Source organism: Anopheles coluzzii, chromosome X, assembly GCF_943734685.1.
Source record: "Anopheles coluzzii chromosome X, AcolN3, whole genome shotgun sequence".
Classification (NCBI taxonomy): Eukaryota; Metazoa; Arthropoda; class Insecta; order Diptera; family Culicidae; genus Anopheles; species Anopheles coluzzii.
This window is the reverse complement of record NC_064669.1, coordinates 15,385,436-15,446,383: the sequence shown is the minus strand read 5'-3', so window position 1 is coordinate 15,446,383 and position 60,948 is coordinate 15,385,436. Positions and strand designations below refer to the sequence as shown.

Sequence of the window (60,948 nt, the reverse complement as noted above, 5' to 3'; positions counted from 1 at the left end):
AGACAATGGAGGATAACGACTCAGGAGCCGGTACCTGTACGAGCTATACGGACGATAGCCCGGACGAGCTATACGAGATGTACAGCGACCTTACTGTCGTGCAATATATCAACCTCGGCAGGCTCCGGTGGGCTGGCCACGTTGTACGCATGGAAACGGACGACCTAGCTCGTAAAGTATTTTTAGGACGTCCTTAAAGACAGAGGAGGCGTGGTAGGGCCAAATTGAGGTGACAAGATGGCGTGGAGGTGTCGGCCATTAAGGCCGGCGCGAGACCGTGAAAAGTTTCGGACACTCCTGAGGCGGATAAGTAAGAAAGTAAGTATGTTTGGTTTGGGGAAATCAATAAAAAATATCATTGCTCTCTTTTCATAGAAAACACAAAACGAATGGCTGCATAAGGAACAAAGCACAAAGGAATTTTTCAATGCGCACTGCTCAAAGCAAACAAATAATTCGTTATTATAAGTTATTTGGTTTCAATTTGCGAAAGTATCGAATATCTATATAAGCTATAGAGCCAGTAGCTTGGGCAGAGACGTCGTTGGAATTGGAACTAAAATTGAGATTTTCACTAAACAAAAACAGCCGAGTACGTTGTGACAAATATTCAATAATTTTATTGAAGTTTCACTTGGTTTACACTAAGGTACAGGAAATATTAACACAAAAAAGAACATTAAATCTCTTCCCACATACGTTCAGGCTCATACGATTGCACTCATTACGCGGAAGCGGCTTCTTACCACCCCTTCACCCGACCGTATTAGTATTGCTGGGGTTCTCACACGTAAACATACAATTTGGATGAGTAGATGCGGCCACGGGATCCACGTCCCGTTTGGGCTGGTAAGCTAATCACGGATAGTATCCCTCAGTCTACCCTAAACTATGCAACAAAGCAAACCTTAAGCAAGCTGATACATTTTCAACCTGTTCCTTAATCTAAACGGGTATCTCCGTCGGGGTTCCAAATTCATGTTATCCCGGATCGCCCGAGTTTTAAAATTATTGCCCGTGTGTGTGTGAATGTGCTATCCAATCCTAAACTTACCGGCCGGGAGAGGTGGCCGTGGGTCGCTGACACTCCCGCACGTGCGCTACTTTACAAATTGAACGCCTTCACCTCCCGTTCGCTGTTTGCCGGCTCTCTAGTTAACGCCCGGCTCGTAGTTTTCCCGCACGTACTTCCGGAAGTCAACCCGGTACACGCTGTCCGCCGACCGGTCCGCACCGTACTCCGGATCGACCTGGTGCACCGTTTCCCACCGCCAGAGCAGCCGGGAGTGGTACGTCTCCTCGAACAGGGCCATCGTTTCCGGCTCGTGGTTGGCCTGCTCGAACTGCTCCGGATACCGGGAGCTCTTCGTCTTCACGTGGTAGTAGTAGAACATGCGGCGCGTCTTGGACAGTGACTTCATGTAGTCCGGCTTGGTTTCCTTCAGAAACAGCAGCCCGTACGGCACGTAGAACCGGTCCGGATCGATCAGGTTGCGGACGCGGTAGCCGAGCCGGGGCGGCCCCGTCTTCAGGCTGTACGTTTCGAGCGAGCCGAAAAAGTGCTCGATCTCGTGCAGCCCGTACAGCCGCTTCGCCCGTATCTGCACCGTGACGGCGGTCCCGTTCGTGCTGTCCGCCACCGTGCCCTTGAGCGGTTTGTTAAGCGCCTTGGCAAACTGCTGGCAGCGGGCGAGCCGCTGGCGCAGCGGCAGCCGCCGTATGTTTTCGCCCCCGAGCAGCAGCCCGTCGATGATGTGCAGCGTGTGGATGACGATTTGCGACTTGCCCTGGCCCTGCAGCTCGCGCACGATCTCTGCGTAGATGATTGTGCCGGGCGGCAGCTCGATCGACACCTCCGTCACCGGTATCCAGCTGCACTGCTTCGGCTCGAACCGGTACACCTCCTTGCCGCCCTTGCCGAGCAGGATGGTGCGCAGGTTCTTGCCCGCGTTCTCGACCGTCCCGATCGGCACGAAGCACCAGTCGTACACGGACGGGAAGGTTTGCCGCAGCTCCGGGTTCTGCACCCGCTTCTCGACCTGGCACACCTCCTTGGTCAGGCTGTTCCACTCCTTGTACAGCTTCGCGACGTACTGGTCCGGGTCGCCCTTGTTCGCGAACTTCCTGATGCCGTCCGGGAGCTTCCACAGCGCGAGACACTTCTGCTTCACCTCCATCTGGCGCGGCTCGGCCAGGTCGCGGTTCCGGCAGAACGCGGCTATCTTGAGCAGGGCGGCGATCTGGTTCCGCCCGATCGCATTGTTGCTGTCGCACACGTACCGGTGGAAGGTGGCGTCCGCCCGCAGCACCTCCTCCGACACGAGCTCGAGCGTGTCGATGTTGGCGTTCCGGTTGTCGTACATCTGCCGGTTCACGTCCTCCAGGTGCCGCTGGATCAGGTCGGTTTGGGGCAGCTTCCACTTGCACACCAGGTAGCGTTCCGAGTTGGCCGGCCGGCTACTGTTCGGCTTGCAGATGGAAATCTCCCGAAAGCACCGGTACGCCAGGTACACCAGCCCGACGCTGAACGGCGTGAACAGGTCGAACACCTTCATCACAAAGTGGCCGTCCGGGCGCACGATCGCGAGCGCCACGATCAGCTGGCACAGGTACAGCTGCTTCGACAGGATTTCCTGCTCGTTCTCCTGCCCCTCGACCGAGAACCCGCCGTCGGCCATCATCAGGTGGACGCCCGTCTCCGTCTGCGTCATCACGTACTCGGTGAAGCCGACGATGTTGGCCGGATCGAACACGTTGCCGTCCTCCTTCGGCCCGTAGTGCGGGTCGAACGTTTCCGGCGAGCCGGCGGAAAAATCGTCCAGCCGGAAGTCGTACGCCCCCTTCAGCGTGAAGCCGAACCCTTTGGCGTACCAGCGCTTGCGCCACAGTACGTACTCGGAGAAGCCGCCCGGCCCGGCACACACGTCCGCAAAATAGAAGAGATCGTGGTCGCGCACCAGCGGCTGCCCGTGCCGGTCGACCGGCGACGTAAGCATGAAGCCGAACATCGAATCCATGTTGGCCATCTTGACCGCCGCCCGGTTGATGAAGATGTTGCTCTTGATCAGCTCAAACGGGTTTGACTTCGAGCGGGCCTTGCGCATGTCGTCCGCGCCGAGATTGTTAAACACCGACTTGCTGGCGAGTATCTGGGCCAGCACGTCCGGCTCGCAGTACCGGTGCTCGTCGTCGATCAGCAGCTTGCGCGGCCCGACCCGGATCCACGCGTCCAGCTGCTCGCGCGTAATCCCCGGCGAGCCGGCCTCGGCGTGCACGTTCACCAGCCAGCTGCACACCTCCGGTATCTGGAGCCGCTCCTCTGCGCCGTCCCACTGTTCCGCAGCCGTGTTTAGCTCGTTGAGCTTCATGCCTTCATTCGAAATCGGGGGAAAGTTTGAAAGAGTGACAATTAATCAATTAATACAACCGGATGGGTGATCTACGTTAGACGGAAAGAAAAGTGTTGCAATAATGATCGATGGCTAGAAGCATGGTATGGGAAGTGCTGAATTCTTTCATTTTTCCAACGATCCGAGACACCGGGTCATATTCAAAAGTTTCCCAATTCCCATGATTTTTTGGTGCGTTCCCACGATTTTTTATCGTATCCCATACATTTTTAGTTCGTGCCAATAATTTATTGGTATTTTCTGATTGGATATCAATACAATTGGACCAAACAATTCGGGGAACCAACCAATAAATCGTGGGAAACCCTGTAAGGAAATCAAACAACAACGAACCTTTAAAAAATCATGAATCTCTAAAGATTCGCGAATCATTGAAGATTAATGAATCTCTACAGATACGCGAATCTTTGAAGATTCATGAATCTCTACATATCTTCAGATTTATGATATCATCACGAAATCACGAATCTTCAAAGATTCATTAATCTTCAAAGATTCACGAATCATCAGAGCCATGAATCTCTAAATTTTCTTGAATCTCAAAGGCTTCATGAATCTATAAGCTTCATAAGTCCATTAAAATCCATATATCTCCAGGGATTCATGAATCTTTGATGTATGATGTATGTATGATTTCTAAAATATAGAATTTGCCCAATCCCAACTTAAACCTGCCCGTTGTGGGTTCAAGTCTCGCATGGACCGTCTCCCCGTAGCAAAACAAACTTTCCGGCTGCGTAGTACTTGCCAAGAAGTCTAGATATCCTGTATAGGCTGGCATGACCACATAGGTTGTTACGCCAATAAGAAGAAGCTTTATGATTTTTTAGAGATTCATGAATCCCTACAGATTCGTTAATCTTTCGACATTCGAGATTCTTTCGAGATTCTTGAATCTTTGAAGATTCATCAATATTTGAGATTCATGACTCTTTCCATCCGAAATTCAGCTTCATTGAATCATTCCAAAGATTCATTCAGATTCATGAATCTGAATCAGATTTACCCAACACTAATTCCTAGCTGTTCTGACTAAAAAAAAAAGCACATCCCCACATCGTTTAGGTCCCGTTTTTCCTACTTAAGCCCGCGATAGAGCCCCAGGGAAATTGATCGTGAAATTTTGGGTTTTTCTGCTATATTTCAATAAAATTTTAGCAGAATTTACCTTATCGTAAAGGATATTAAATTACTCAATTATCTAAACTACAAAAAATATTGTATTAATAAATTAAATGCATTTCCTTGCGATTCTTCGCTTGGCGCACGGTGAAAAACAGTTGTCAGCGGGAAATCACAAGTAGATGTATTTAATTCAATAATTTCAACATGTTTACGACTTAAATCATTGGGGAATTGAATATCCTTTTTTTGGTGTACGATAAGCCATATTCTGATAAATATTTAATAAAATATTGTATAATAACCAAAATTTCAGGTTCAGTTTCACGCAAGGTCTAAGCGAATCTTTTACAAGTGGCATGCGTTTAACATATGCATATACATAACTTTTGCATGCACTGCAAAAGGTAACCTACCCAAACCGCTCCGGCCCTTCTGCGAGGACGTTTCGATCAGATCCACCCGGCCCTGGCCGGTCTTGCCCAGGCCGGTGCCTGCCTTGTACCCCATCTGCTTCATCATCCGGAAGGATTTCTCCGAAAACTGTGAAAACGGAGCGGCGCCGCCGCCGGCGGCGGTGGTGGCCGCGGCTCCCTGCGACCCGTCCATGGCGGCCGGTGCCATCGACATTCCCGACCGCTTTTGCGGCTGATCCGAGTCGGAATCGCTCGTGTGCTTGCGCTTGCCGTTCTTGTGCGAATCGTCGGACAGCGTCTCCTGCTCCTCGGCGGACGAATCGGCCGACAGGTTCGCCGAGCTGGCCATCGTCGCTCGTCGTGTCGCTTTCTGGCTGGGTGTGTGTTTGTGTGGTGCGGTCGTTGCTTGTCCGACCCAAGCTCCTACTGCTGCTGCTCCGGTTGCGATGTTTGATTGGTGAGAAATGCCTCCAAGCGTGTCTACTGCAGCACCAGTGTGGCTGCTGCCGGCATTCTTGTTTTGATAGAGGCTATTTTTACGGCTATTCCAACGGCTGGTGCCGATAAACACTCTGGTTTGCGCGTCCTCCTGCCCACCACCGGATGCCTGATAGTGCGGGCTGAAGGGCTAAAGTGCGGGCTGCGGTGTAGAGATCGCTTGGGTGATAATTTCGATGCCTGTTAGTGCACCACTGGTACCGCACGCGAAGCTACGGCAGGATCACATGCCCCTCCCCACACGTTGCTGTCCACACGAAACTGTTGCGGCTAGTGTGCAGAAGAACTTCCGGCGCGTCCGGCGGCCCGGTGGCGGCAGAAATAAAGCTGTAGCTTTGGGCGCAGAACCCCCACACAGCGTACGGCAGCGGCACAACACAACTGTGTAGCACAATGTGCAACGGTTGGTACTGTGAGTATGTGTGTGCGTGTAAAGGGATCGAAGCAAGCGGGACCAAGGTAAACACACGGTGTTTGTACGGTGCGCGAGCTACAGTGCAAGGTGGATTTAAAAATATCAGGTGGTGGACTCTAGTGCATTTTGACAATTCGTCGCTTGACGTAAGGTCCCCAGGATTCAAACTTTGTTTACATTTATTAAATTTGTTCATATAATTTATCACCCCAATTTTTTCGATTAAATATTCTTTAAAAATATATTTTGCGCTTTGCGAGTTCTTATTAAACATTAGAACATGGATTAAAGTGTGTTATTTTGTTTTATTCCGTGAATTTATTCCATAATTCATTGTGTTTTCGACATTTTTGGAGATAAAAATTAAGAAAACCATTATTTTTTTCAATTTTTACATTGATTCCTTATTATCGACGAGCCGCATGGACAATTTACGCGAGATTAGAACTCTTACTCACATGATTTTTAATTTCGTACATAAACAAACCATCAAATCTTTTGTTAATATATCTCATTTTTTCGATAAAATCAATAGAAACACAAAATTGCACGTAGTAACAAAGAAATCTGTTCTATTTGCTAAGCTTTGTGTGCGGAAACCAATGGTTAACGGTTTTAAAATGACGTAAAGTCCCTCAACTATGGCGACCCCCCAAAGGCCCTAATCCACCACCTGATATAATTAATCCACCTTGACGGTTAATCCTTTTCGGCACGGCCTACACCTCCTTGAGCAACCTTGGGCAAAGGCTTCCCGCCAGTGCTGAACTGTTCACCATAAACCCGTGCACAACTGTCATCCGCTCGCCAAGCAGAGTGGCCAGATTATTTTTGCGGTTTTCGGTAGGCGCATCAAAATTTTATCGGTAGTTTTCGGTAGGAGTTTAAGATTATTTCGGTAGTTTTCGGTAGGCTTTAAAGTGTTGAGCGGGGGGGGGGGGAGGGGGGGGGGTGTCAGAGATGCAAGCTAATCTGTCCCATGAAGAGCAGCACGAGAAAATAACATCTTTCATTTATTTAAAGGAGATAGTTTAGATTTGGTTCACAACGGTCACATGAGGCCTTTCTGAAGTGTCGATCGGAAAATTGTACTAGGGAATTTAACCCAACAAATGATTTTGACGCTCTAGCAGCAATCGAACGCGATAACGAACATGAAAAATATATGGGATTTTACATGTTCATGATGTGATAACCCACAAATCGAACATGTGAAGTCCTATACATTTTTCATGTTGGGCCGCCGTGTTCTATTGCTGCTAGAGCGCCGGGTTACATTCGGCCTCAGCACAATTTTTCGATCGAAAAAATTCGAAATCCGCAACTCATTGAGCTGCGGAAATTTTCGAATATCAGAAAAATGCCATAAATCAAGGTTAATGGTTTTGAAAAACGTTATGTAAAAGCAAGTTGGTAATTGTTCTGGTTCTTTTTCAATATTTTGGGTGATAAAAAATCATTTATTGAATGTTTAAAAAAATGGTTTGCCTACACTAAGTACTGAACTCGATGGGAATCGACTTCATGCAAGAGTATGAAAGAAATAGTTATACTGTCAGTTTTACGTGAGCGCCTATCGAATTTTTTCGATCGAAAAATGGTGCTGAGGCCAATTATCTGTTAAATTGCATATAAAATTTTATCAGCGCGTTCGACTTCATGAAGTGCAGACACGGGCCTTAGTTGTCTCTGTTGAAGTTCTGGTTCTGGTTGCTAGTGATTTCCATATAGAGTTTAATACATTAGGTGATTTGGGTAATGGTAATATGACTTTTTGGTCAGTATTACGAAAAAATCTGTGATTTTCGGTAGGATAAATGAAAATTCGGTAGTTTTAGGGGGCTCATCTGTGAATCGGTAGGCATATCAAAAATCGGTAGGAATACAGATAAATCGGTATTTCTGGTCACTCTGTCGCCAAGGCCTGTCAAAAGCGTGTGTGTGTGCGAAGAGTTGTGCTGTTGCGTCTGTTCTCGCATGTGTAGTTGTGTGGCTATGTGTGTTTGATGTAAAGGGTGTGTATGGGCGGGGGTGGTTGAGGGAGTTGGGCGCGCGCTCGCGCGCGTGTGTGTGTGAGAGAAAGAGAGAGAGAAAAACACATTAGAAATAGAAGAAGGATCTGAGAAAGTTTTGTCACTGGACGGGTGCGCTGGTTGGATGGAGGCCGCACAGCCAGCAGTGTAGCCAACGCGAAAACCCAAAGGGAAGCGAAAACGAGCGAGCGCACGCCCAAGGCAAGGCACGCAGAGGCTTGCAGAGGGGCAGACAATCGGTCCCAGTGCGCACACGGGTTAGCAGCGATCATTGTGTGGCCCACGGCGCCACGGGCACTGTCTTTGAGGGGCCATTAAGGGCCTAGTAGCCCTGCCTGTCACTCCGGACCCGAAACCCGTGTTGGATCTGTTTTTTGTTGGTGTTTTTTTTTCTTTCGCTTCAACCCTACCACCCCCGCATTCAGCCCTCCCTCCGCTGGCATCCCTTTTGTGAGTGTGGTAAAGTGCGCGCGGGGGGCGGGAGGGGCGGGTCCACATGGTTTCCCCCTGAGACGGGCGGGTGCGCAACAACAACAACAACAACGACGACGACGGTCACTCGGACGCGCGCGCACGATGGACGAGGAGGAAAGCCCGTTCCTGTCCGGATATCTTACCGTCAAGTCGCAGAGTGGCTTTTCATGGCGTGTCACCAAAAAGGTAAGAGAAATAGACAAAACACACACATACACACGCACCACAAACAGTGATGAGGAAAAGTCGAGGAAAAGTGAGGAAGAGTGTGATGTCGGATCGGCCCGCCGTCGCAGTTGTGGCCAACCCTCCCCCAATGCTAATGCTCGTCTATCCATTCTCTCTATTCCCCCGTCTCCTTCTCCCCCTGCTGCTCCCCTTCTGCTGCCGATCGACAAATCAGGTCAAATACTGTCAGCTGTTCAAGGCGAGCCGCCACGGGATCGAGCGGCTCGAGATTAGCGACGGCGAGCACGACAAAACCCGCCGGATCGTGACGCTCGAGAACTGCGTCAAGATAGTGCTGGACCAGCCGCCCCAGAACACAATCAACATCGTCTCGAAGACGGGCCAGATACAGCTGTACTCGCCGGACGAGGCGCTCGCCCGCCAGTGGACGAACGCGCTGCAGATCGTCGCGTTCCGGGACAAGTCCGGCCAGGGGGCGCCGCCGCCCCCGCCCCGCCCGAACACGATCGAGGAGGACAACGACCTCTACTGCTCGTCGTACAGCGAGGGCATCTACACGGTGACGCTCATCCCGACCGACGCCTCGATCAAGAACGGGCTCGAGCCGACGATGTACACGCTCGAGCTCGGGCAGACCGACATGCGGCTGAAGTGCTACGAGGACGAGAGCGTCACGGTGGCGGTGTGGCCGTACCGCTACATCCGCAAGTACGGCTACCGGGAGGGCAAGTTTACGTTCGAGGCGGGGCGGAAGTGCAACACCGGCGAGGGCACGTTCAAGCTGGACAACGCGAACCCGCAGGACATCTTCCGCTGCATGCTGACCAAGATGAAGTCGATGAAGCGGTTCATCTCGTCCTCGTCCGAGGCGGAGGCGCACGCGCTCAGCAGCCAGCTGTGCGCGGCGCTCGCAATGGAGCCGGGCTCGCGCAGCCCGCTGCCGGGCGTGCACTGCGACGAGAATATGGCCGCCCATCTGTCCTCGATCGAGCTGCTGCACGAGATGTCGGCACCGGGCGGCTGCTCCATCGGTGCGATCGCGCACCTCAAAAGCATCCCGATCAAGCCGCCGCGCAAGCAGCCGGGCGGTGTCGGCGCCCCCGTTGTCGAGCTGCCCGATCCAAAGCATGCGAACGTGTCGACGGTGTTTATCAAGAGCAATGGGCATACTAACAATAACAATAACAATAACTACAATCATATCAACAGTAACAGCGGCAACAATAGTGGCGGAACGACGCCGACCGGGCCGATCCGCACCGTGACGCTCGGCACCGCGCCCGATGGCGACGCGCGCGAACCGATGGTCGGAGCGGGCGTGGTGCTGGTGAGCGGAGCGAAAGCGAAGGGCGACCTGGACTACGAGTGCGTGAAGGACATTACCGACGCGTGGAAGCTGTACGGACTGAACGAGGTGAAGCACACGGAATCGATGGTGGACGGTGGTGGTGGGCCGGTGGCGGGCGCCGTCAATGCAGCGATCGTCACCACTGTCACCGCTTGCACCACCACCACCAACACCACCACCTCCTCCACCACGACCGCCACCACCACCATTGGCCAGCAGGGCGCCTCCGAGCACGTGCGGCTCGAGTACGATCGGCTGGACTTTTTCCGCACGACCACGCGGCACCCGTCGGCCGACTACAAAACGATCGTCCCGATCCGGCTGTCCGGCGACGGTACGGGCGTCCCGTGCCCCGCCCCCCAATCCTCGGACGACTACGAAATCATCGGCGAACCGTCCCCGCCGCCGCCGCCGCTCCCACCGCTGGTAGCGGCGTCCGGCTACAGCGTCACGCTGCGCAGCCGCAGCCAGGAGGACGGCGGTGGCGGCGGTGCGTTCGACTATTCAGTATTCAGCGGCGGCGAGCAGGACGAGCAGCATCCGCCCTCTCCCCAGCACCCACTGCCCCACCAGCACCATCTCCACCATCACCATCTGCCGCAGCAGCAGCAGCCGCCGCCGCCGCGCAACAACATAACAGCCACGATCAACTATGCGACGATCAGCAAACCGAAGCGGGTTTAACGGCGGGACCAACGTGGTGCGTGGTGTTTGTTTAGCCACGGTTTACGGTTCCATTCGGTTTCCTTGTGTTTGGCCGTTTAGTTCAAACGATAAGGAAACCAACGCCACCGGCTGAGAAAATTGTTTTTTCTTTTTCTTTTCTGCTCCTGGTTTCGTTTCGAGATGGGTTAAAATTGATACTGCTTACTATTTTTTCTTCTATCTAGTAAGCTGGTACACAAAATGTGATATGTTTGTTTTGTACTTTTTTTAAAATCTTTTTGGTATTGCCAACGGACCAAGAAAGGCGGAAAACTCGCGCACTGGAACACGCTCCCTCCGTAACCATTTTCTGGGGGAGTGGGATTTTTTTTTAAATTTTATCTCTCAACATTCCAATCTCAACAAAAAACACGCCATTCCCCGAAGCTAACGAAAAGGGCAGATGTTAGGGAAGTGAGCGCGAATCTGTTGCTGAACTGAACTGCTTGCGAATGCTCACACCGGTAGGAAGGAAGGAAGTACATCTGTCGCTGTGTACTGTGATTTGCAAAAGGTATTGTTTTATGTGGTTTTAGTTGTTTGTTGTTGTTGTTGTGTAGGCAAGCAAGAAAAACGGTGGCCCGCAGCATTTAGGGTGCAGTTTGTAGGCTCGCGCACAAACTCGATGCAGCATAGTGTGTAGAAATTGTTAGGGACAGCGTTAGAGCGTTAGACCGTAAGCAAGGCAACTGCCGCCAAGTGCCCATTTTTGGAAACATCCGCCCCCCAAGTGCCTATCGAGAAAGTAATCACTATAGAGTGTACGCGCCGTACACACAGACCCCGCATAGACCACGCACAGCAGAGAATTATTATAGTGTAAGAAACCAGCAGTACGGTATTCCGTAAACAAGCAGCGCGTAGCAGTTTACGGCAAGCAAGCAAAACGTTGTGCCATAGATGTTTTTGGCAGCCCATTTTTTTTAAAAACCTTTATTACCTATACACTTGATAATAAGCGCCATTACGCGGTACTGACAATGAAACTGAACACGAAATAAAAAGGAACGCGACAGCGACAAGGATTTCCATTTTAAAGTACGAAAGTGATAATGAATGTTCCTTTTTTTCGTTTTTATTCGGCTCACTATATGGCACAGAGAAAGAAAGCAACGGATGCACCGCTGAGGCGGATTGGAATGTGGAGGACGGTCTCGGAACATGTTTTCAGATGGCACGATCGAATGAGTTTGTAGGGAAAAGGTGCAAACAGCAATTGAGAGGAGGGGGCATAGCAAAACGATTTGTTCATGTGCTATGAATAAGATGGTTGTAACGAAATGATCCAATTAAGCAGAATTTTAGGCACTCTGTTTAATGGGAACGAAGAACCGAGAGAGACAGAGACAGAAAGACATAGAATCATAGAAAACCGTCGTTTTAGTATTAGGTAGATTAGTATTTGCCTTATTCGTTGGTGCTATATCTAAGGTAAAGAAAATAACCGCAAATAAACTAGAGCTAAGGTGTAAATAAAGATCAGGGGTCGTCAACCCACATTTAAAAAACAATGAATCGGATGGATTTTTAATTGTTTATTTATTTGTTTATTTGAAATGAAAATTTGGTCGCCAATCAATCAGACTAAACAAAAAGTCTTACAATTAATTAGCTCAATTAATTCTAGCGAGAGTAGTTGCGGCAGTGGAATTTATTGTGGATATAATAGACAGGCAGTCCCTGAAATACACGGGTTTTTTTCTTTTAAACGCGTTTTTTTTTAATTAAACAGTTCTTTGAGCAAATTGCATTGATTTGACACATCTATTGTAAAATGCCAAATAATTTCCCTATTGATCGAATGTTAAAAACTACAGGCGGTCCCCGAGATACACGGTTAATGGGGACCGAAAACAGCCGCAAAATACCGCGTATCTCGAATTTCCGCGTAAGTCGAATCTCGTGATTTTCAGCTAAAATATCACAAATTTTCGTGTAATTTTGCAAGTAGGGGGCGGTTTTAATCACTTTATGAATTATTTGATATGATTCTGACTGAATATAACTGTTTTAAACCTTTTGAAATAGTTTTGAACATTCGATCAAAACGGAAATTATTTGGCAATTTGCAATTGATGTGTCAAATCAGTACAATTTGCTCAAAGAATTGTCAAATTTAGAAAACCGCGTATCTCCGAATCCGCGTATAAGAGGTACCGTGTATCTCGGGGACCGCCTGTATTTAAAAATGTTTAAATCTATTATATTTATTCAGAATCATATCAAATAATTAAATAAGTGGCTAAAACTACTAACACCAATTATACGAAAATTAGTGACATTTTGACTAGAAATGACGAGTTTTCGCGTATAGCGGATTCCTATGGAAAAATAGTTTATACTACTGGTTCGAGGGTCGAAAAATATCGAAACAGAGTTTTGAATTAAATATTTTTACTGTAAAACAGGTATCTTTTGCACAAATTCGATGGAGCATGGTTTTTGAAGATTTTTGAAATTTAAAAAGAGCATAAAATATTTCAAAATATTAAAATTACAGTGGAGCGCTGTTTATCCGGCTTTCTTTTATCCGGCTGTTCGTTTATCCGTGCTGTTGAGAAATGACAGTTCAATACAAAGGTGACATTGCGTTTGAAGGAGGATATTTGAAATAACGGTTATCAGAGCATGTTAAACGGTTCAAATAAAAACACTATACTTTCCAATTTCAAATATCCTCTTTTAAAAACTGGAAAGTTAATAAAAACTGGTTAATTTTTATCAAAACATATGCTAAATTAAAAATAAATCCTTACCTTTTTTTTAGAAATTGCATTTAGAAACCCATTTTTTACTTAACGGTTTCATTTGGAATTTAATTTAACGAACAGCGCAAAAAAAGATGAGTTCGCTAGTCAAACTCTGACGACCCCTGGACTAGATTGTACCTCGATTTATAAAATATTTCGATTGAATTTGTGTTGCATCGCTGATCAAAGATGGCCCATCCTGTTCACAGTCGGAAGAAATGATCGTTTAAATCTTTTTTTTAGATTTTAATTTGTAGATATTATACCGTACAGGTTGAAAATATTTCTTATTGCTTTTTGCTTTTGTCTCCAGTATTTGAAGGTTTTAAAATTTTTTTAATTAATTTTACCACATTTAAACAATATCTATGACTGTGTTAAATGTGTTCAATTCATTCGCAATTTACTCTGAATATTGTAACCGCCGCAGGCATTCATATTATTCGTCCGAAGTGAGAGGAACTTATTTTAAACAAACATTTTATTTACATTTAATTGAAATGAATCATTTACCGACCCGATGCGAATTGTAATTTGCACAAATCGCACCAACACACGTAGTGCGGCGAATGCGAAGAAGCAACAAAAAAATCCAAACCTAAACACGATTCCAGAGAGAGCGCTTGCCCCCAGAACCAACAACCAATAATGCTGTCGATTTTATTTACATTGCAAGCGCGCACGCGCAACCGCACACGGCAGCCGTCGACCGTACTGGACCGTTTTGACAGGCCTGCCGCGTTGAAAGTGCGCAGTCGGCCCGCAGTTCCTGGAAACAGCCACCCCTAAAACGGCGGCGATGGCGGCAGGAGGGTGCGCGCGTTGCAGAGCGGCCCAAGATGCGAATGAAAGAATTTTATCTTTGCTCGCTGTCAAACTAGCTGGCTGCTGCAGTGGGAAAACAGAGACAGCGCGTGCATGCGCGAGCGAGTAGAAACGAGACACAGCGTGCTACAAGGGGCCTTAGCAGGGGGCAGCAAGAAGCAAGCAGTAAGGGCGCAGACGGAAAAGCAAGGGCAACAAAACGTCAAGAAACAGAGAGCACAAAGTTTGGAAGCGTGAGGATCGCGTCGCGTTGTGTGTGCGTGCTTCTTTTTGTGTGTTTGTGTGTGTTGTCTGCTGTTTCAATAGTTTTCGGACGCGACCAAGGGGGCGACAATTCGGGTAAAAAGGTCGACTGGGTGTGCAAAGGGAAAGTAACCAACTAACCAACCAATCAACCAACCAGCCAAACCCATCCACCTCGCATCGCTGAAGTTTGAAGCTCGAGTGTGTGCATGAACGCGTCGAGTATGGGCCGTGCACTGGGGCTAGCGTTCAGGGTGGCGATGGGCTGTCTGCTGCTGCTCGGCTGCTGGACGCCTGAGGCCACCGCCGCGGCGGCGACATCTACGCTGTCCGGCATCTACGTCGATAATGGCGTCGGTCAGACCGTGCTGGAGGACACGCTCACGTACGAGGAGCAGCAGGAGATCGAGAACGAAATACTGAACCTGCTCGGACTTCCGGGGCCGCGGCCGGCCGTCCGCCATCTACATTCCTCGGTCGGGTAGGTGTACTGGCCGCGCGTTTGGTTGCATCGGTGCAAACGCTCCTGTGCGACTGTCTCACTCTCTCTCTCTGTCTCTCCGTGCCGTTCTGTGCTGATATGTTCGGTTTTTGTCTTCCTCCAGCAAATCTGCGCCTCAATTTCTGCTCAATGTCTACGATCAACTGCAGCAGGAGGAGAACGACGCGCCAGCCGGGGCTGGCCGGATACGAAAGGTTCGTAGCACTGACATGGACATCCTGATCACCGAAGCCGACAGGAAAGCGATTGATGAGAGTGATATTATAATGACGTTTTTGAATAAGAGTGAGTTTTTGAAACCCGTGCCTGGCCCGGAAGATGCCACCGCCTTCGGCTCGGCGGCGCTCGGCCTTACCGGGACCACTTTTCCATTCGCGTACCTCCCACGTTCTACTGACAAATCAACGTAAACGTAATGGCTAATCCAACCAAGTAGCTGGCTGAAGGACATGGATTGATATCTTAACACACACACACATACACACAAATGCCTACACACACACACACACACACACACACACACATATATATATATACATCCTCACAGCTAATATGACTAATAGTAGTCCACTAATTCTAGACGTTCGGAAGACATCGGTATGTCTCTCTCTCTGGAGTAGACAAGATCTCGCTATGGCTAATGCATGGGACCTAACATCTCGCTCCCTTACCACACTAATTAAACTCTTCGAGGGTTAAAAGACACCCAGTGGGAAGGTTCTTACAGTACAGATGCCTAACATCGGCAATGTCGGAAACTTACCCCTTGCTTTGCTGCATGTACTATAACCCGCCAGAGCGTACTGGATGTGTTGGCGCGTCGGATGTCTCACAGAGTATGGCAGTAGTATGGTTGTAGTCACTAGCATCCAACTCGGTGTAGCTCGGAATGTAACTAACGTAGCAATGGCGCAGTCTTGCTGTCTGGCAGTACCCGTGTAGCACGTACACTACTAACACCCCAACGTTTCTTCCGCGCAGACCATCACGGTTCGGAGATGCGGCACGAGAAGGGACGCCGCCTCTGGTTCGGCATCGCCAACATCGAGGATGACGTGAGCGTGCTGATGGCCGAGTTGCGGCTCTACCGGAAGCTGAACCTGAACAAGTACACCACCTACAACACGTCCCTCACCCTGACCGTGTACGCACTGACCGAGCTGAACGGGTAGGTTTGAGTTGCAGGCGGGAGGATCAACACAGTTTTCTGGAGTGTTTAGTGTTTATTCCTGTATGTTTCCGACTTCCAGCGAAAGTGAGATGACGGAAATCTCCAGCATGCAGCTGACGGGAGACTACGAGGGTTGGCTCGAGATCAACGTTACCGGTGCGGTCAATCTGTGGCTCAAGAACAGGCAGGCCAACCACGGTCTGTACATCGGCGCCTACTTTGGCGAACGGGTCGGTAAGTAACTCCCTGCGGAGTAGGGCTTCCTGTCACTGCTGTGACTACTGAACGTTGTCCCAATTTTTGTTTATTTCCCCCCCCCCCCGCCCCAATTGTACGTGGCAGAGCGGGAGGTCAAACTGGACGATGTAGGATTCGTGAGTGCGCGGGGCAGCGAGGAGTATCAACCGTTCCTGGTGGTGTACGCGAACAGCCAGCAGGTACGTTCACAGGCGGTAATAGACTCAACTCCCCAAAATTCCCATGTTATCCAGAGTTCGCATAATGATGTGCTTTTGCTTGTCTGTTTGTTTGTTGGTTTGCCCACTGCTCACAGCAGATGATGAAACCGATGCTGCAGCGGCACCTGACGCGCAATAAGCGAAGCCAGCCGGCGCGCAAGCGCAAGAGCAGCAAAACCGACCACCGGCACCCGTTCCAGTACCACCCGACGTACGATCAGCACAAGAGCTGCCGGATCCAGCAGCTGTACGTGAGTTTCAAGGATTTGCAGTGGCATGTGCGTATCTTCTTGTGTCTTTTTGTCGTTGTTTTCATTCGCGCAAAACCAGGCTAACATTTTATGGCCCCAATTGCAGGAGTGGATTATTGCACCGGAAGGTTACGGGGCGTACTACTGCAGCGGCGAATGTAACTTCCCGCTGAACGCGCACATGAACGCCACCAATCACGCGATCGTGCAGACGCTGGTACATTTGAACCATCCGACAAAGGTACTAAACGAGGAGATGAGGGGGGGGGGGGGAACTTGAGCTGGAATGTTTGCTTCGAGCATAGGTAATCATGTTGTGTGGTTGTTTGCTTCCCCAGGTACCGAAGCCATGCTGCGCTCCGACTAAACTGATTCCCATCTCCGTCCTGTATCACATCGACGAGTCGAACGTGAATCTGAAAAAATACAAGAACATGGTTGTGAAAAGCTGTGGATGCCATTAGGAGCAGAATGGAAGGAGAAGAAGCCGTGGGCGATAGGGTAGATTTTCATTTTTGTAACAAAATACCCAAACACACACACATTTTGTAGGATATCTCACATGATATGAAGGAATGAAGCGGTCATACTGTCGCGAGCGTTTACCGGTCGCACGCCTGCAAGCCACACGTGGAAATGGCGCTGGCTTGCGCAAGTGTTGTGCGCAAACGTCGTTGTTTGTGCGCGTGCGAAAGGACCGTTCGCGAATTAGAGCTTAAGGGACGCGCGTCCAGACAGGGCCCCGTCGTCGGGCTGGGTGGTGGCTCATCATATTATGCTGCACGAGTGCAGTATGCTTTCGTGTCGCTTGCTGTAACTAAACCGGTAGGGGCGTGCGGTCGTTGCGAGAGGTGTGTTGCTGCTTTCCCGTGTTGGTGCGCAATGCCATGTTTTCGCCTCGTCTAACATGGCAGTTGCTGCAGCAGGAGAGCAGTTTGAGAGAGAGAGCGAGCGATGCTTCTCCCCGCCCCATACGTCCTCGGTATGGAGCGTTTGGCGAGAGGAGATTTTGGGACCAGTGAACACTGAACGGCACCCCCACTGGCCGTCATTGCAGACATGTACATCACATAAGGAAAAGTATTAATTGGTTAAACATAATGGCAAATCGGAATCTCGGGCCAGAGTACATATACACGAAGGAATTAAAAAAAAAAACACAGATAAAAAAAAGCAAGAAATGCAACGAATGTATATTAAACAAACTTATTTGATAATGCTGATCTACTTGTGTATAATATGCTCAACACTGAAAGCGAAAGTGGAAAAATCAAAATAAAGCTACTCATTTATTGTCGTAGTCGGTGGTGTTTATTTACTATTAGCAAAGAAGTAATACAGTGGAACCCCTCGTGACGAGTTTAATCCGCTCCAGCGACTCACTCGTTATGCGGGAGGCTCTTTTCCAAATGATTCGTATGAACAGTGAAATAACTGGTTCCAGGACCGCAAATGTGGTGGTAAAAGGGGCATATTTGTATCTGAAAAAATGAATAATGTCTTCATAATGCTAATCATTGGGAAGATATCTGCAGTACACTATTTCTGTCAGTAGTTTACTTTAGTAGTTCTTGTCGTTACTATTGCTGCTGAAAAAGTGGTCGATTGTTTTAGTCTTTTATTTTAGAGATCACGCAATATATATATATATATATATATATATATATATATATATATATATATATATATATATATATATATATATATATATATATATATATATATATATATATATATATATATATATATATATATATATATATCTTCAATCGAAATGCACCCCCGAACATTCTTGCGCTTCATCGACAGCAGACGACGCTCCCAGCACAAGCACGGGCACGTCAACCGAAGATATTTGCAACATTTTCGCTGAACGTTTCTACGATACCTCTTCTCCAACTCTAGATCCCACGGCGATTTCATGGGCTGTATCTTACACGCCTCTGAACATGATTGATTACACTATACCTACGTTTGATATACGCACAGTAGAAAAGCATCCCGAGCTTCATTATCAGTAGATGCTGTTAGTCTCTAGCACCTGTATTAATACACATCTATAACAAGTCTCTGAGATCCGATATTTTCCCACGCTCATGGAAGTCCTCGTGGATGGTACCAAAATTTAAAAAAATTATCGCGGTATCTCACATCACTCTGTGCGGAATCAACAGCTTTTGGGCTTCTGCTTTACGGTCCTATGCTCTCTGCCACATCGAATTACATTAACGATACCCAACACGGGTTCGTACCCAAACGATCAGCTAGTTTCTGCAAACGTAATCTCCACTCCGGCGGTCAAGTCGATGCCATTTACACAGATCTCAAAGCTGCTGTCGACCTCATCTCACACGACATTTTAATCGTCAAAATTGCAGGCTTAGCGGTTAAAAAGTTAGCGGTTTCGGAACAAATAGTTAAATGGTTGCATTCCTACCCCACAGAACGCACATACAAGATCAAGGTCAGCGATCATACATCTAGAGATGTGCTTGGCACCTCAGAGGTGCCTCAAGGTAGCAATTTGGACCCGTTGCTATTTGTTACTTTTATCAATCCATCGGGATCTTGAAGATCCTACAGGAATATATTTAATAAACTACACAAAACTTCTTTAGATAGGTTTGGGTCGGTGTGTTCCGCTATAAGACATTTTCAACTAGACTTTTTTTTTGTTTTCAAATAAGTAAGTTTCATCACATTTGAAACATGCTTCAGCGCAAATAAGATAATTAAGAATTGTGATACAATTCTAGGCATGTAATCTACAATACACTTGCACACCACATTTGTAGTCATATATAGAAATTCTTACAAGTGGCAGCAATTGGCAGGGGAAACTATCGCATTCGTAGTCAGCAAGAGCAAGTAGATCCAGAAATACATGCTAGAAAACACTAGTAAAAAAAACACGCACTTGGGCCTCACACAATTATACGACACTGTTTTTCCTGACAACAGATTTACGAAGCTTAGTATCAAAGATCTTATTTGCCTGAGTCTGATAAGCAAAATTAAAGAAATACTCAATGTTTCCCGACCTTGCTCTTAATATCACATCGGCACCAAAAAACGCATCAGGAACACAAACTATGCTGTTCGTTATGTGACATTTTACTTGGTAAGAGAGGTATTTGTTGAGCATTTAGGTTTGCTCGTTTTGCGAAAAACTCGTTTTAAGGGGTTCTACTATATTTTATTTCAATAATAAAAAAATCAGCCTGCTTTACCTAATTAGCAGGGAAATGCTGCAGAAATAGTCCTGTATAAAAAAATGAAAATAGAAAAACCCATTAATAAATGACAATAAAAAAACATAATTTCATTAACAAACCGCATACGTTAGCCACGTATATTACTCTTTTTTCACCGATGTACTCACACGAAACATGTAACACACAAACAGGTAGGGAAGGGGTCCGACGGTAGATGAATTTTTAAACGAATATAAAATAAAATTTTATTCACCTTACACTTTAGAGAACACAATCGATTCAATAGACATTTACCATAATTCGTTAGCGAACAATCTGGGATTCTGCTGCTTTTTGTTTCTATTTGTACGAAGAATGCGTGCGCGCGCGCTTGTGTGTACGATGTTTGTATCATTCAAGTTTACATACATATATAAGTGTTGTGACCTACGTGTAGGCAGAATGTGTCGCAACCCGCCGAAAAAAAACGGGAGTGCTTATATCTCGAGTACTACACTTGCTTTGCATCGTTTTGCTTTTCTTTGTTCGTTAAAGTACAACGGTAACTCTAGCTACGGACTCAGCGAGAAAAATATACTCATATGTGTGTTTGTATATATCTTTATATATATAATGTGTGTGTATATAGATAAACGTATAGTATTAAAATATTTAGCATTAGTTGCACTAATCGAGCGTGCCTACTAGAGTTCGATTTTTTTTCTTGTTTGTTCTTTTGTAAGTGTGTTTGTAAATCATATAAATAAGAGCATAATTGCCATTTTTGTGTGTTTCATTTCTTTGAAAAGAAATAAAAAAAAAGCATCAAATCTATCGATGCGTTTTGTTTTTGGCTTTGGGGGAGGACGCGGATTACTACTAATACTACCATATTGTGTTAGTTCGCACGCAGCACAGGCTGGCGGGTTTTGTGCGCTGTCAAACACTTTTCAGTTTTAAAAATACACCCAATAAAACGATTCGTTAATGTTAACTAGGAGACGGATTAAGACGGAGAAGAAACGTGATTAAGTATTATTTATCGTTTACGATTAAAAAACAAACAAAACAAAAAAACTAAAAGCTTTGTCATGGCCATTTGTTGTTATATGATCTACATCGTAGGGATTCGTTTTCGTTTCGTTATTTTGTAAATAGGTGTATGTATATATGTACGTATGGATACTAGCGATGGGTAAACCGATAACGCGCCTAGAGTGGATCCAGCTGCGACCGCTCAGAACCTCTGCCGGAGTGCACTCTGACATCGATTCTGGCAGAAAGCAAGATCGGTCAAATCGACAAATTACCTAAATTCACCCTTCGCTAAAGGATATACACCTATAAATATGCATACGACGAGGGAGACATATAAAAAAGAGGAGGGAGAGAATCATAATAAAAAAAGCAAACTGTCAATCGATGACCGATTTTGGCTTGGTTTGCTGCTGCTGCTGCTGCTGCTGCTGCTGGCACTGCTTCTCCTCTTTTAGTGCTTGTAGTTATCGTTTCGGCGGATCGCGCAACACAGCAGCAGGGAAAGTATCAACGTCAGCAACTCGATGCCGACGATCGCCGCACCGACGTAACAGATCAGCTTGATGTTATCCTGTACCGCCTGCACCAGCTTTTCCATGCAACCCTGCCGAGGAAAAAAAAGAGGGGAAAGAGAGAAAAGGTACGTATAAGTAAAATTAAGTATGCATCATCGCGTTGAACTTCAACAGTGCAGGCACGCAATTCGCAAGCCGATACAGTGGGGAAAATTTGCACATGTGCAGTTTTGAGCTTGAGTTTAAAAATATTTTACTATTTAGTGTTTATTGGACGACCTTTTCAAGCTGAACAAATCTGTTGACTAAAAATTTGTTGTTAAATTGAGCACATTTTCGCTGGAAGAATCGTTAATTTTTTCATAAAAGAAAATTTCTATACTAAAAGGGTCCAATATTACAATAAATTAATAATTCTTCCCGAGTCAAAAAAAAAAAAAACTAAGAGGCATGCTGGAAGATGTGATAACTGCTAAGTATAAACCTTGACAATTAAATTCTATTGCAACAATTGCAAAGTATTTGACAAAAAAGGACGATTTTAGAGCAAAAGTGAAATACAGTTGATAGTACCTTTGAAAAAAATTAACGAATTTCGTTACTGTTTGGCAATTACATCAATGACACGAAATATGAACCTTCAGTAAAATGATGATAAGTCCCACATCCTCTTACCATGACAATGGATCGAGAGGAAAAAAATATCACAAGGATACCTTAATTTACAAGATACAGTGACATCTCTTATTTATGTAGTCTCTTCAAGATGAATTGTTTCTTTGATCATTTTGACGGTCGCGTCATATTCCACACATTTTATGTTTCTTTAAGATAAATATCTCCCTAAGGTGAATCCCTACGGTGAAATTCTCTAAGTAGTGTATGCAATTTGACAGCCTAAATTTTCTGAGATGAATTTTGAAAGACAGTCCACAAAAATATTGGTTCAAGAATGCCAGGGTTTTCCCTTTGATTTTTTGTAAACTTCATAGCATTAAACCTTCATTAGTTTTTCTCATCATAAATATCTCTCTAAGCTGACGGTCTCTTGCAGATACGCCTTAGGGAGATTAAACTGTACTACAATACAAAAATGTGTCAATATCACGAAGTAACTATATCATCCATAATAGATTGGAGCGAGCGTACAACATAGTTGACACTGTCCCACATTAAATTTGCCATCCAGTTTAGGTGTGGGTCGTGGAAAACAGCTCTCTGAGTACGAAATAGGCCATTTGGCAAAACAAATTAGTCTACTTATTCAAAGATCTGCGAAAGTTATTAACAATTATCACATTGATCCAAATGCTTATGACCAAAGGAAGTCTACGGGGCGCACAGAAAAACTATCCGTGAGAGATAAACGAAGAATAATCAGAGCAACTTCGAACTCAACAAAAGGATGTCTGAGAATCAAACGAGAACTAGGAATAAATATAAGCAAAACAACAGTGTGGCGGACACTCGATAAATCCTCTGATATTGCAAAAGAAAAAATGAAGAAAGTTCCCCATCTAAACTGCATCCTAAAACCGCCAGAATAGAATTTGCTTCCGAACAAATGATGTTGAAAAGGGAATGACGTAAGTTTTCGTGATGTGGTATTCAACATATTTTAAACTATATATTGATTGTCTTTATTTGATGAAAAAAAAAGTTCAAAGTTGATGGACCAAACCATTATTCTCACTAATGGCTAGATTCGCGATATGAACCACGGTATTTTTCAAGACGTAATTTTGGAGGCGGTTCTGTTATGATGTGGGGTGCATTTAGTAGCCATGGAAAATATGATTTGGCGATTGTTCCAACACGAATAGACAGTGGTACTGATCACCACATCATAGGCAATTATTTGAAACCTCATTTGAACATGAGCAACGACAACCAGTGGATATTCCAACAAGATAATGCCTCCGTACAAGTCAGCAAGAAAACAAAGGATTACCTGGAAAGTATGCAAATTAATACTATGACTTGGTCAGCCGTTTCTTCTGATCTTATTATAGCATTGAGAACGTCTGGGGCATTTTACTTCGAAAAGTATATGAAGATGGGAAATATTATAAGACCGTACAGCATCTGCAAGTAGCGATTAGAAATGCCTGGCGAACCTTGCCTGTTCAGCCTTTGCTAAATCTTATCGATAGTATGCCAATGCGGATTTTTCAGGTGATCACCTGTAATGCAGGATGAACTGATCACTATATTTAAATAAACTTATCAAGTGAGTTATTTTCCATTAGTTTTCATTCAAATACTGAAGTGAGACTATCATTTTGAAACGCCCCTAATTCAAGTTTTTTTTTTTATTATCACCAATATTTCCAACATTTTTGTGACTTTTTATCAGGCAAAAGTTTGTTCAAACGCATTGGGAAAAGGTCGGTATCGGTTAACATTGAGCATTTCTTTAATGCTGCTTATCGCTCAGGCAGAGTTTCGATCGCTTAATATAAAACTATTGTCAGGAGGAGAAGTTCCGTGTAGTACTGCACTGTTAGAGGTACATTTACGAGTGTTTCTTGCGTTTCAACATTAAGATTTGATCAACGTATGATCGGCCAATTGCTGCCACTTGGAGGAGTTTTGACTACAAGTGTGTTGTAGATTTGATGACAATGAATTTAATTATCGAAATCTTAATTCGTGCTAAAGAATATTTGCCACAAATATATTTTCAATATTTTGAAAAAAAGTCTAGCAGGTGAACAACAAACTCCGATTTAAATAAAATCGTTTGTTATTTTGCAGCAATGCCTGACTAAAAATTGTTTCCTCTTATGTCCGCAAGCACGCTGCGGCTCTACACAGAAATCACGTGTACGATCGAATGGAATTTGTCCATTTTGGAAAATAATTTAAAGAAAGATGATCATTATTATTGAACAAAGACAATACTGAACTACAATACTGTCCCAAACATACTATATGAAGTCAATTTACATTCTTTTTTCATATGCGTGTATGCCCTTTTTACCAGCACATTTGCGCTTCTGAAACCAATTATTTCCCATTTCATAAAAATCATTTGGAAAAGAGTTTCATTTTCGGTTTAGAATTAGTAATTAACAACGCAATACTGTTTTTTGGGATGTAATGAATACATTATTCAGTTTAAAAAAAATTGGCGGGCTAAAAAATATTGTCCACACTGTACAACGAATGAAAGTAAGAGACGATCGAAGTGAAAAAAGGTAAGGTACTGGTGGAAGGCTATAAATACAATAAGCGGAAATGACGCTTTTTTATGATCTTAGCTTCTTAGTCGATTCGGTTGGTAAGCCGAGTTTGCTTGCTACTTCCACCCTCCCCAAAGACTGCGTGTACACACGTACATGGGCGATATGTATGGATTGCCTCATCCAGAAAACCCGTGGAGGTACTATTTTTAGCGCACACTACATATTGTTTAGCGGACGCCCCATGCACATGCCCGCCCGGGTCTCCCAGCGCTTGCTCGAATTAAACTCGACTGTTTAGCGCGTCGGAGGGAGGGAGAGAATTTATTAAAAAAGAGAAACAAAGTAAACAAAATACAACAACCCGTTCCCGGGGCTAATAATTTCCACCGGGCCACCGATGTGGTCAGAGCTTTGTTTTGTCTCGTGCATTTGGCTCGTGTAAGCATTTGAGCCACCCGCCCCTTCCCCGCTATACTCACATCGGCGAACAGATGCGGCTGCTTCTTGGTCGACGCCAGGAACTCCATCTGCGTCGCCTTTTCACACTGCTCGGGCGTAATGTTGGACACGCAGCACGTTTCCGGCACCTTGTAGATGGTTGGTTGATTGGAGATCTCGATGCTCGGTGTCGGCCGCTCCGCGTTGTTGAACGCGCTTGATTGCCAGTCGTTTGGTCCCTCGGCCCCGCAGCACTTGTACTGTTGCAAGGAAAGCAAAAACCAAACAAAAATGCATCACTTTATAACCAGTTTGCGTCTTGCTGTGTGCAATTGCTAGTGTATGTGTGTATGCGAGAGAGAGACAGTGCAACGGTGACTCAAAAATGTGACCAAAAATAAAGTCGCTTACATGCTTCTGGATCGCATCAAGCGTGGCGGTGCGCATGGGAATGACGCCGTACTGCGTCTGGACCGCTTCCTTCACCGCCGACCGGACCACGTTGTCCAGCTTGTCCGAGTTTTGGAACGCCCAGGCACCGGCGGCCAGCTCGGCTACGAGCACCATCAGCAGGCAGCAGAAGAACTGTACGTGTATGTGCGGGTGGTGCGCGTTTATCACGCGAATGGAGCGGTAGGGAGAAAAGTTGAATAAAAAAAATATTTAAAAAATCACGTCACGCACGCAGTCAGCACCACCCTTACCGAAGTGAGCATCCATTGCGATTCCTTAAATGCACCGCAGCAGCCGAGGAAGGCGACGACCAGCATCAGCCCACCGACCACCAGGAAGATGTACAGCCCGATCGTGTAGTTCGTCTCGTTCTGGGTCATCGATATCAGGAAGGTCGGATCGGACAGCATCCAGATGGCGAGCGACACGATTAAAAATCCGACGACCTGCAATAAAAAAAACCCACAGCCCCGGGCGGGCGACAGCCGATTAGAATGGAAGAACGAGGGGACGCGTTCCGGCCACCAGCGCGAGCCACTCACCCAGAACAGAAGGTTTACCAGCACCACCAGGTACTTGACCACGGAGCAGCAGCCCTTGATTGCCATTTCTGCGTGTGATGGGAGAGATTCGTTGATTGAGATTCGGTGGGATACGCGAGCGCGGCGCTTCGAACGCTTATTCTATCGGATGGGCTGTATGTACGGCGCACCCAGCTTGCATATGCTGGGCAGATGTTTCGATTATGGTTCGAAAATAATAAAAGAAAAGCCACACACGCCCGCACAAACGCACAGACACACACACACACTTGGGAGGAACAGTGTCGTTTCCCTGGCGCGCACCAAATTTGTTAGCTGATTGTTGGTTTTTTTAGGGGAGTTTGCGTTTTGCTTCTACTTTTTCCTCTTTCTGCTGGTTCGTTTTCCTTTTCGTTTGGTTCTTCTGACAGCGCGACGCGATCTGTTGACAGTACGTAGGGCAATGAGAAGTTAAGGTGTGCGTACATTCATAACCAAGGTTAATATAATTGTTTGGCAGCAGCTGGTTCATATTTTTACAAATAGTTAATGCTTCAGACAACATAGTTTAGTAGGAAATGGATTACAATTTAAAAATGTGTGCAAAAAGGATCATTAAAACAATACTATTATGATAAGTGTTGTTCTTCTTTTTCACTGGCAAAACAATTGGAATTTGAAGGCTAGTGATGGGTGGATCGATCTGAACCTGCCGGACCGGAACCGTACGGGACTGATCTAAAAACACACTCTTTTCTTTCTTCTGATTACTTAATTAGGTTCAACAGTTTTAAGGAATCTACGAGCTACTGTGCATTCAACAGGTTGATACGTACACAAATCAGAAACCGTACTCTTATGAACCTACTGAGCTCATTTAACCGTAGAGTTGGCAACCAGATTTACACACGTAAGTTGACAACCGGCATACCCGGGTATTCCACACGTTTTAACGCAAAAAATTAACGATTTTCATAGGTAAACAATGCTTTCTATATTTTAATGCTTTAAGCAAGTAATGCCGACGATATATTCTCTTCTATTTCATTTATTCATTAAGTTTTTTTATTTTATTATAAAAATAACGGTCAAATTGAAATTTGGAATCGCTTGAATATGACTGAGCGTTTCTACATACACCGAGACTGAAGGTGAGAGATGGCTGTGAGAAAATTGACAATCGGTTTCTCACGCCAGTGTGTGTAGAAGCTCTGAAAAGCGCTGAGATGAGACTTTTAAAATGATGTTGATAAAATTCATTTAAATCGCTAAAATGAAGTAAAAATAGTTCCTTTTACTTTTTAATAATATTTCTACGATTATTGGACAGCAAAAATGCAAACTATAATTGATCGATCGCTATAAACTGCCAATTCAATTTTTTCTCAGCTCCATCGTTCTTTGCATGCCGAGGAGAATTCTCTCACCGAAAATGCTGTCAGTCGCTGTCAAAGCATGCTGTCAGTTATTTTCTCAGCTGCATTCTCGGTGTATGTAGAAACGCTCTCAGAGCGTTCACTCATCAGTTAAAGGTAGCGTCAAATGGCCCTCAACATAGTTATTTTTGAAGCAATGCGGCCCGCGAGCTGAAAAGTTTGGAGGCCCCTGGTCTAAGTATTACAGTGGAGCGCCGATTATCCGGGCTCTTCGGGACTCGACCTCGCACGGATAGTCTAATAACACGGATAATGAGTCAAAGTATTTTTTTATAACAAAATCCTGGTTTGTTTTTGAAATTGATATTATGTTTTGGTAGCACCTAGCCAGTTTTATAAACTTCATGTTTTTCCGATGCGAATATTTGAAATGTGCCATGAATTATAGCGCATTTTGTGATGACAAAATGCTGTCGTACCCTTTATTTAAAATATCCTCTTAAGCACGCAATGTCATCTATGTATTGAACTGTCATTTTTTAACAGCACGGATAAACGGACAACCGGATAAAAGGTGCCCGAATAAACGGCGCTCCACTGTAATTAATTATCTACTAAATTTCCTACGCTATTTCCTAAGCCGATTCCTACGCTAATTCCCAAATAGCCAGAATTGCTTAACAGCTCATTTTGGCACGCTAAAGATCGCTGCTCTAATTCGCCTTTTGCAGTAGATAAACAGCATCAAAGTTCCAGGTGTAGCGCCTAAACAGCTTCCTGATGCCACGATGCCGGGGATTATTTTTCTTTGTGTTTTATTTTTAAGCAAGTGTCATCGATGAAATAAACAACAGGATTTGTTTTGTTTGTGTGCATCTGTCTATTTTTAAACCCTTAATATTTATAAATTACACAAAATTTATCACAATTTACTGTACAATCACAATTACTTTCTTTCAAATCCCTTCTTCAAAGAACTAATCTAACTTGTGCAGCAGCAATGAGATGATTGACCGCGTTAGACTTTGATAATTTGACAAGAGCCACCTTGTACCAATGTCATGCATTAAAAAGCTATAAAGTTCCACCAAGTTCGGTACGCTTTCTTAACAAGGCTAAACAGCCGCAAGGTTCCAAAGAGTACCGAGTGCTTGTTCAAAAGTCCATAGTTCCGCAAAGTACCGTCTATCTCTTAATCAGCCACAAAGTACGACATCGGCACGATTTTTTGTTAAACAGCCTCAAATCAGCTATAGAATTCAAGCTGGTTATTTGGTTTCCTACGCTGCACTGCGGGTGGTTTGTAGACTGAAACTGGTTTTGTATCGGTTCCAGGCCAGGCCAAACTGGTTTTGTATCGGTTCCAGGCCTGGAACAGGTCCAAATATCATTTCGAATCCGAATCAGGAACAGTTGCAGTGACAGTTATTAAACAAATAAAATTGGGGAGCTATGTATGGTTCAGTATGAGTTCATGATCAGTTTTAGGATCGTTATGGGCCCTGCATCAGTTCCAGGTCCTTTATGGGTTTTAAGTTCAGTTTTAAGTTAAGTTAAAGTTCGAGGACCGGAATAGGTACATGGTCGGTGTCGTGATTTTTGCTCATTTTTACAATTTTATTTTTCCGTTTGCACTTGCCGATCTTTCCTCTACGCATTTAATCACAAGACTGCCTGAACTCCTCCTGTCAGATTCTGCATGCCGCGCTTTTTTGTTTTCGCTCGCTTCTCTCTTGGTCTCTTTCCTTTTGTTTGGTCTCTCTCTATCTCTCTCTCTCCGTCTTTCGCCTTATTTCAAATTTCTATGCGCTGCCCGTTAGGTAATACAGTTTCCTCCCGTCTCCTATTTTCTGACGTTTCCGCGACGCTTGGATATTTAATTCCTGCTATACGCCAGATTCCAGGACCGCAACGGGTTCAGTATCGGTTCCTAGACCTACATAGGTTCAGTAACCAAGTTCAGGACCGGCATTATGGGATGAGCAGTTTTTGAACCAGAAAAGATGATGAGGCGGTTTCCAATGACGATCGATGACGACCGATAGTTCATTCTGTGCAATGATTCACCGATGATCAGGTTTTTGGTTCATTTTTAGCCAAACTTTGTCCACTGGCGGACCGTTGAAATTCATATTTGTTCATTTCAGAATCATTATAGTTATACTGGTTTCAGGACCAGTATGGGTATCATCATAAGTACCTCATTTTAATTGGGTTTTGTGACCATTATTTCGAAGGGGATTTTTGAAATTTAGCACTGTAACATTGCCAAATTAACTAATTGAATGAATTAAGGAGTTAGGAACGAGGTTCTGGAGCGGAACAACTTGGGTATAGTCTTTCTCCTAGCTACGCATATTCGAGAAAAATGAATTTTTAATGTTGACAGTGGGGTCCTTTCCGTTTTAAGTTGATAGGCTGAAATTTCAGCCTGTCAGCTGTTTGCATTGTATAGCAGTTTTCGAGCAGCTATCTAATTGAGTATAATATACAGGTGGGCTTATCCCAAGGTGTATGAGTTTAGAAGGCTGATTTTTATTGCTTCTGCTTCTGAATGAAGATTGTAAGAGTGTTTTGAGTATTCGTCAAGCCTCCAGAAAGCTCTTTGGAGCAAAAGTTTTCACTCGTTCTGTCAAAAAGTGATATTCAAATTTGGTTATAAAAAATGCTATGAGACCACCTGGACTACATACACTTTGATTCCAGATTCGATTACCTGATTTCTTTAATGCACCTTGGGATAAATGTAAACAAACCCGTGTTTTCGAACAGGTACTCGAATCTAATTCTAGCTTTTAGGCTAAAATTTTCTAGACTGAAAATTGCAGGCCAGTTTTTTGTGTGGTTTTGTATGGATTGTTTACATGATTTCAGCCTCCAACTGTCAAACTCCATACAAAAAACTAACTAGAATCGTGAAGGCCCCCTTGGTTTGAAAAACATGCTATGAGACCACCTGGACTATATACACTTTGATTGTGAATTCCATCACCAGATCTCTTTAATGCACCTTGGGATAAATGTAAACACCACCTTGTTTTGCCATTTTTCGAGCAGGTACTTGAATCTGATTTTAGCTTTGAGGCTAGAATAATCTAGACTGAAAATTGCAGGCTAGTTTTGTGTGTGGTTTTGTATGGAGTGTTTACTTGATTTCAGCCTCCAACTGTCAAACTCCATACAAAAAAACTGACTAGAATCGTGAAGGGCCCCAGTTACAGTGGGACGTCGTTTATCGGGCTGTCCGTATATTCGTGCTGTTGAGAAATGACAGTTTAATACAAAGGTGACATCAGCAAATGCTTTTAAATGCTCAGGAGGATTTAAAAAACACTTTTCTTAGATAACATTTTTATAGCAAAAAGTTAAGTGAAATTGGAAACTTTTCATTGTACAACTCAGTTCATAAAAACTGACCAAAACATAATACAATTTTGAAAAAAAATTCAAGAATTTGTGATAAAAATATACTTGGATCCATTATCCGTGTTATTCGAGGATCCGGGCGTCCCGAAGTCCAGTCCCGAAGAGCCTGGATAACGCAGCGGTAATCTTGCTTGCGAAAACCCCGATCTTACAAACCTTGGGAATAATAGTAGTCGAACGCGATGAGAACCTGGGTTACGCTGCACAATGGGGAAAGCAATTTATCAACACCCATGAGTGAGATCGAAATATTTTTTTGAAACTTTATTCGGTATATGAAATTTCAAACACTACGAATTTCGGACGCTCGGGCGAGATAACCGTTCTTTGTACAAAAATATCATTTCACTAAAATTTTCGAGTAGATACGAGGATTAATAACGAATACGCCAACGCGTGCTGCATCATTTCCAGTTCTCCATCCTTACATTTAATTTATAACTTTATAGCGATTAGAGGTAAACTTAAGATCAGTCTTACTGATCGTTAAATGGTCGGCTTGTCACTCTTTTAACCAAACGTGGCACAATACAAAATCGTTGAAATAATTCCTCGCCCTTGACACGTGCTCCAAAAACGGGGATGCTTTGGTTTTGCGTAAACAAATCACTTATATATTGACTAATAAACGTTGTAACAAGTAATGGTAAAGAAACGATTCATATTTTACCGTGTCCGAGATGGAATAATTGCGACCCTCTGTTTTTTTTCTTTTAGTTTAAATTGGATGCGCTCAACTGGTTTTGGCTAAAATAAGAACCCTATGTGTACGGTCCAACATTGTGTGTGTCGGTGTTGCCCGTACTGTAATTGCATTTGTGGTTTGCAGAATCGCGTAAGGTACTCCTCCTTTCCTCCCACTCTGCCGTGCTCACATGTACGACATTCCTATCTGGTAGTAGCAGTTTAGTAGTAGCACTGCACTTCCGCCTCAGTAGTTGCACTGGTTTGCTCGCTGGTGTTTCGATCCCTAGAGAAAAAAAACAAACAAATCGAAACAAAGCAAACGGAAACATCCCAGAAGGTTAGCACCCAAAATAGAGCTCCAAATTACAACCGATAGCTACCCCCGGCATGCCTTCGGAACCGCCGGTTCGCGTTCGCTCCTCGCCGCCAAAGTTAAACACAGTCTTTTGCGAACGGGGCCAAAAGGTCGGCGGTGGTGACCGTATCATGTGCTCGTGCACCTGTGGCAATGCTAGTGGATCGGTTTCCGTTTCGCCATTAAATTCCTGCATACAAGGGTGGGTAGGATGCGATTTAAAGGGAGCATAGTACGTCGCGCGAATACTTCGCCACGCGGTGGTATACACTTACATCGGACATCAGTATCAAAATGGCGTCATCGGACTCGGTGTCATCGATTACGTCCGTCACGTTGTCCCGGCTGGCCAGGACCTTCTGGACGAAGGGGTTATCGTTGCGTGATAACCGTAGGCGCGTCACCTCCAGTTCATCCGACTTCTGGAACTTCCCCGGGGACAGGCTCAGCATCGAGAACGAGGGCGATGACTTCCGTTGGGAACCCTTGCTGGTGCAGTTGTAGGTAGACACTACATGGGATGTGAAAGAGGAGGGTGTGGGGGGGGGGAGTGGAAGTGAGAAGTTGCGATAAAGCCAAAATGAAGTCATTTAATCCAAAACATTGAAGACGGATAGGATCTCAGGAACTGGGTCTGGACCATTCTAGATCTAAATGTGCGGGTAGTGTATAGCAATAAACACACTGACACCCACACATTCACACATACACTCTTACACGCGCACAAATACGCACCTGATGGTTCCGATCTAGCCCGACAGTTCATCTCACGGTGGAACATAATATCCTCAAACTTGATGATTTTCTTCATCTTCCACATGTTGGAAATGAAGTGGAAAGGCTTCTTTCGGGTACTGCTGCGGCTGATCCGGTTCGTTTGCTGCTGCTGCTGCCCATGGCTGTTGGCGTGGTGTTGATTGTTGGTGTTGCTGCTGAGGAGGTTGCTACTGTTGAGGGTGTGATGGTTGCCGATGGTATGGTTGCTGCTACCCCCGCTGTTGACGTTCATAGCGGACGCGGGATGGCGTTCTTCTGGCAGATTGATTGGCGGGATCGCTTACAGCGTGTGCTTACGAGAGTGTGTACCCCAGCAACAGCTCCAATGGCGTCGTTTCTCTGTTCTGGCCTGGCCTAATTGTCACAGGGCACGGTGTGTAAACATAATTTTCACGCACGGTGGCGTTGCCTGCACTTCTCACTGCCAGCGGTGATGATGATTGTTGCCAGTTGCCTGCTACTGACAAGGCAGCTCGTCGCCTGCCTGAGAGGTCAGACCTGCGCAATGGAATGCACATTGCGTGCCCGTTACACACACGGACACCGCCAGCAGCACACCCTGCTGGGCTGCGCCCAGATAATTCTCTCGTCCTTTTCACTGTATGTGTGTGTAATTGTGTGTAAGTGTGTTTGTGTGTGTGTGGATGTGTACTCTCTTTGAAGATGTATATTTTTCCACTCTCCTATTACAGGGGGAGGAAGGGTCGTAGTAGACATAACATCCGAGATATAGACGTAACATCCCAGATAAAGACTTCGGGAAGTCTCGGCGGAGCATAAATAAACACGCATGTTTGCAATGCACAGTTGGTTGTGTTTGTCTTTTTAAAGGTAAAACTTTGTTTTTATTCAACTATGCCATGTAAGGAGCACACAATTTTGATCTTCCCACTGCAACGTACGATGCGATCACATCCAGATAGGTGGCAAGTACAGAAATCGTTATCGACCAACGCGCCCTCCCGCCAGAACCTATTCGGTCGTCATTAGCTGTGTAGTAGCCTCCGCGTAGGTAGAGGGTGACACACATATATAAACACACTCCCGGGGGATTACTTAGTGTCCCGAGAGAGGGATAGGAAGGTGTTGATGCCGGTGTCGATAAGCCTGTACTGCACCCGAACGGAAGTGTGCGACGTTGGGAAAATTATTCTACTGCTATCTACGCTAGTACGACGAAATTCCAGGAGTACAGAGTTGGTCGACTACAGGGTGAGCATGTGGCCGTTTTTTCTCCGTCCCAGATGAGCGATGAGTAATGATGATGATAATGAATATGAGCTTGATGGTAACGTGCAAATCATCTAGTTCCGTTCCATGTGGCCGTTCGAGTGATGAGAATGAGTGGTGATTGGAACGAGCTGAAAGGTTGGAACGCTAGTGGGAGGGGAGGGAAGAAAATTACTAACGAACTAAACGGTGGCTACCAATGCACCAACAGCGTGTGACATTCGCTAGCCCCAACCTTAATGTACAATTAAGTCGTTTTTTTGTCGTTGTTGTCGCTCAAGTCTGATTAGGTCCCCCCACGGGGTCCACTGGCTTAGCTCGCCGCTACCATGTAATCTTCACCCTCCGGCGGCTCCGCGGCACTCTTGACGCTCTTGCCGTACTTTGGTCGCTTTTTCCGCTCGAGCAGCGTTTCCTTTTTCGCCTTGCTTCGCAGCCGGCCCTTCGAATCCGGTGCCGCATCGAGCGACCGCAGCTCGTCCAGTATGTTATCCGGTTCGCGCTTCACCGCCGGATCGGCCGTGCTGGTTTCAGGTACTGTGGCAGGTGCCACCGACGATGGCGGCGGTATTGCGAGCTTCCCACGCCCGTCCATGCCCATGTACAGGGGCGCATGGTGCGAGTACGCCGGATCGTTCGAGATGTTGATGTCCGCAAAGTCGCGGAAGTTGGAGAACTGTTCCTCCTTCTGGGGCTTCTGCACCAGGTAGGCGAGCTGGGGCCGACCGTGCCCATTGTTGCCGCTGTACCCGAGCCCGTAGTACTCGTCCACGAACCCCTTGCCCGGCACGTCCGTGTCGTAGTAGAAGGTACCACCTGATGGTGAGAGAAAGTGAGCGGGAGAGAGATGAAGGTTAGTCGTGGCACCAACCAGCAGGCTCACCGCGTGTCTCTTACCCTTGATGATGCCGAAATCGCCCGAACCGAGCAGGGGCGATGCGACCACCTCCGGCAGGGGGACGGGGGCGGCCGCCACACCACCACTCCGCAGCTTGTTGAACCGCTGCTCGATCGCCGCCTCCGTCGACTGGTAGTAGGGCCGCGAGTGCCCCAATGGTGGGATGTTGCGGAAGAAGGTGGGATAGATTTTTTGGGCCGCCGGATTGAGGTGCTCCACATCCGCCTGCGGCTGAGATCGGGTGCCGGTGCGGCCGGTTACGGCAGCGGGTTCGCCGCCTAGCTCCAAAACCTGCTTTTCCGGTACGGGCAGGGTCGGCGCGAACGGTGCCTGCTCGTCGCCGGAAACGTCGGCAGGAAAGAGGCTGCCACCGTACAGCGAGAGCGGGGTGAATGACTCTGGAAAAGAAAGGAGCGGACAGGAACGATTAGCAAAGTGCGTCGTCAACCTCGGTTCCGTGGGTTTTACGGCGTGTGGGTTCAGTACTCTCACCGAAGTCCACCTCGAATATTATGTAAGTATGGTGCGTTGTCTTTTCATAACTGATGTTGAATCAAAATTCAAAATTACTGCATCTATTTATTATCAAATGACCCTTTGTGATCAAAACTATTGTAAAACAATAAATGCACAATGAAATTTGCGGTAATTGAAGGACGTTCTATGTATATTTATTTTGGGTTTAGATTATTTGTCAAACATAACACATACTGCCTACATAACAAATATAATATCACATCTAAATCGAACAGAACTTTGACACAATAAAGCTCAGAGCAAAGAATGAAAATTCATCGCACATGTAAAACATTTTAAAGGAAATAAATTAACGAAAAGAGAGAACGTTGCTGTCTGAAATTGTATCTTCAATAATTCCTAATCTGCTTCATTAGCACATTTAAGTCTATTTGACATGGTTTTTCAGGGTTTCTCATACTTGTGGTATACTTTAATGACTCTTACACGAAATGAGCTTTATGTGATGGGAATTTGACTCTATAGCACCCTTTTTGGACAAATCCAATATGAATTGCCAATAAGACTATCCTAAAAGTGTGCCATACAGTCCACTTCTCATTACATAAAGCAGCGGTCGGCAAACTATTGAGGTAGAGGGTCTAATTTATTAAATTATCGAGTGCTGCGAGCCAGGATAATCCAGATTTCTGTTTTACACTTAAACTATTTCACTACAAAATTTTGGAAACATGATAATTGATTTTTTAAAATTATTATTTCATCCAATCAAGGTTCAATGTTTTACCTTTAATTTACAATCCTTCAAATTAATTAAAGATTCTTCAGATTAAAAATCTGCATGGATTCGTTCCATGCAGCAAAAAATATTGGGGATTTAATCTGGGGATGGTAAAAGCCTGAAAAATTACGACTGAAAAAATATCGAGATAAACGTTCACTCAACAACTATTGTAATGCTTTACGAGCCAGTAATACCATGTCAGACAAATTGATAACTGATACCCTTAAAACAAGCTTCTTAAAAATTGTGTAACCTCAAGAAGCAAGAGTGTATAATCGTTGGACTCGTAAAAAAAGCAAACCGTACCAGGTGTTTTTAAAATATGTGTTTCAATTATCAAATCGAGATGAGCATTGTCATGTAGAAGCCACATTACAGTTACATATAGGAATTTTTAACCACGAGTTCGACCATATTGATTAGTCCGTCAATCAATGCTACATTAATTAAAGTTGGAAGAGTTCGACAGTAGGAAATGTCATACTAAAAGATGTTCAGTATTTTTTATACGAATAGGTTCTTCCTATCTTTCAAAACCAGGCATCTATTTTCGCGGGCCGGATAGAATGTTTTGACGGGCCGCATTTGGCCCGTGGGCTGGACTTTGCCGACCGCTGATATAAAGTGTATTTCCCAAAAGAAAGAGTCAAGAAAGCATTTTAGAGGAGAATGAAGTCTAAAGGCTCAAAGTCTCTTTAAAAATCAATAATAAAAAAAAGTATCCCACTAGTATGCGAACCACTGAAAAAACCTGTAAGTTAATTATAAGAATTTGTCATTTGCATAATCGGGTCATTAATGCAGAAGACTGTGGAACGAAAATCTTTAGTTTAACAATTCCTAGACCTCATCATTCTTTCAGGAAAAGAAATATGGATTCATAGCTGGACTACCTAGTAATCACCTTATGAAAAAATAAACAATTAGATGTTTTCAGTCCAAATAATAAACAGCTAACATCATATGATGGACATTCCACACTGTTGTACCAGGGTAACCAATAATACATTATTTTCGTTCATTTTTTTTGAAGATTATAACTGTCAAATTAAACTGACGTGCTAACCTTTGTGGCATTTTGCCTTTTATTCGGTTGAAATACAAATAAAATATTATCTCACCTTTAGTTTCATCAATGCGATTAATTAGCATTGTGTGAACCTGTTGGATGCGACCCATAATAATTGTAGTAGATGTTTGATCTCAAGCTATTGTTATATTTTTATGATATCCTAGAATTTTGACACTAGCAATTACTAACAGATGATACCAATAATAGTGTACGTATGACAAAAATCGCTACTGGCTCTCTGCATGAATAAAAAAAATCCTTCTATAAAGTGCCAACTGAAGAATTGCGACTGAACGAGAAAGCGTCGTTGTGAAGCGAAAAAAAAACTTGATTATTGCTTACAACGAATTCAATTTATATTAATATATCAAAGAAGGTTATAATTTGGACAAAGATAAAAAAATGCCGAAAAAGCTACACGGTGGTTGGGTCTAAATAAGACCAGAACCTCAGCCGATAATGAATTTATAGAAACAAGCGAGCGAGAAGAAGCTACAGCTCCAAATGGATGCCGTCAAGAGTGCAGCAAGCAATGCGTTGCTAGAAAGTTCCAATCGAACGCTTTGAAGGCTCAAACTCTCGAATGGTTGTCGCAACGTACAGTTTGTAGCATACGTAAAGATCGTAATCGCAATCAGATGAAAAGCGAATATGCTCGTATTCAGCACGAAGCAGGCAAATTAGAGAAAATAAGACTCTATATCTACATCAAAGCTTAATTATTCTCTGACAGTTGACACTGAATACGATCTTAACACGAATACATCACATACGATTACATCACTTATGGCCTAAAGGAGAGATAAGGAAAATCTTTCTGATCTAATTTCAATTTATTCTTTTTTCTTTGACATGATTGTCAATTGCTAGCTCCAATATGTGTCAGCCATGTGAATGAAACATTTCACAGATGCACAAAAAATGGTAGTTTTTGAAACGCTTTTTTATATCATGATTGTTACAGCATAGCCCTGATATACTTTTTGGGTCAAATTGTTTAGTGTACAAAAAAAAAAGTTTACACTTGTTGTTTAAGCTCAACATGCTGCTTACATTTGAGTTGTTATGATATCATTCAAATTATGTTGTTGTTTTTGTGTGCAGTGAAAGTTTTTGTGGCATATTGCTCATACGCATGCGTTTTAATTGGAAAAATATTGGGACAAAATTAAAAAAAAAAAAACTCAAGAAAATATCAATAACAATATGATATTAGTTTAGGACCTCGATATGGATTTAACAAATAGTGTTTACAGAGTTATGTACAATTAAGTGAGCCATATTATATGCTTAATAGACCATACAAGACAAACCAATGTGTATGGCATAATAACATTATTGTAATAACATTATTTAAAAAAATAAACCTAAGGAATTTCGCACATAGTTTCTGTCCTACCCTGTAATGAATAGACTTAACGAATCCAACAAGAACGCTTGGAATTTGATACGATTCCTATGGGACTGTCTTGTACATGTGGCAATCTAGAAACCCATAAAGAGATGAGATTCTTTAGGCTTTAATAGCTTTATATGCCTTCAGTGATAACAGAATAACTACACTTTACAGCTTGTTCACTTGACAGAAGCTTATATTGGTTGTCTAGTTATAGATCCAGGCTAAAAAAAAATGGGGAGTTTATGGAGTATTTGTGGGCTAATACGCTAATCACCTTGGATAAACGTTAATATTAGACAAGCAATTCTGAACAGAATGTAGCCTGTCACTGTTCAGAGAGAGAGAGAGAGAGAGAGAGAGAGAGAGAGAGAGAGAGAGAGAGAGAGAGAGAGAGAGAGAGAGAGAGAGAGAGAGAGGCCTAGATGGTGCGAGGTAATTTTTCCCCGCAGTGACAATTTCGAGCGTAGCTCATGCTTCCCAACTTAGAAAGGCAAATAGAAAGGAACTGTGGCGTGCTAATCACTTCCCCTTTAGCCCCAAGCCGTCGCGATACCTGTAGGCGGTGGTTAAAATGGTCAATGATTAAGATAAACCTCTCGGGCGTTGATTCCAAGTGCTGCTTGGAAGGATACGGATGACGTTTCGAGCACGAATCAAACAGTTCATTTTGATAGATTCGCGACTTTTAAGATTTTTTTTTATATTTAGCTGCAAACGCTACGCCCTCCCCTGTTATCTGATCTCCCGTTCATGCGATCCTGACGCGTCCAAAGCGAAAGGCATGGCATGACCTTGATGCATAGACTACTACTACACTAACTCACAGACAACATGTATGCCCCAGGATGGTGTTACCGTTCGGTGACCCTGTCCGATCCCGATTCCGTCACCACCAGCCGGCAGCTCCCAACCATCATTTCCTAGTGGAAATGAGGAAACAATCTCCTCTCAGCGCGCTGGGTGGAAAACACGCTGGAATGGAGCGAGAGCTAACACTAATGTGTTTTGCTGCATCAATTAACGCGGCCAAACGCGCTCGACCGCAGGGCCCTTATGACACAAGCGAGACAAGCGGAGGAGCTACGTTCGATACGTCATGCCGGCGCACCCATGGACGATATTAGTGCGGCATGCGTTAAGTAATTCAGCTTCACGGCTGCTCACAGGTGCCTAATGGAGCGCGCGCACACACACACACCTAATCGCCCAAAGGCAAAGAAGGAAGCACACGGTAGAACACCGCCTGCTGGCGATTGTTGGACACCAACGTTTCCTCAAACCCTTGCATGATCGTTAATCATGCGCGTCGGTTTCAAATCGTAATATTGCCGCTTGTTGGGCAGGCGGGTTTGGTTTTGGTCGAGCGGCGAAGCTTTCGGTGAAGCATTTGCTAGAAGGTTTTAGGGTTGTTGGGTTGAAAACAAAAAATAATACAAACTACCACACACACAAATCAACCTCACCAACCCATGCTAAGAATTGTGCAATGGCATGGGCGAAAGGCATCGACGATGCGGGCCAAAGCTTTTTGCGCAACCGCTTCGCTTAGAATCGATTCGCGGGTAAATGGTAAATCGAAAGAAGAAAACAAAAATGGCCGGCATGGCAAATCGAGCCGTGACTGCGCACGCGTCGAGCAAATAGCACAAGACAAAAAAAAAATAAACAGCAACCAAAACGGTCGGATAAGCTCAAGCGCGCATTAGGGCACGAACTCACGAACGCGCGCAGAACGCTCGCAGCGCAAAGGGGAGGGGTTCAAGCGCGGCAGATGCGGAAGAGCATTGGCACGAGCCAGCCTGCCATTGCGATGGTGCTGATGGGCCGTTAGGCAAAGGTCTTTGTGTGGAGCTGGAAAGCATAATTCTCGCAATAAGCCCTTTCTTGTTGTTCTTGTTGTTGTTGTTGTAATACCTTTTTGGGCAACAGTTTGTTATGAACCGTTTCGCTGATAGAAAGTCCTCCTAAGCGCTTTACGGGTTGCATTAGGATTTACTGGGCGCTCTTTGTGCTGGTGCAGGCTGATCGATAAAGTGAAGCCTTGCCCAATTTTGCACCCACCAAGCCATCCCACCCAAGCACCAAGATCTGGCAGCGTTCTATCGGGTCCGTGATCACCATGCGTTGCTAAATCTCACTAGTGCCACTCTGGTAGTGTTGGGTTTCATTAATCGCTTGTTGAGATTCATTTGTATGAATCTTCAGCGATGAGTAATTCGAATCTCGAATCGAATCTCTGAAGATTCGGGAATCTTTGAGGATTCGTAAATAATTTAAGATTCACGATTCATGATTCAGTGCTGCAAAATGTCATGAGCATAACGAGATTTTCACCAATGAAAACAGTGAACATATACGTGGTAGCTTGATGCTCACTGCCGATACTCAATAAAAGTGCGTGCCAAACGCGACGTGCGAGTGCTTGAGTCCAACGCGATACTCTGACTAACAAGCTGATTTTAATGCCGGCGCAAGCATAATCATGATTTTTTGTGGCTGTGAACAGTGCTGCCAAATGCCACTGTTACAGTCATCAATACTAATGACAGAAACGAAGCTCAAATCAGCTCACGTAAACAACTGAGATGATCAGTGACGAGATTCAAACAGTTGGAGGATCAATCACATGCTTGTTGATATTTTGACTAGCACCCAATTCTTGGTCACTCACATGGTCACAACATTTTTGTCGGCGATAATCACGACATTCTTGGAATATAATTGGCGCGTGGGCTCTAGTAACAAAATGAGCATGCTTTCTCCCTCTATCTGTTTTGATTATCTGTCGGGTCAAACAGAGCGACAAAACATGCTCATTTTGTTTCTTGGAAACACTCGCATGCACCGCATATCTCATCGCGATGATCACCGACTGAAAATGTTGCGCCCAAGTGACTGACCAAGAGTTGGTTGCACACAATGACACCAAGCATGTGATGATCACTGACTGAAAATGTTGCGACCAGGTGACTGACCAAGAGTTGGTTGCACACAATGACATCAAGTCTGTGGAGCATCGCCTAGGATCATCGCCTAGGATCATCACAGTATAGCTCGTGACGCTGACATGATTTTGTTTCAGTAGGAATTTGTCATGACTTTGCCAGTGACATTTTGTAAAACTGATCACAATAAAAAAAAAGTTATGAAAAAAGTCAAAGTGACTGACCAGGCGTTGGCTGCTAAAATGTCACTAAGCATGTATTGGTCACACCAATCGTTTTGAGTATCATCTCTGATTATCACAACTACGTGACGTACGTGACGCTGATATGGATTTTGTTTCAGTCAGATTTTTTTATGACATTGACAGTTAAATTTTGCAGCACTGTTCATGAATCTCGAAGGATTCATCAATCTATAAAGATTCTTTATAGATCCCTGATAAAGATTCCGGTGAAGATTAATAAATCTCGAGGGACTCATGAATCATTAGACAGGTATACTTTTCAAATTATTGAATTTGTGCGATCTTATGGTACAGTGGTTAACTCGCACGACATGCCCGTCGAGGGTTAAAGTCACGCATGGGACCGTCTCCTCGTAGCAAAACAGACTACCCCGTTGCGTGGTACCAAGAAGTCTTGAATGTCGGTATAGGCTGGCATGATCACGTAGGTTGTTACTCGAAGAAGAATTTAAAGCTGTATGAATGTTTCAAGATTCGTGAATCTTTACAATCGAGATTCAGATTCATTGAAACTTTTCAAGGATTCATTCAGATTCATGAATCTGAATCAGATTTACCCAACACTACACGCTGTATGCCGATTGGGATCGACTTCTTCGGGCTTGGGGCAGGGGGAGGGGATTGACCGCAGTGCTTGCAAAACTTTCCGATCCCGCTAAGGAAGGGAGAGAAGGAAGGGGGCAGGGGAAGAAGAAAGAGATCTTTTCGTTGCTGTAGTCGTCCAGCACCCGCTCAAGGTTAGTGCCTTCGGCAAACGGTTTCTGCTGCGCTGTGATCGATCGATGCCGCTGACTTCCGCCATACGCACGCACCTTCAACACCACCGTGGGGGAGTTCAGACCTGCCCTATCCACCGTCTGTGGCCCGGCTGTCAGGCGGCGGCTGCGTAAGGGTAAAGAGTAAGGCTACAAAACGGTAAAGCGGTGTCGGCCCAGATCGACGAAAAGCGAAAGTACACGGTGCGAGCGTGGTAAGGTTCTGGCGGAGCGTTTTAGAACAGCGTCGCTCGAAAACCTGGGCTTGGAAACCTGTTTCAGACCATGGAGAGGTTTTATTTTTTTGGGAGCGGTTGGACCGCGTGTGCCACGAGTTCAACATTCACCGTTTCCGGCACAAAAGCTACCTACAATGTGTACACGCGTACACTGTGCAAGTAGCGAGGCTTAATTTCTAACCGCATTTCAGCCTCCAACTTCTCAACGCGAAGCAACTTAGCTTAATGTCAAAGTCGTTGCCATAAATAATTGTAGCAAAAGACCTCCAACCTTAGCTAGGCTAGGGGAGAGTAAGAAAAGAGAAAAAATAACATACACACCGCTTTCGAGATGCAAAAATCCAGCATACTGCTGCCTTAACAACTTGTGCCGCACTGTTTCTGTGCCATTAATCTAGACGAGCAAGCCGAGAACGTGGCAGAAGCCGAGATGCAGATGATGTACGGTGTGCGGAAATGTGCCGTGATCATTTACTTCCCGCGAAACGGAAACCGAATGCATTATGCCACGGACGCTGCACGCAGCGAGGCAGGGGAGAGCCATGTGCACACATGCGACACATCAGCGGGCCAAGGGTAAATGGTACAAATATTAGCCAGCCATAATTGTAGGCTCGTTGCGGGCACAAAGACCGGCCCGCAGCCTGTGTGCTGTGTGTGTGTTCGTTTGGCGGGAAGGGGGTGTACGCGTGCAATGGACCGCCAGTACCACCGATGCAACCCAATTTGGCAGCATGCAGCACAATTGAGCGAACGGCGCAGCATATGACCGTTTGTTTGTACACACACACACATCTACAAGCACATATTTGCAGCAGGAGTAAGGTTGAGAAAATTGGTCCCCTCGGAAAAAACTGGTATGTTGGCCGAGAGGTGCCAGTGTGGAGGCGGGTGGTTTACAGAGCAATTGTAGCTGCTACCCCCCAGTCTGTGTGTGTATGTGAGAGTCTATTGGTACTGGCGAGGTGCCTCCAAGTTGGTTGGGTTTGCTGGGTTCGAAGTACAGAAAACATAAGACAGAAGCTGCAATGGAGGGGAGGGCGCTGTCATGAACCGTGGGTGAGAACAGAAACTCCACACCGACGCTGGGCAGGCTGGGCGAATGCGTGTGTATGTGTGGTTTGTGGTAAAATAGGAGTAATATGAGACAACGCTACAGCGCTACAACAAAGCTGCCCGTACGAAGGTCTAGCTCGCCATTTTCGCTCGTTATTGGGACGTGGTTTTTTTGCGGAGAGTACACCATACACCAATGTCGGCTACACTCCCACACACTTACCCCCAGTTAGAAAAGAAAAAAAGGTGCGCATTGTGTCGTCGCTGTACCATCAATCCTTAGTTACTAAAATTCATCAGTAATTAAGTCGATTTTCAGGCTTATTCTGATGTCTTGACGTCGAGTTGAATAATGTGAAGAAACTCAGTTCCACTTTGCTACTAAACTATCCCGCTTCTAATTGCGGTTTCGAGGTTTTCGTGGAAATATGTCTAGCAAGAGTTTTATCCATAACGACTACGTGTACTATCGATTCCAGAGTCGATTCAAGCCATTTGTTCTCGACATCAAAACCTTAGCGAGAAATGGATCGAAGTTTCGGATGTTTTCGCGGTTTTCAATGTGCTAAAATCAATTTAAGAAAATAATTTAACACCGGTGAATTAAAAAATAACGCCGGTAAATCCAAATTTGAAGGACCAATCGATAATTTAATGACATTAGACAAAAAAAAAAATATTTCCGATGATTACCCATAAGAAAATTCCCTATTCTTTGGGTGAGATCTGAATTTTGTAAGCGTATTTTAAAGTCACCTTCGGGAGTTGGTCTGGCTATTTGTAGCCAACTGTTTTTGTCGGCTGCCCGTCTCGATTGATTTTTCATACCAGACTTACAACAAGCATATTTGAAAGAACTTTATTTCAGTGCTACTTAAGAGTAACCGTCAGTCTGAAAGACAGTTTTTATTAACTTGGAATGTCTTAAAAATCTGGTTTTAACCTGAATAACATACTAGATCTGATATTATCACAGAATACCATAAAATCATCAATTCTTTCATCAATTCTTCAAAACGAATGGTTTCTAGAAATTGAAGGATATGATGTGCTGCTATCTTTTTACCGATATGTTCTATTTTAAGCATGTGATTCCCAAATTTGTATTTACAAAATGCTATCTAGCTTCAGCGAATTTGAAAACATGAACCTAAAAGAAAAATTCAATAAACGATTGGAGTCTAAAATTGGAAGCTGATACATAAGGTACATCGTTTTGGAGCCCAAGTAAACAGTGTTATGGTGCTTTTGAACATTGTTCTAGTACACATAATCATTTGACGGCACACTGAAATTCTAATGCCTTTCTGAACATTGTTCAATCGTAACTAAACATTTGCTTTCCTCAATATTGACTTACGTTTATATTACCCAGGGTCGTTTCTTTGATGTTAATTTTGTTAAAATTAAATTGTCTGGCTTCGTTTTAATTGATTTTGTACTAATTTAATAGTCAATTATAAATTTTAAAGGTATTGGGATAAATTATTGGTAAATATTTTCAAAGTATTTTTGTAAATGAAGGCACAATCAAAAATCTAAACTCCATACAGCAAACGGATCAACTTATGGAGTTTTCTTTTTTGGATTACGATTGAACGAAGTTCAGAGAGGTATTAGTATTTCAGCTGAACGTCAAATGTTTACTTACAGTTAATGTTCAAAAGCAGTTAGTCATTGTTTATTTTGGCTCGAAAACGGTGAAAGATGTAATAATTTTCCAAAAACAAGCACAGTTCTCATACGTTTGTAGACATTCCCAATCTGTAAATTATTTACTTGAGAGACCATAAATACAGGAGAACTTAATGACTGTTTAGGCTAAAAGTATTCAAAATTTTCAGTTCACGACTCGTTTCGATACACAGAAACATGGACGCCAATGAGTCAAAAGATAGAATTTTGATTGAAATGGTCAAACTAATAATCCATTTATTTTAGCCTTTACTACGCCATAGTGGACCTCATTTTAGGCTCCCGAGGGCTGATTCCGGGCATTGTACGAAAAGAAAAGAATTTAATTTGAAGTCTGAATTCTTTCATAAATCCTGAGTTCTTCAAATGTCCTGATTGAGAAAACCAACGGAAACATTGTAGAGTTTGCAACTTTAATAAAGCTCTTGCTCACTTAAAGGGCACTCTATAGTGCTGAGCGAGTTGCCAGAGTTGATTGTGTGGAAGACGAACCCAGAAAGAAGATTACGAAAGTACAATGCTGTCTGAAGATGCTCATATTAGGTGGTTGAGGAAGTTTTTCTTTTAGATGTAGCCACTCGATGCTCTTCAGAGCTGAAACTCGTCTTTCTGGCACCGAGTCGTCTCGGTAAGGCGACGCTGATGGCGACCAGTGCACCGTCCAGTAACTTCAATATGTTTATTGAGCGTATGCTGGTGTGCTGTGTAATGCTAATGAGGCTGATGTGCAAGTGCATACCACGCGATATCTCTATTGCAAGATCTTTCCATCGGGCCACCAAACCCGTACACCCGGAGATGCGTTGTCGCCATAACTGACCGGTTTGGAAGCTTTTCCGCTTTGTGCACGGCCGTATTTCCGGCAAGTGAAAGAGAGAAAGAGAGAAAACAAAACGATGCCTTTCGTCACGAGTGACTGGACGCGTCCAGTTGGTGTCCCCATCGAGCGGGGACGGCGCTTGGATTACCCGTCCACGAGGGGTGTCCAACGCTTCATAGGATGGCTATGGCGGCGACTCTTTACACGCCTCGTCTAACGTAACATAATAGTTTACGCCCCGGGGCAGTCGGACGCGTCCAGTGCGCAGAGAAAATGCGGTCCAGCCTCCTGGCCAGCCGTGGCCAACGCAACAGTTCGCCTATTACGGCAAGTGTTTTGGACGCGCGTTTTCCCAAAATCGCACGTCTTGATGCCCCGAAGATGGTTACGATACAGCATGGCACCCCCTCCCGCACAGGTGATGGACGGTGATGATCGAAAGCGAGCGAAGTAACAGCTCCGAACCAACGGTGGGCAAGCAACGGCGGCAATAGAAATGCCGACGCGGTGATAGTTGAGCGCCGCGATGCTGGGGAGCGCCGAATGGGCACGCAAGGTGTGCCATCGGCCATGGACCGTACGGGAGTGTAGGAGAAATGCCCGGTTGGAGAAAAACAGAGAGGTAGAGAGGGAAAAAACGGCATGCCTATTATGAAACAGTAATCCACCACCCCACCCCACTGGTGTTGTTGTTGTTTTTTTGTTGTTGTTGCTAGTGTGTTTGTGTTTGCGCAGCGCAACACAGTGGAGAGTTCCGCGTCGGAAGTTTCGGTTTTCGGCGCAACCTCCCCCGAAGTGTTTCTCAGCGTAAAACGCCAAAATTGCTATTCTTCTGCCTGGTGTGCGGACACCTTCCTACTCTGCCCGCCCTGTCTGGCCCTTCGGCTGGTTGCATTTGCTTGCTTGCGCAGAGCTTCCCGAAGCACGGAAGGGACTGGATAGAGCGTAATGAATGGTTTTGGCGTGGCGTTGCACAGGGGGTTTTTTTTGCAGCTTCCCATCCCCGGAGGTGAACTTACGTACACTCGTTTGATGGTCCACCAACAAACAATCTTCCCTTCCCCTGTGCTTCAGCCCTTCCCCACATTTAGACTTCAATGCGTTCGAGGTGATTGCGTTGGAAGTGTGTTTGTGTGTGGAGAAAGTAATGCCCAGGAACCAGTCCATCTGGATCTCGTCTCCGGGAGGGTCCTCGGCAGGGTGCTCGAGGGCCTTTCTCCCTACCCTCCGAGAGCTATCCTCCTGTAATGCTTCCCCGGCCGGACTTACCATCGCTAGACGCTGATTGATGGTGGCTGATTGTGGATTTGGACGACCTGCTGTCACCGGTTGCGCGGGAAGCAATGCCAGCGACCAGCAGAACGCACCAGGTAAACCGGTAGTAACACATCTCGCACTCTCGCTTTCAGTTGTAGTAGCGGCTCGGTCGTTAAGCCGGTTGCATAACCGGCCACTTGCTGGCACTGCGCGCACTGTCCGAGCGGTTCACGCTTTCGCGCGGCGTCTTTGTGGTGTGCCGTGGTTTGCCCCAATTTTAGCTGCGCCCGTTTCACACATACACACCCGGACGATAAGGATATCTTCCTCATACACACACACGAACACACACGCACTCTCTACGGTAACACTCTAACGGGCACGGACGCGGGTTTGAAGCTCAGAACCATCACACCATCGGGCAGCAGGCTGACTAGACGGGTGCGCAAACGATGCTGACAATGCGGCCGAAACTTTGCTCCAGTTTTTTTTTTCTACAGCCCTGCACGCGTTCTCAAACGGCACCACCGCAACACTGTGCGCGGGGGACACACACTGGTGAGCCGCCTGCCTGTCCGGGGACCCGTTTCGGCCGTTCGGGGGGTTTTTTTTTTTGAGTGTGTGAGCCCAACGCTCGCGCGTGCGCTCGTACTATCGATGTTACCGTGCCGACGGGCTTTGCCAATCTGAGCGCGCGCGCGCTGTTTACTTTTCCCTCGGCTCGCTCGGTGAGAAAAACCACTTTTCACTTTCTTCAGGCCCGCGGGCTCGGTTGGGTCGGCGGGTGTCCGCTTCGCCCCTTCACTCTCGCACACTAGCTCGCAATGCTGCTGCTTTGTTTTCGACCAAGATGTGGAGAGGGGATGGAGGAGTGGGGAGGGGCACCTTGGTAGGGGAAGCCGTGCGCGCACGAAGTTTCGGCCGTGTCGGCATCCGTAGGCACCCTTCTGGGCTGGCTGGGCGCACTCGTGTGTTGGTGTGTTGGTGTGGGCCTCTTTTTTTGCCCTGCTGAATGCACACAGGTGGTAGCACTGGGAAGGGGGGCGCGAGAGAGGCTGAACGATAGCACACCTCGTTTTTGTTGTTGTTGTTGCTGTTGCCGTTGTGCTGCGAGTACAAGACACGTTGGGGTGACACTATGGGCGCTCCCAGGAACCACACCGCAGCGTTTAATGTCCGGCTGGGAGTGTTTGGAGCCGGTGGGATATTGACATACACTAGCTCAAAGCGGGCGGGAATTAGAATGAGGCTAGAACTAGTGGGTCTAGGGGTAGGGTCCGTGCGCAGAAGGCGGTAGGAGATCGTACATGCCGCGCGGCGGATCTCATCCATCATCTAGCTCGTGCCGTGCTACGGTGGGACCATGTCGCTGCACTGCAGCACGTCGCACACCGTCTCGTAGGAGCTAGGCTGTTGGTCTTGGTCTTAAAGACCCAAACGGCTTCTCTCATACAACCAGCACCAAGCAGCGCAATTACTGCAATATGGGCAGCTGCTGAAACCGGGGAAAACAATAAACCGTCCACTTAAGCCTCATTAATAAAAGTGAAGAGTGCAGCACTTGCGCCTCACTGAAGTCTTCACAATATGGAACAGTTGACCGCATGAGGCTGCACCGCTTAGCAGACGAAACCCGGCAAAAGACGTCTTTGTGTGATCTTGCCATTCTCCGCCAAGGTGCAACACACGCCGCATAGCGTCATGAGTGCATCTACTCCAATACACGCTCCAGCACGCTAGTGATGGGTAAACTTGCCAGAAATGCGGAATCCACTCCGATACGACTCCAATAATTTCGGAGCCGAATCCGGAAGTTAGGTCCGACCAGCATTATCCGGAATCGTTCGGAATCGTCCGGAATATCCCGGAATTTCCAAAAGTCTTTCAGAGTCTTTCGTAGTCATCTGGAGTCGTTTGAAGTCGTCCGGAGTCGACCGGAGTCACCCCGAGTCGTCCGGAGTCATCCGGAGGCCCCCTGTGTTGTTTAGAGTCGGAGTCGTCCGAAGTCGTCCAGAGTTGGCCTTCGAAACAAAGGCCTCTGTATAAGAAATGCACGATCAAAGTGAAAAATAAAATAAAAAACACAACGCAAGGAAATGCTTGTTTACAAGCACATTGCACTGGACGGCTCCATCAACTCCAATTCCGGTCGACTCTGATCGACTCTGGACGACTCCGAACGACTCCGACTCCGATCGACTTCGGTTTACTCCGGACGACTCCGAACAACTCCGGGTGACTTCGGATGACTTCTAACGACTCGCAACGACTTTCAACGACTTCTAACGACTCCCAACGACTTCCAACCACTCCGGGCGACTCCAAACGACTCCGGGCGACTTTGCATGACTCCGACTCCGAGCGGAACGCGTGGTTCGGATTTTGCCGGAGTTGGTATCGGAGTCGTGGCGCTCCAAAAAGCACATCACTACAGCACGCCACGACGAACTGCTGCGCGGAAGGAGAAGAGTTGTTCGTGATGCAAAAAACAAAACAGAAAAATTAAAACAGTTTGTTCGCTGCAGAACACCTCTCTGCACCTTTGGCAGGAGCAGCAACAGCAACAAACATGCGCCAACTCGGGTTTTTCGTGGCCATGTGACATAAGAGCGCCCCACAATCCCCACATCGCTGCTGTGTCTGATTGGGTGGTTGTGTTTGTGTGAGACTTTTTGTTTTTAGGAGCGGTGGGGTTAGTTTCTTTTTCAACCGAGCTCCTCTCGATTACACTGCACCCCGACACTCGTGCATCCAGCCACCCTCTCCGGGGTGAAGATGGTGCCAGGTTTTGGAGGCGCCACACGCTACGGCTACGGTTACGTCTTCGCTGCATCGATTGTTTGCGCGCGCGCGGGTAGGGATGACATGGCACCGATAGAGCACATGGACTGCTGGCGCTAAATGGGACCCGGCTGTATGGTGCGCTTAACCCGAATGGCGCGCGGTTTGCCATTTAGTCATCGAGCCGTTGTTTGCCGCACGGTATGGGTAACACATTCTCCACGGCGCGAAATGAGAAGTCAAACACACACACGCACACACTTACCGCAAAATCGAACGAAAGTAACACCATCTGAAGTAGAGCAAGAGGTCGGCAAGTGGATGGTGGGGGTGCAGACATTGAAACAAAAACATACACACAAAAACTCATAGCCCCAGACATCAGGCACAGCAAATTGGCGAGTGAATTTTGAAGCGTTTTAATGTTGCCGTTGTTGTTGTCATCGCCAAAACCAGAACAGCTCCGCAAGAGAAAGGGAAAGAAAATGTACGAAACGTGAAACGCGGCAGGGAAAATTGGTAAAATAGAAAACCAATAAACCTCTTCAGCACAGTCCCTTCCCCACCCATCGCGAGAATGGTTATGGCTTAATTTATGAGCGTGGTTGCATGGCCCGGATCGGAAATTATGCCAATGATTCGGTGACTCAACAGTTGGCAAGCATACGTTTTTTTCGTTCAATTTTGGATTTGAGAAAGCTGTACCCTTTAAGCATAGCTGGTGCGTATTCTTGGCGCAATCAGTTGTTAACATAAAACAGATTACGTCTCGGTCGATACCAAAAAAAACTGCATGCGCCATGGTTTCTGGCGAATTTCGATGCACTTAAATAATCCGCCAGGGGTGTTATGGGGCGAATGGGGTGTTTTTAAATTGTTTTTAGCTTGCATATTTTTTCAGAACAATAATTGCTTTCACTACTTCGTGACAATATTTCTGTGAAATAAAGGAAAAAAAGGAAAAGAAAAACAAAGAAAAAGGAACGTTTCTCTATTACACCAAACACCGTACTGCAAATGGAGTTCGTCGCTTACGGCTGTAGTAAATGGAAAGACTTCAAGCCGGTATCACGAATTCGAAAGTTACGATTTAAGAACCACTGGCCAAAAGCGCGCTTCTGTGAAATGCGCTCCAAGCTTTCTAATGAAATGTTTCGTGAAATATTTCAGTGAAACTTATAAAAGCTGTGTGTCCCGGCAAAGCTTGGCTTTGTGATTCAGCATTAACCTTAGTGTTCGTATGGTGATAATTGTATAATATAATATATAATTTGTTATACTATGGGTTCCTAAGTATGATTAAATTATTTTAAGCGTAAAAGAGACCTTAGCGAAAAAGAATGACAAGGAAAGAACAATACCAGTACTGTATTATAATTGCTGCAGATTTAGTACGTTAGCTCGTGAGTATTTACAAGACTGGAAGGGATACTCAAATAATAAAACTGCAATCTTGAATGATGTACTGGTCAACGTATTTTTTGAATAGTGAAACACAGCCTGTTCATGAGATACGCGGATGTCACTCGTGGTTGTGGATATACGCAATTCTTAAATTTGACAGTTCTTGAAGCATAGTAATTGTACAGAAGTGACACAACTAATGCGAAGCGTAATATTATTAGTTCTGCTAATTGCTAGATTTTTAAAATTTTATTTCTGAAATATATTTTAGCTGAAAGATGCGAAATTCGACTAATGCAAACTCGGAAGCAAACTGTATCATAGCAACTGTATATTTGCATGACACTCTTTTTACTGGTAACACTTTCTAGAAGCTAATAGTTTAGCTTGAATTTCTGAAGAACAGATCAAACTCAATAATTTGTGTTTGAAATTTACCATTGGATTTTGTATTTGGTCAGGTATTGTAACAAAAACAACAAATCCCATGAATTTAATACTAAACACAAAAATTCTTACATTTTTATAAATCTCAACTGGTTAGATATGAATTAAAATTTATTCAATATTTCTGAATAAATGCATTATAATTAAAGTAGTATGCCTAACTAACGAAATGCTTACATTGAACAAGCTTAAAGCAGGGACGTATAACTAACTCGAATATGTTGACGGAACTGATTAACGTATTGATTAAAATCAGCTGATAACCCTCACCTGTTATAACCCTAGCATATCGATGACGTTGTAGCCAGAGGAAACTACTCAGCCTGGTTATCCGCGCAACTAAAGCATGCTGCGACCCTATGTGTTTGGAATATTTGTGCGTAGTCTGGAGGCCAACTACAGCCTCTTAAGGTAAATAAAAGAAAGCTCATGCGATATTCCCTACGTCTACTTCCCTGGCAAGATCGCAATAACCTTCCTCCGTATGCTGCGCGGTGCCGTGTTCTAGGTCTTGAGCCTCTTTCGGTTAGAAGAAAGCTTTTGTATCGCTGGCCGGCTAAATGGCTCTATCGATTCATAGCCTTTGATATCTACGCCCTATGCTCTAGACCAGGGGTCTCCAAACTACGGCCCGAGGGCCGCATGCGGCCCTTAAGAGCCTTCAACGCGGCCCGCGAGGACTGGGTCAAGGTTGAATTAAATAGCTTTCTTTTCTATCTGATTTGTTTTACTTTTGAAAGATGAAAATCAAGATTCAATAAAAGAAAGCTACAGAAATTTGATATATTTCAATAGTATTTTCTTATTAAAACGAGATTTGAACTTCCACTCATTCTGCAGGTAGCGTTAAAATGGCCCTCAACAAGGTTGATTGTGAAGCAATGCGGCCCGCGAACTGAAAAGTTTGGAGACCCCTGCTCTAGACTCTACGGGTTATTCAGCCCCGCTCTAGCGCTAGTTGGTCCGACCCAATGTTCCGTATGTCGGTTAAATTTAACATTGTTTGAGATTATTTTGAAATTAATATTTCAGCCCAGTGCTTCAAATAATGCTTTTGGTTTGTTTAGTGACCGTAGTGAAATAAAAGACTTGATTCTGCTGTGTAATTTTGTTCTGTTACTCATATTAATTAGGTCGTTTGACTCGTTGACGATTAACTATTAAATCAAAATATACACGTCTTTAAATCATTAAATCATAAAATACATCAACCTGTAATCCCTTGTGTGCCCGGCAAACTTGAAATCAATATTTATATATAAGATGGGTCTCAATCGAACGTTTCGGCATGAAACCCATTGGGAATGGATGCTGGAAAGGCATGTGAATCATGTTAAAGCTTTTTTTAACTGGTAAATTTAATACCATATTGCAGTTTAATCGAAATTTCCTTCCTGGAATTCTTCGAATTTTCTAAATTTTTCATAAATTTCGGATGATCATGAATGGTGTTGATAAAATACTCCACTGTATGTATTTAAAGTCTATGAGTCAATTGTAACTGTGTTAAAATGCCAACGATTCCATTTTTCGCATGCATACGCCCACATTTGTATGATGAACTTTGGACGATGTTGTTTCTAAAGTCAATGCTTTGATGGCTGTATTAAGGAACTAACAGAAACATATGTGCTTAAACGCTGTACATATAGCGTACCGTACCGTTCCTTTTTGTCAAGCAAAATTTAACAGTACGGTACGCTATACGAGCCCGGTGCATGTGGAGAGCGTGTATCACTAGTCAATTTACTTCTTGACTTGTTTATCACAAATTGTTCGCACAAATTAAATATGTGATTAAATAAAGCAAAATTTGATGGTACGGCATACGAGGATGCTAGGGTCTGCTAGTCATACAGAAAGCCAAAACTGACTCAGTTCAAAAAATATATAGTGGGCTTGCCCGCGACATATGGGCTCCGATTATTATATTGCCCTCTAGATGTAATATTTTTCTCACAAAAATTCCAATACACTTATTTACGTCGCAAATCGACAACAACGGCACCTTGCAGCCATTCTTTTCGTTTATCTATCGTTGTCAAAAGTTTCACATAGCGTCTACGCAACCTGCACACGGTTGCGCTCTGTAGAGGCATTTCATTCGCTACACGAAAATCCCCAGTATTTTCCCAACAATTCCCATAATGCCACACACACAAAAAACGTACACTCTATTATAATAACATGACACAACTTTCGAAAGCATTTTGCTAATCCCGCACCGGTTTTATGTTCGCTCGATCTCGCTGCACTGAATGCTGCACTGAGAAATGCGATACTTTCGCCCTGGAGGATGGGGTGTAAGTGTCGGGTTCAGTGTAACAGGACAAGTCGGTGTCAACGAATGATTATGATTTGATGCTCACACGCTACAATACACATCCGGCCGTGTGTGTGTGTGTGCGCCCGCTCAGCAATACCCACGCGAAGGAAGTGAGCAAAGCGTAAACAGATCGGACGATTCGATCAGGTTCGGGTGTCTCCGCCATAATCACCTTTTCTGCATGCCCGGTGTGCAGGGCTATCTATTCATCTTCGACATCTATATGCCACTGTACGTCGAGACGGTATGCTGCGTGATGGTATGAGCGTGAGAAACACGATAAGAAATCTTATTTGTCTTCGTTGGTAAAATACGGTGAAGCTAGAACAATCAACAAGACAGATATGCATGATAACAGTAATCCAAAAGGATGTAAGTAGAATGTTTTGTAAATATGTTGGCACAACCTTTCAAACATCAGCCTTTTGTAGAAACCAAAACAAAACACCGGACCAGGAGATATGAAAATCACTTGCTGCTTCCCATGCGGGATACACGTCATCTCATCGTGGCAGTCGGTTGGCAAACAATAGAAGTTGGTCGTGTTGTCGTCGGTGTCGTGGGTTATGGCATCTCATCAGGAACACCCACCAGGTCGCGGCGGCGGTCGATCTCATCTCGACATCTCGACCTGGCTTACGGGCAAGACCCGCAGCGCAATTCGGCACCGATCGTGGCCTGAACCTGAGGGCGGATGAGCACGGAAAACAATAAACACCGACATACCGCAGCTTTAACCGGCAGGATGATGATGGTGTCCTCATGGAGACTAGGGCAGCTCAGTATTCAATCAAACTCCTCAAACGCCCGGGAGGTCCTACTGGAATGTTTAAGGTCGGTGAAGCGGGTAATGCATCAGGGGTGGCATTAACACGATTCAGTAGTAAGTGTAGTTTTCTTTAAAAAAAAAGAAACACTTTCAAGTCATCCACGGCAGGCAAGGGATTTATGCACTCCCGCTGTTTCTAGTGTGTTTTTTCTCACACACGCGACCACACCGTACCACAAGGGTCACCGACATACCTAGAAGAACAGCTCGCGAAGTCCTCGAAATCCTCAAATATCCACCCTACAGCGACCCTATGGCAATCAGTTTTTGCTCCTTCTAGCGCCTATCGATGGGAATTTGTCATCATTTAATTCGCTCGCTGTTTCAGGTAGAAACATAAGCGGTTTTTAATCTGGATTTGAAGATTGTCATCTTCAATCACGGCATAAGTTGCGCGGAATAGAGTTCACAGTTCCGTGCGAATCGAAGTATTGAGCTTGGCAAGCGAGGAGCACTTCAAATGTATCAAGTCCATGACCTTACCGTGTAACCTCTAGGAAAACTGTGAAGAAACGCAGCTTGAACCGTTGTGTTTTGTGAAGTGGCTTTTTAGTTGAGAGGCTTCTAGAGGGATGGAATTGGAACCTCGATGCACCGTCCATTTAGCTTTATTAATCAGGGTCGCTATTATAAAGACGTTGGAAGTGGATTGTTTCTTATTGAACAGTGTAGAATTCCTTGGGAAATAAAAGGCTTTTAGGTTCCATGTCAAGTGTGCTCGCTCGAAGTTCCTGTGTGAATGATGTTCATCTAAATCCGTGATAGATGCACATGAATAGCATCCTATTGTTATAAAAGAAGAAGACTGTAAGCAAGACAAATGTCCGTATATCTCTTGATGAGGTTTAGTATGTATATTTAAAAATATTGATGAGCGAATATTATTAATGCTTCCAAGCTATTGAAGATACCACTCCATTGTTGAAGAAAGTCTTGTACCTGCTGGTTAACACAAACAATTCACGATCTGGCTAAAGTCTTATTAACTGGATTGAAACATTTACAACACACCAACACTATTGAGACTAGGATAAACCTCCTGATGGTGCTACGCTTTATGAGTATCTTCTTTATTTCCCAGAACAAAACGAACTCAATCCCACCCGAGGCACACTTGATAAGCACAAGAGGTGCAATTAATCGGTTCAGGAATTTTCAGATATGTGTTGCGCCTCATTCCTCCCATGTATTCCGACCCGACCAACCCATGGGTTTTACCGAGTTACGCAGTGCTGCCGGTCGGATCATTTTCCGCATCACTGCACCGGCAGAGGGCTCGATGCATCGACCCGATCGATCATCCCGGCTGAGAGGGTGCTCAGAAGGATTCCTTCTGGCTTTTCTCATTACACGCCTCGGCCTGAGCCCGGCTTATGCCCCGCGGGGCCACTGCCTTGTCAGGCCTGCCTAATGAGTGCCGAAATTGCCTTTAAGACTTTAAAGCAAATATAGCCGTTACCTTCAGAACCATTGGCCCAGAAGTTTTAGCAAAGTTCCCGAAAAAAAAAAAAATGCAAACAAAGCGTACCACCCTGAAAGGGAACGCTAATTGGCCGCAAGGCTTTGCGCTAATTGCCTACCAGGTGGGTTGCATCGCTGAGATGTAGCTTTTTTTGGTCAGATGGATGGGCATTCTTTTATCGGTCAACTCTCGGGCACTCCGGCAAAATCTATATCCCATGGCAAATTGGCAAGGTACAAGCATCGGTAGAATGATTCAGATCGTTAAGTTATAAGCTGGAAAGGCATGGGAACAAATTGTAACAACATTCATCGATGGTGAATGATTCATGGAATAGAGAGTTAAACGCAACAAAACACCCATGTGCAACATATTGAGCGAACCTAGCGCGATGCTACTGGCGGGTTGGTGTTACGATTTTCCCTCGTTGATTTTTTTTCTCTCTTTTCCTGTTTTACCCACGCGATCGTCACCTGCTGTTGCTGCCCCACACTGTTACCAGTACGGCACCAACTGGCGTTATCTATCGTGTTTTCCCACACCAGCGAAAGGATGCTCCTCCGGATGACGATCCCGTACAATGCACGTTATGCGAGGGTCAAACGACGTTCGGGTTGTGCGTGGGGAAACGATACTGTGCAGTTGCGATGAGAGAATCATTACAAATAAATTTATAGCTTTAATTGACCCATTGCACTGTCACAACTATGTAGATTTCCTTCAGGACCTTGCATATGCAGAACTGGTCTTAGAAGAAGTGAGACTTTTTGGTGCGCTCTGCTCTTTTGAGTGCCCAGCTCACAATGCTCAATAAGATTGATTTTGGCTTTCAATAGGGTCACAATGTCCACAGCGAAAAACTCCTAACGAGCATACGAATCGTGTCAGGATCGCATGAGCTGACATTGTTCAAACGCCACCCGTCAGCTGTTACGGCGACGAACGTGCAAGGGCAAACGCCCGCGAGTTTCATTCCAGGGGCCGCCGGAGCCTGCAACCTGTCGGTGCAATGTAACGAGGGTGGATGCGTTTTTTGTTTTCGTTTGAAAAAAGGGAGCATCATTCGGCGGCTTCGAACTTCCGGTAGGTGCCCAGAGGGGAACACATTTTCCTATGGCGAGTATGCAATACGTCCGTCAGTTGCGTTTTCACCCCTTGGGATTTCCTCGACTCTGGCTGCTGAGTGCTGTATGGGAATTGTTAAATTGTTGGAGCGATGGCTCGCACCGTTTGATTACAATTACACTATCGTTTCACACGCTTTGGCGGGAGGGAATGAAATCGCTCGAATCACGAAGCTGTAACGGTAAATGGGAATGAGGAACTCTATGTTCGTTTCAATAAGTGGTGATGTTTAACGTAGGGAATGGGATGTTCAGAATATGCTCAAATTAATGATTTATTGCTTTGCTGACGAGACATGAGAAACTATAAACAATATCACGCTGCATGGGAGTAAAGTAAGATTGAAGATATATCATTTGGAGGCTTACAGTCGCTTGGCTTTACATGAAATGTTAAAACTCTGGCATTGCACGACGTACTGTACCATAATGTACGAACTTGTCGAGTTATTACTTCTTGTTATGTGGCCCAAAATCGTCTTTGGGATCAAGTCAAGGAAGCATATACAAGTCCTAGTTAGCCAATTTTTTTATATCAACGTTCCAGTTGAGATTCTAATAAAAGTCCCTTCTATGATTTAAGCCAAAAAGTTGGAATTTAAACCTATCAGTGGAACAATATGCATTATCCGGGTGGTATCCATGTCACAGCTATGTTTCGCCACATTGGATTTCACCATTTGTGTGCAAAGAAAGAATCATTTTAAAATCGTATTGTTTTCATGTTTTCTGTATGAAATGGGCCAAAGTAATTTTTAACTTAAGTAACTTAAAAATCGGGAAGGAATCGGACAGTTTTTATGATATCCATACTAATTATAAGATCAAACATCGTCATAAAACCTTGTGGATGATTTTTCGCACATAAAAGAGAAGAATTTGAGCTGTCAAAATTGTTTGAGTTATAGAAGAAAATAGATGAAAATGAGCATTTAATTTCGGATAATTTTAGTTAATTGGTGTAAAAATGTATGAATATTCCAAACGAACAGATTTGATAGCAACAAATATTTGATGAATAATTCTTTAAAGAAACAACTCGCGTTTTAGCTTCACACTCAGACAAAATCGTATCTTACCTTTCTGCATGTGGTTTTGGATTTTTTAAGCAATTAATAAAGGTACTTGGTGACCATCTTTAGGTATGGTTGCGGCTTAGAATATTAAACTGCTACAAGACGTTTAGAAATCAGCTGAAATCTGATGTCAGATCAGCATAAACGCGTTGATAGGATATTTCAAAAGATCTCAAGCTTTCCATGAGGCAACCTAGCAAGACCAATGTGATTAGATTGATCACTGGTGAACTTATGGCTCTCATTTTGGTCGCCATAACAAATGGAGATTTTTATAAAGATTGACAGGATTGTCACTGAATAACTGAGACATACTCCGACTGTCAAATGACCTGTAGGCCTGATGACGAACCGACCTGTAGTAGTTTATAGTAGAAGTGGGCATTTCGGTTCTATTAGGTGAACGAGAATGAACTGAGCCATCAGAGTCCATCAGAATGAACGTGAACGTGATTTCGGTTCTTTCGTTCTTTTGTAAATAGCAATACTAGTAGATTCTGTAAATCGGTACACGTTTCGAAAATTGTTAGAACTACAGACCGTGTCGTCTGGTGGCCTAAACAGCAAGCCAATATTTATTATCTATAATTTGAAGATAGAACGCATTGCACAATTTAAATCTATGCTTTTTTTGTTTTGCATATACATTTGCGAATATTATAAGTTTCTCCAATTGTTTTTTTTTTATTCAAAGTGCTTGAATGCAAGCACTTATTTTGATGAATTTTATTTGATTTTGGTGTATCGAAAGGATTTATTATTGTGAACCAGTTCATTATTTTTTGTGAATTGAATGAACCGTACGGGTCTTACTCATTTGACGCACCTCTAGTTTATAGACCTTAGGCAGCATAAAAAAATAACTCACTGTTTCTAACGTAATGCTGTTCACAATCAATACCGACTCAACAATATTGATAATCTGAATGATACCAACATCAACATAAAATTTACTACACTGTATTGCACCTAAACCAACGTAGTAATTCATAGCCAGTTTTGCCACTATTTTTTTTACAAAATCTGGTTAGTTGGCACAAAACAATTTAGATTATGGAAGTATCAAAGGCCTATGGCAAATTAAAAAATGATCTTCTACATTTTTTTTTACTTTACGGTTCATTTTTACGTTTTTTACGTTAACAAGCGAAACAATAATTTTTTAAATATAGTGAACAATGTTACATTAACTGACAAGAAACATTTATTAACAAAACGTAGTAAGAAAAACTGTTTTTTAGATGAATTTGTTTATATATATGAAAACAATTATAACACAAAATTAACATAACTAATCGACAGGTTTAAAAGCAATACAAAACAATAAAACGTGTTTACTGTTTTACTAAGACTATTTTTACACTAATAAAAAATGTTATCTTTTATTTTACAAACATTGGTCAATATTTTTTATAGTTTAGCTCAGTAATTAGATATTGCTGGTTTCCTCTTCATTTCTTCAATAAATCAAAACTTTGAATTCTTCTTGAATTGTGTCTTGAAGTGAGAGTTTACACGAGGCAACCATGCGGTTAATTCGGCTTATTTAATTTGTATTAACGTCTTAAAACGTTTTCAAACGGTTTCACACCATTGATAGTTTAACAAGATTTTTAAAACGCCGGACCATAACAACATAATTGCAATTCACTGTACGCAGCGGTTAACTAAGTTGCTGTAATGAACGGTGGTGGCCAACAATAGCTCCCGTTCCCAAGCAGCCGCTCGGTCAGAGGCAGTACGGTGCGCGTTGCTGCGTGTAATATGTTTTCCTGTTTCATCACTTTACAACCATTTGTTGTCCCGCTCCTCCCGCACGCAATCAGCATCGCTTGACCAAGCGCACTGA

The 60,948-nt window shown here is 44.6% G+C and overlaps 6 protein-coding genes across 9 annotated transcripts; 2 read left to right on the top strand and 4 right to left on the bottom strand.

Annotated features, from left to right (window-relative positions):
- Window positions 1–593: 593 nt before the first annotated feature.
- Window positions 594–5,988, bottom strand: LOC120953810 (cap-specific mRNA (nucleoside-2'-O-)-methyltransferase 1). The gene is made up of 2 exons (XM_040374078.2): window positions 4,949–5,988; window positions 594–3,370 (listed from the first exon to the last, which is right to left on the bottom strand). The coding sequence occupies exons 1-2, from the start codon at window positions 5,295–5,297 to the stop codon at window positions 1,152–1,154; spliced, it is 2,568 nt and encodes an 855-aa protein (XP_040230012.1). The 5' UTR covers window positions 5,298–5,988; the 3' UTR covers window positions 594–1,151.
- A 1,672-nt stretch (window positions 5,989–7,660) lies between these two features.
- On the top strand, window positions 7,661–11,656 carry LOC120949482 (uncharacterized). Its single transcript, XM_040366809.2, has 2 exons — window positions 7,661–8,554; window positions 8,772–11,656. Exons 1-2 carry the CDS (start codon window positions 8,471–8,473, stop codon window positions 10,587–10,589), a joined length of 1,902 nt encoding a protein of 633 aa, XP_040222743.2. The 5' UTR covers window positions 7,661–8,470; the 3' UTR covers window positions 10,590–11,656.
- Window positions 11,657–14,142: 2,486 nt separating this feature from the next.
- On the top strand, window positions 14,143–18,110 carry LOC120949490 (protein 60A-like). 3 transcript variants are annotated; one of them, XM_040366821.2, is made up of 9 exons: window positions 14,143–14,524; window positions 14,589–14,909; window positions 15,034–15,215; window positions 15,912–16,098; window positions 16,181–16,335; window positions 16,444–16,538; window positions 16,655–16,837; window positions 16,917–17,051; window positions 17,149–18,110. In XM_040366821.2, exons 2-9 carry the CDS (start codon window positions 14,638–14,640, stop codon window positions 17,272–17,274), a joined length of 1,335 nt encoding a protein of 444 aa, XP_040222755.2. In that variant the 5' UTR covers window positions 14,143–14,524; window positions 14,589–14,637; the 3' UTR covers window positions 17,275–18,110. The 3 variants fall into 3 exon arrangements, with proteins under 3 accessions (XP_040222755.2, XP_049466076.1, XP_040222764.2); XM_049610119.1 differs by having other exon boundaries at window positions 14,143–14,909; XM_040366830.2 differs by having other exon boundaries at window positions 14,144–14,909; window positions 16,658–16,837.
- Window positions 18,111–20,240: 2,130 nt separating this feature from the next.
- On the bottom strand, window positions 20,241–26,596 carry LOC120954713 (CD81 protein-like). The gene is made up of 5 exons (XM_040374875.2): window positions 26,179–26,596; window positions 25,888–26,082; window positions 25,595–25,768; window positions 25,225–25,443; window positions 20,241–21,646 (listed from the first exon to the last, which is right to left on the bottom strand). Exons 1-5 carry the CDS (start codon window positions 26,242–26,244, stop codon window positions 21,494–21,496), a joined length of 807 nt encoding a protein of 268 aa, XP_040230809.2. The 5' UTR covers window positions 26,245–26,596; the 3' UTR covers window positions 20,241–21,493.
- Window positions 26,597–31,197: 4,601 nt separating this feature from the next.
- LOC120955839 (uncharacterized) lies at window positions 31,198–33,465 on the bottom strand. Its single transcript, XM_040377029.2, has 4 exons — window positions 32,737–33,465; window positions 32,277–32,512; window positions 32,027–32,191; window positions 31,198–31,929 (listed from the first exon to the last, which is right to left on the bottom strand). Exons 1-4 carry the CDS (start codon window positions 33,008–33,010, stop codon window positions 31,891–31,893), a joined length of 714 nt encoding a protein of 237 aa, XP_040232963.1. The 5' UTR covers window positions 33,011–33,465; the 3' UTR covers window positions 31,198–31,890.
- Window positions 33,466–33,589: 124 nt separating this feature from the next.
- Window positions 33,590–48,817, bottom strand: LOC120955825 (uncharacterized). Of its 2 annotated transcripts, XR_005751810.2 has the most exons (4): window positions 47,663–48,817; window positions 34,906–35,304; window positions 34,244–34,824; window positions 33,590–34,155 (listed from the first exon to the last, which is right to left on the bottom strand). XR_005751810.2 is itself a non-coding variant. In XM_040377014.2 (3 exons), the coding sequence occupies exons 1-3, from the start codon at window positions 47,781–47,783 to the stop codon at window positions 34,322–34,324; spliced, it is 1,023 nt and encodes a 340-aa protein (XP_040232948.1). In that variant the 5' UTR covers window positions 47,784–48,816; the 3' UTR covers window positions 33,590–34,321. The 2 variants fall into 2 exon arrangements, 1 of the variants encoding a protein (XP_040232948.1); XM_040377014.2 differs by having other exon boundaries at window positions 33,590–34,824; window positions 47,663–48,816.
- Window positions 48,818–60,948: the final 12,131 nt, after the last annotated feature.

Coding starts and splice junctions, on each gene's coding strand:
- LOC120953810 (XM_040374078.2), bottom strand. CDS start 5,297: ATGGCCAGCTCGGCGAACCTGTCGGCCGATTCGTCCGCCGAGGAGCAG. Junction 3,371..4,948: donor GAAGGGCCGGAGCGGTTTGG/GTAGGTTACCTT, acceptor TTTCGAATGAAG/GCATGAAGCTCAACGAGCTA.
- LOC120949482 (XM_040366809.2), top strand. CDS start 8,471: ATGGACGAGGAGGAAAGCCCGTTCCTGTCCGGATATCTTACCGTCAAG. Junction 8,555..8,771: donor CATGGCGTGTCACCAAAAAG/GTAAGAGAAATA, acceptor TCGACAAATCAG/GTCAAATACTGTCAGCTGTT.
- LOC120949490 (XM_040366821.2), top strand. CDS start 14,638: ATGAACGCGTCGAGTATGGGCCGTGCACTGGGGCTAGCGTTCAGGGTG. Junction 14,910..15,033: donor CATCTACATTCCTCGGTCGG/GTAGGTGTACTG, acceptor GTCTTCCTCCAG/CAAATCTGCGCCTCAATTTC. Junction 17,052..17,148: donor ATTTGAACCATCCGACAAAG/GTACTAAACGAG, acceptor TTGCTTCCCCAG/GTACCGAAGCCATGCTGCGC.
- LOC120954713 (XM_040374875.2), bottom strand. CDS start 26,244: ATGGCAATCAAGGGCTGCTGCTCCGTGGTCAAGTACCTGGTGGTGCTG. Junction 25,769..25,887: donor CGCAATGGATGCTCACTTCG/GTAAGGGTGGTG, acceptor ATACACGTACAG/TTCTTCTGCTGCCTGCTGAT. Junction 21,647..25,224: donor AGCCGCATCTGTTCGCCGAT/GTGAGTATAGCG, acceptor TTTCCTCGGCAG/GGTTGCATGGAAAAGCTGGT.
- LOC120955839 (XM_040377029.2), bottom strand. CDS start 33,010: ATGAACGTCAACAGCGGGGGTAGCAGCAACCATACCATCGGCAACCAT. Junction 32,513..32,736: donor GGCTAGATCGGAACCATCAG/GTGCGTATTTGT, acceptor CATCCCATGTAG/TGTCTACCTACAACTGCACC. Junction 32,192..32,276: donor TTTTGATACTGATGTCCGAT/GTAAGTGTATAC, acceptor CCTTGTATGCAG/GAATTTAATGGCGAAACGGA.
- LOC120955825 (XM_040377014.2), bottom strand. CDS start 47,783: ATGTGTTACTACCGGTTTACCTGGTGCGTTCTGCTGGTCGCTGGCATT. Junction 35,305..47,662: donor TCAATCAGCGTCTAGCGATG/GTAAGTCCGGCC, acceptor TTTCTTTTCCAG/AGTCATTCACCCCGCTCTCG. Junction 34,825..34,905: donor CGATTTCGGCATCATCAAGG/GTAAGAGACACG, acceptor TCTCACCATCAG/GTGGTACCTTCTACTACGAC.